This window comes from Bidens hawaiensis, unplaced genomic scaffold (assembly GCF_021521415.1).
Source record: "Bidens hawaiensis isolate Kalapana, Puna unplaced genomic scaffold, B.hawaiensis_p1.1 tig00011511_1, whole genome shotgun sequence".
Taxonomy (NCBI): domain Eukaryota; kingdom Viridiplantae; phylum Streptophyta; class Magnoliopsida; order Asterales; family Asteraceae; genus Bidens; species Bidens hawaiensis.
The window spans coordinates 60,148-132,236 of NW_027491902.1; the positions used below are offsets into that span (position 1 = coordinate 60,148).

General features: G+C 38.1%; 4 protein-coding genes across 4 annotated transcripts in view; 2 read left to right on the plus strand and 2 right to left on the minus strand.

Annotated features, from left to right (window-relative positions):
* The window catches only part of LOC143538237 (peptidyl-prolyl cis-trans isomerase CYP59-like), a 10,834-nt gene extending 7,857 nt beyond the window's left edge, over nt 1–2,977 (minus strand). The window contains exons 1-7 of the mRNA XM_077031838.1: nt 2,870–2,977; nt 2,645–2,749; nt 2,058–2,175; nt 1,886–1,936; nt 1,700–1,791; nt 1,529–1,628; nt 1,316–1,438 (exon numbers count right to left, since the gene is read on the minus strand). Coding sequence (XP_076887953.1) covers nt 1,316–1,438; nt 1,529–1,628; nt 1,700–1,791; nt 1,886–1,936; nt 2,058–2,175; nt 2,645–2,749; nt 2,870–2,967 — 687 coding nt within the window. The 5' untranslated portion in view covers nt 2,968–2,977. The remainder of the gene's footprint in view (nt 1–1,315; nt 1,439–1,528; nt 1,629–1,699; nt 1,792–1,885; nt 1,937–2,057; nt 2,176–2,644; nt 2,750–2,869) is intronic.
* A 1,774-nt stretch (nt 2,978–4,751) lies between these two features.
* On the minus strand, nt 4,752–10,478 carry LOC143538238 (BTB/POZ domain-containing protein At1g04390-like). The gene is made up of 8 exons (XM_077031840.1): nt 10,359–10,478; nt 9,747–9,870; nt 9,172–9,673; nt 8,962–9,095; nt 7,829–8,265; nt 6,690–7,742; nt 6,442–6,594; nt 4,752–5,566 (listed from the first exon to the last, which is right to left on the minus strand). The coding sequence occupies exons 1-8, from the start codon at nt 10,463–10,465 to the stop codon at nt 5,140–5,142; spliced, it is 2,937 nt and encodes a 978-aa protein (XP_076887955.1). The 5' UTR covers nt 10,466–10,478; the 3' UTR covers nt 4,752–5,139.
* A 3,519-nt stretch (nt 10,479–13,997) lies between these two features.
* On the plus strand, nt 13,998–15,955 carry LOC143538222 (uncharacterized). Its single transcript, XM_077031827.1, has one exon. The coding sequence runs from the start codon at nt 13,998–14,000 to the stop codon at nt 15,684–15,686; it is 1,689 nt and encodes a 562-aa protein (XP_076887942.1). The 3' UTR covers nt 15,687–15,955.
* A 2,995-nt stretch (nt 15,956–18,950) lies between these two features.
* LOC143538223 (uncharacterized) lies at nt 18,951–20,846 on the plus strand. Its single transcript, XM_077031828.1, has 3 exons — nt 18,951–19,206; nt 20,514–20,678; nt 20,790–20,846. The coding sequence occupies exons 1-3, from the start codon at nt 18,951–18,953 to the stop codon at nt 20,822–20,824; spliced, it is 456 nt and encodes a 151-aa protein (XP_076887943.1). The 3' UTR covers nt 20,825–20,846.
* Nucleotides 20,847–72,089: the final 51,243 nt, after the last annotated feature.

The following is a 72,089-nucleotide window of genomic DNA, read 5'->3' on the forward strand; positions in this document are numbered from 1 at the left end:
GTGGCTTAGGTGCTTGAACAAACTCGAACACAATAACCGAGACAGACGGAAAAAGAAAAGGTTGTTATATCAGAAAACTAACAACACAGGAACCTTGGAAGTAAAAAAAACAACAGATCTGGAAAAAATCCGGTGACCGGAAACCCAGTCACGCGCCCACACGCGCCGGCGCGTGGGAGACAGTGACGGCGCGTGGCGGCGCGTCAGGCGGCTGGCGGCGATTTTTTTGACGGATGATGTTTCGGAGGTTGCTGATTACGATGGTGGCGGCGGTGATGGTAGGAGGTGTCTCGAAAAAAGATTTCGTGACAAAACAGTAGGTATAACGAGGTTAAAGCTCGTTTCAGATCTGGTAGCGGGCTGGTCAGACTATGGTTCGGATCAGATGGCGGCTAGGGTTTGGATCGAGAGCCGTAGCTCTGATACCATGTAAAGAATAAGATGGTTGTAGTGAAGTAATGTTTATTACTTGAAGGTGTAAATAATACAAAGGGGGAACCACCTATATATACACAAGTAAAACCCTAACTACAACCCATAAAGGGCTCATGGGCTTTAGCAAACTACATGGGCTAAAACCCTAATTAAAACAACTAGTAATACATTTAACAGGTAGCAAAGTAGACAGGTCAAGTGGGACGGATAACGGGTCAAAACAAGTAGTTTTATCGCATATTTCAAAATGGGTTGAGTTGACCCGAAAGACTTTATGTCCAAAATTTTCAAACTTTTTAAATCAGGCCTGTAAGCAGACCGAACGTCCGGTGAACTGTTTGGCGGGGAGTTCGATTATGTTCGTTTATTTAATAAACGAATGAACATGAACACATGGTTCATTCGTTCATTTAGGTTCGGGATCGTTCGTTTACACTGGTTCAGTTTTCGTTTTATGTTTGTTCATGTAGCTCACTTATGTAGTTTAAATTTGTTAATACATTCAATTAAATATTCTAGGCCCATTACAAGTTAGTCTAGTTTTAATTATTTTTATGCCCCGCACATTGTTGTTCACATTTATTTTAGTTGGTCTTAGCTCAGTTATGTTCATATATCTATGTTCAGCAATGTTCATTCGTTTACGTTCGTGAACCATTCGTTTACATTGTTAATTAACGAGGATAAACGAAAATGTTCATCTTCTTAATGAACAAGCATGAACATAAAAACCCTGCTAATTTAATTGTAACTGTTCATTTGGTTCATTTACAGACCCGTATCTAATCACTTAGTGTGTCAAATATGTCTACACAAACTATTTAATTTCACGAATAATTAATATGTTATAACAATAATCATTAAAATAAACGATACGTACACTTTCAAGCACAACTGCTCTAGAATGTGCTTCTTTGGCCCGAATGACCTGCTCAAGTTCTGCTGCATCCAATTGCTCATCCAACGGCACCCAATCATCTTCAAGCCTCACTTCATCATCAACCTATATTTGTAACAAATTATTAAACATTATAAACTCAAAAAATATCAAACTTGTAACCCTTTGTGGTCATTTATATTTATAACTTATTACCTCATCTTTTGGCTTTCCTTCAGGTGAAGCATCTGGAACTAGCTCAGCTAACTGTTCAGGATCCTCAAAAGGATCATCAAGTATATAAGTGTGCTTGATGCTGTGACAAAATTTATTAGTTTTGTAAGTTAGTAGAAGTTTAAAATCATAGTATGAGAATGTTTGATGTACCGAATGTTTTTATATGGTCTGTTTTTATCGTCCACATAAGCTTCATTAATCCTGGTGAGAGTTTCAAACCCTTCAGCCACCTCACCAAACACCTATAGTAGTTGAACAGCATATATCAATATAAGATGTTACAATTTACTAAGTAATAAATAATCAAAAAAACATATCATGAACCATAAAACTTACAGTCTTCTTTCCATCGAGGTAGTCAAGATCATCACGCAGTGTAATGTAAAACTGAAAAACATAAAATGTAACAGTGAGTATGCACTTTATAACATATTACACTAAGTATCGTTTTTACAAATACATTGTAAACTTTAATTTAACAAGTGTACAAAAACAACGTTAAAAGTACCTGTGAAGCATTATGATTCTCTCCTGCACTAGCCATGGCAATTGTACCCGTCTTTGTATGCTTTAGATCCAAATGAATCTCATCTTGAAAAAACCGAGCTTGATCACCATACAAGAATCTGAACGATAAAGCCATCAAAATGCTAATTTGCACCAAGCCTTGACTGTTTAACTAACGATCAAGATTCTTAAATTCAGCTACAAGCAAACTAAATATTTGGTTTTATAAAGTTTTATAGTCAAGCCACCTGAACCAAGCTAGCGGAATAAACACATTTCACACTCAAATCTTAAATTTACTAGCAATCTTTTCATGAGCCATTAATTTGTTAATAAATCTAGCGGTCGTTAATGTAAAATGAAGGGACTACATTTTAACCGAGTCTTGTAATTACAATGAAGGGAGCAACGAGAAACCTAACTAAGGTCGGTGAGCTAAAGACGAATAACCCCTAACTATGCAATACTAATAATAATAATCTAACAGTTTAATCGGATCTCATATCTGGTGTTTCCAAGTAGCAAATGCGCGTAATATAAGTTTTAGAAAATTGAATCAAAAGTAAAAGGTAGAGTTAATTGTGTCACTTGTAGATAGAATCGCCACCGGAACCGGTTGCAGTGGGATCACCGGTCTGAGCAGTGAAATCCTTCTGAACGGTGTGAAAGAGACAGCCATTGTAATACTTAATCCTGCACCGATGAATATAGAAATGTAAACCCTAGCTAAGATAATACTGATTTGATAATGATAATAATAATAATAAGGAAAGAAAAAGCAATGAAGAATGAATTAGTTAGGGTTATTCATACTTGCAGAGTTTGAGGAAATTCTTGGAGGTGAGAGGGCAACGATCCGTATGCAAATCGATAACGATGTCTCCCAAGCTTGTCACTACCAGAACCGACATTTAACCTAACTGATGCAGAAGGTAATAGCAGAAGGTAATAGCAGAAGATGATGAAGATGGTTTAGATTAGTAGGAACAACGCTCAGGCCTAGGGCTGGATTAATACATGTTCCTTTAGATTGTGTTCAATAACTCAATAGTGTTGGGTTACCCAAACCCAAACCCAATCCATATTATTATTATTATTATTATTATTATTATTCGTGTCAAAGGATTGTATACACATAAATTCAGGTCAATCCAAGCATAACCCGTTTAACCTGTATTTTTAAAACAACTCAATTTTTATAATAACACAAGCAAATAATAAAATCAAGACATTAAGATGCAAAAGTCCAAATAAAATTTAACCACAAGGTTAAAACTAGTAGGCTCAAAACAAAATTAAACCACACAACTCCAAACAAAATCAAATCAATTGTTTGAATTTGGCTAGTCGGAGAGTCGGAAATGTAACTTGGGAATTGAAGGCTGCACTGTAAAGGAAATTTGGGGAATGAAATAGTAATTATGTTCTCTAGCACGTTTCAAGAGTTAGGAGGAAAATAAAAATTTTAAAATATTCAAATTTAAACGGGTTAACCGGTCAATCCGTTTTTATACAGGTCAACCCGAACTGTTTTGAAAGCAGGTCAAGCCGAACCCGGCCCATTTTCTAAACGAGTCATGTAAGCTGACCCAAAACCTGTTTTTTTCGTGTTGGAAGTTGCCACCCCTATTCAAAATTGTGTTCAAATTCGTATGATTATGTTCATTCTAGATTTTAAATACTTTTTAATGACTTTGTATTCTTAAAATATATATTGAAGAAAAATTATCACTTACAAAACATATATATATATATATATTATGTAATTATTTAATATGTAAATTAAAATATGAATATTAATGTTAAAGAAAGCGAACACAAATTTGATAGCCGGACCAAATTTTTGACGCTCACAATTTCTTGTAAGCCAAATCATACAAAATATTGTTTGTGTACATCTATGTTTGTTCATTTGTGTTCGTGAACCGTTCACAAACACGTTCACTTTACAGTTCACAAACATATAGTAGGGGCATGTTAGAAGTTTCGTTGGGACCTGACCTACTTATAGAAGGAAGTGAACTTCATTTTACACAAATGGGATCAAACTCGATGAGAATGTAAATCACTTACGTCCTAATATGTTGTATTCGTCCGCGTTTTAATGCCTAGGACTAGGAGTCGTTGATTGATGAGGAGAGTGACAAGTCATACTTATTGTTTGACAATCTAATATATGTTTTTGATATTAGAAGTTGTAGCACTACATGCATTTTGATAGTTGACGGACATACCTAATTTATAGGTTTCAAGGCCAACCAACACCAGACGTAGACTGGTTTTTTATTGACAGATGGTTGAAGCAATCAACCTCGTGTTCATTGCACCAAGTTTCTAACCTTGTTGGTTACAGTTTTTTCTTTCAAGCTTTTTTTTTCTTTTTAATATTTTCTTTCTCTTTTAGGGGTAATCCTTTCTTTTCTTTAGTGTCATCCAAATTGATAAATTTAAAGGTGCAAGAACATAAACATAAAGTTCATTCTTATGATTAAATAAAAGATACATTTCTAAAAGGATTTCTACAAAAAAAATTTAAATAAGTAAATCTTTTGCATTGGTTATTACTTCTTATATATCTAATGGTATTCTATTTTATCAGGTGACCGGATCCAATCGGAAAATTTTAATCTTAAGTTGATAGAGCGGAGCCCGGTCCTACACACCATTTTACAAGTCGAGCTTAAATTTAAACTTCAGACTTAATCCAAGCCAAGGCAGAGCTTCATAAATTTGAACGGCCTGAACTCGAATATTGTTAAGTTCAGGATCGTCTTAGCTTGTTTACACCTCTAGAAACTATAAACAATTTGTGAAAATGCTCAGTCGCCAACCACCATTGAGTTATTTTGTAACTAACTTTGACCCATTTTTATACAACATTTTCAGGCCCGTTTTCTCCTTACACGATGTCCCGATTCAACATAGAAAAACAAAAGATATTCAGACTAACCCATTTCCAGTAGTTTGGGTAAGATATTCCAAAATTTACATGACTACTTGAAAGAAGTTGTTTCCATGAAAATTTCAGACAACACCATCTATCGATAATCTATATAACCTCTATATTTTATAAACTGTATACCTCATTGAGATAGTCTAGCAACAGATGCAGCACTCACTATATCAACAAGCTGTTCATCAAGTTCTAGAAGCTGCCCCGAGTTTCTAAGATGATGATACGACGGTGCCATAAACTTAGCAGCCAACTCAACCAAATCCCACTGGCAACAATCGGCACCAATTTGAATCATTTTAGTTGCCATGTTAACTGAATCTAAGCAATTCATAATTACTTCTAAACATTCTTTGTGAAGGTCCTCTAGAAGCCAACTGTCTGATAAACAGTACAGTTCAACATATGGAATAACTTGTTCTAACTTCACTTGTTCGTCTAGGTTATGCCATAAACAACCGTGTTTGGGTTTTGGAACAAGTTTACCAGAATACAGCCAGCTTACTAGTCGAACTAGCGCGTTCCAACCGAGGTCAATCTTTATACTTTCAGACTGACTGCAAATTAAAGATATATGATGAAACAGTCTGATGAAATATGCAAATCTAAGACTAAATATGAATACAATCTTGGTTTTAAAAAACGTGAGGCTGTATGTACAACCAGAAGATGCATATCTTTTATATACAGCATTTTTATCAAGTAAGCATATTATATTTTCTCATCCATTTGGTTGTTTCTATATCACAGCCTCCTATAGGCCTGTAAACGAACCGAAAATTCAGTAAGCCATGAACGTTCGGCGGGAGCCGGGAAGTTGTTTATTTAGTAACGGACGAACATGAATAGAAGTTTTGTTCATTTAGTTAAACGAGTGAACATGAACACATGACTTGTTTGTTCATTTATGTTCTTTAATGTTCGTTCACTTAAATTCGTTTTTGTTCATTCGTTTACGTTCATTTATGTTCGTTATTTACGTTTGTTTAAGTTTGTTCGCTTATGTCCATTAATATATTCCTTTAAATTATTTAGGCCGTCACAATTTAGTCGTTTTAATAACTTTTTAGCTCTAGCACATTGTGATTCACATTAATTTTTAATTGGTTTTAGCTCATTATGTTCATTCATCTATAGATACAGCATTCATTTACATCCACAAACCGTTCGTTTATACTGTTAACTAATGAATATGAACCAGAAAACTCATTCATCTAATTGTTCGTGTTAGCTGGTTCGGTTAAAGTTAAACAAACGAACACAAGCATGTTCTGTTCGTGTTCGTTCGGTTCATTTACAGGCCTAGCCTCCTGCAGGCCTAACTTTGACCAAGATGTGCATGAGACACTGCCTCGAGGCCCTTGAGGCATTTTCCAGATTGTCTAGCGTCTAAGGCACACTTTTTAAAACCAAGATTATAAAATATAAGTACCTTTCTTGCATTCCGGAACAAAGTAAAGCGCGCATGTGATCCGAACTTGCACATAAAATGGCCTTATGAGCATGTAAGTGTGGATGTGACAAAGTACAAAATTCACACTTCCATTCTTTAAAAGTATCACCCTTTGCTTCAAGAACAATATCCCTACAAAACACAAATAAATTGGATATAATACAAATATATAATTACTTAATTAACTTGAGATGGATGTAATTAAGTTGAGAGAAACATATTCTTACGAGAAACAAAAACCATTTGGTCCAAGAGCCGAAGTAAGGTCAAAGGTTGGAAAACGAGCTCTCCATTTGGGCCGATTTCTACAAAGCATTTGCAACAAAGGCTGCAAATTACAATGTTTAGCTAATGTTTTTAAACTTTTCACAAGATCATCGCCCGCCATCAAATGTCCCGAGTACACATATTCTAATAATTTCAACAACGCCTGATGACTCACATGAGCCGAGAGCCGAATCTCATTTCTTCTAGAAGCTTTCCCTTCATACGGGAAAAGTGATGGACACCGGACACTAAGAATAACACCATGAACACTTACACGTTCTTGATTACCAAGAACGAGGGTCAAATTTGTAATTTCATCTTCACTGAGAGAGGTCCCGACCCTATTTCCAAGTTTTGATGGAAACCCATAAAACCCAAAATAGCTAAGAAGATAAGCACAGTACCATTTTGATCCTGAAGAAAACGAGTTGATGCAAATGTCCTGCACTAGAGATATTAGTTGGCATTCGGTTGACTTCAACCAAACATGATCTTTGACCGAACCAGAATGATGTACCAGTTCAGCTAGCCCTAACAAACCAAAAACCATAAATGTTTCATCACCGAGCCATTCGTCTTTAAACTCATAGCAACACATCTTCATGTTATGATCACAATAATGAAACAATGTATTCATCCTGTGTGCGTAAACACGGTCTCTTGACAGCATTTGTATGTAAGATAATAATATGTGTATTCCTTGATTCTTCATAACATACCTACGGTATTGAGATAGACCCGAATAACAAGCCACACTTATTAAGTGTATCACTTGAAGACTATCCGGCACCATATTGTTGGAACATGATGACATGGCGTTAAGGGTATTCAATAGGTACTTAATATCTTCCTTCGCATTTGGCTTTAGTATTCCCCATAATATTGATTTTGTCTGTGATGAAATGTACTTTGAAGGAGAGTAAATCATTAATAAAACCGCTCTCGACACTAGCTCGTTTTCTACATCTTGGCAACACTGACGTGTTGAACGCAATGAACTCGCAAATCCTAAGCTGTTTAAAGACATACATAAGCAAACAAACTAAAATAGTAACACCAGCAAGGCAACAATACATATTAAGGTGATCAAGAATATTACCATGCACATGTGATGAGGACTTTAAGGTGGTTTTCACTCTTAACCATTTGTGCGGTTAAATCTTCTGCGCAATGTGCTGCAAGCCCACCAAGAATATCCCATACATGAGGCTTAATTGAAGGTAGAAAATTAGCACTTAAACCATCACGTGCAATGACTTCCGGTTCGTTTAAATGATCAGGGATTTGGTTAATATGGGAATCATCTAGAAGCAACTTAAGAAGAACACTCTCGATTCCTAGTTTCCAGAAGTAATTATGATGCTTTCCGGGGTAACAAACGATCTTGCACACGCAACAAGCAACCTTAATTAGTGACATTTGTTCTTTAGTAAGCTTTCCTGAATGCAAACTCCAGCTGTTTAGTCCACCAATGATGGATTTAACTAATGTCTCACTGTATGATTCAATCATTGTGAATCTTCCTTCTTCGTTTACCTAAGTGACAGTAAATTATGTACATGTTATTACAAAGTTTAAACATAAATTCAAAATGATATCAAATGATAAATGGTGAGCATTGAGTATTGATAGACCTGTAAACGAACCAAATCGGTTAACTTTAACAGAACAAACGATCGGACATGAACAGTTAAACGATTGGAATTTTCTTGTTCGTGTTCGTTTGTTAAGAAAATGAGTGTGTCCATGTTTGTTCATTAATAGTATAAACGAACAGTTCACAAATGTGAATAAAAGAACATGACTGAACATAGATGAACAGATATAATGAACATGACTGAGCAAACACCAACTAAAAGTAAACACGAACATCAATATGTTGGGCCTTAATATGATAAAGCTTGACTAAATTGTAATGGTAGATATTATGAATTTCATAGAACTAGAATAAACTGTAATGAGCCTAAAAGACTTAATATATATAAACTAGCTTACGCAAACGAAAACTAACGAACATAAATGAACATAACAAACAAATGAATATAAACGAACGAACATTCACAAACATAAATGAACAAACGAGACATGTGTTCATGTCCATTCCTTAAGTAACTGAACAAAAAGTTCTGTTCATGTTCCTTTGTTTATTAAAAAAACAAACATAAACAAACTTCCTGTTAAATGGTTCACAAGCATCGTTTACAGGCCTAAATATTGAATATTGTCTAATACCACAAAGCATTCAGCAAGTGTAAATCCAGCAAGCTGTAGATAATTAGGGTTTAAACCATCCATTGATTCCATCATCAGTTGTAAAGGAGAGTTTCCACTTTCTAGAAGCTTCTGAGCTCCATTTCTACATAGAGCTGGTACCCAAAATTAGGAACTGTTTAGAAAAGCAATAATTAAATATAAAACATTTAAAACACTAATTTTAAATACCTATAGTCGAATACAACTGCAAAACCGCAGCCTTCACAGAAAGCATAGGCTCGAGACTCAGAGACCTCAATACTTCCATTAATCCATTATTATTCCAAACAGAAAATCTAGAATACGGATAACGGTTAAGTATATAACTCAACAGTGAGATTGTTTCAACAAAGAACTCGGGTGGTTTACTCCCGCCAGAATGTATATGATGGATGATGTAACTAATCGTCTCAGTTTCTTCTAGAACCTTCCATACATCTCTCTCTTTTTTGGAACTTAGACACGATAAGATGGTTTTCAATGCAGTGGCACATAAAATAATAACTGGTACATGGCATGAAGATAAAGAAGATGATAACGGGTGGATTATATCCAGCACGAAAGACTCAGTTACTGAATAAGGTATAACATTCACCAATTTTACAAACACCTTTGAAGCTAGTTTCATAACTGCTTCATTTTTTTGAAGAAGTGTGGTTCCTAATGCTGGTACAATATCAGCAACTGATTCCTGACATTTAAAATAAAATATCAAAACCTGACATTATAAATTAGATTTGACAATGATATGCTATCATAACTACCTTTACTAAAGGATGCAGTGACATGTCAGGAGTTATACACTCGAGAAACGCGTCAATGGTACGAACAACGTGTCTTTGTGTCTCGACATCTGTACATGACCATCTTCGTCCTCCCTCTTCGTTTCTGTGAATCAGCAGTTTTTGTTAAACCGCATCATCAAAATGAACACATAACACCTTTTAACCTTTTATTATCAGATTTTTTAGGGCCAATATGACCAAACTTTGGAAGATAAATTTCATATTAGGGTAACAAGATGATTATCTAAGTATGCAACTAGTTAACTCCTCAAATATTCAGAATTTGACAAGCACTACACATTATTACAGCTTCAAGCAAACCCTAAACCCTAGAAATCACATCCAAACAATATCTGCTCATGCAATTATGTAATCAAATTCCTAAACACATTCTAATTATTCTGATAATCAGTAATCAACATCACATAATCAATCACTCATCGAAAATAAACCCTAGAATATTCCGGTTATCAATTTCAAACCGATTTTCAACGATTAATATAACCGAGCCACAATTCGAGAAGTTAACGAGAGAATTTGAGCCTTTTGTGCACATAAACAATGAAAATGAAGCTGAAGAAGTGAATGAACCTGAGACCAAGACCTAAAGCGTTATAGAGGCGGCTACGGAGAGTGAAGAAGCGGCCGTTTAAGCCTCGATTGTTCTCTGCAGCCTGCTTTGATGACGATGATCGCATTATTATGACGGTGTGTGATGATTTGCGATTGAAATCAATTATTTGAAGCTTGTTTTGGATTATCAAGTAAGTGTGATGTGTGACCGTTTCTTTCCAATTTGGTGGTTGTGATTAACATTTTGGGTTTGAAAGGTAGCCTTTTTATGGAAAGGAGACCTGCAGCTGGCTCCTTACTTTTCTTAATATCATCATGTTTATCCCATGAAGAAACACTATATCATCATGTTTATCCCATGAAAAAACACATTAGATCGAAATGGATAGTCGGAACCTAAGTTTTCCCCAGGTGTGAGACTACTGAGTACCGTGAGTCTCGTTACAGAAAGGACATGACGGGGGTCTTCCCGTAACCATCCTTCGGTGTGAGAATAAGTACTCTACTGATCGGAAATAAGTACGAATACAAGTAATTGCTTAGAGCGTGTGGGAGTGAATGAATACCTCAAGGTGATGACTCGAGTATTTATAGCCGGAGGTTCAGGGAAGGTGATTGGTGGAGTTGTCACTATCAAGATATTCATTTTCTACCTGAATGGACACATGTCGAGCGTTCATCGGATGTGACAGCCTGACCACGTTTAGAGACGGTTATCAGGTGTCCAAGTGTCATCTTTCCATTGGTCGATGTCGCTATCAGGGAATATTGGGAAAATCTTCTATAAGTAGTTTGTTACAACTGCTCTTCCATATCACGTGAGGACCTTGTGCATGAGGGTCTTTGGTGTGGCCCGCGGGTTCCTTTCGCGGATGCTCAATGGTAATCCGCGGGTTGTACTAGGGACCCGCGAGGCCATGTCTCTTGATCCGCAGGTAGTTTTACTACCCTACATCTATATCCCAATTACTTTTGTTTAATAACACGGGACGACTGGGTGACGGTTAATACTTGAGATCTTTAAGGTTTCAGGTTCGAAATATGATTTAGAGGATTTTTCATAGTGGTGGGGTTTCTCTTTTTAGTGTTCTTGGGTGAAATGAGGCTTAGAGTGTCGAAATCAATATGAACGGTTGACATTCCGTCTAAAGAAAACTCAATTAGGTATTGGGTAGTTCCAAACGTTGTTCAATAAACTATATATATCAAAGAGAACCTAAACATAAACAAAAACATAGGTTCAATTTGTTACACGCTTACACTACTTACTTTATGTTCCAAGTTTTGAAAGTTAAAACGCAAAATTAACAATGATATTGAGGAATTGAAGCATTAGTGACTTGTAGGTAGAGAATTTTATAAACCCGCAATACGTACAAATCTGTCAAAGAAGAATAGCTCAACAAGTATAAGGAAGCCGCGTAGTAAATGAGCCGGTTGTCGCCTCATCAACGAAGGAGAAAAACGAAGACCAATAGCGGCATATGAATACCACTTATATGAATACATTTATATAAGTTAATAAAGGTTACGAAAGACTCATTTTCCTTATTGTTAAAGCTCATTTTTAACATTTTTCAACATTGTGGCCAAAATGACCTACGAGTGGTGCACGTACATCGGGCCTAAGCCTATGCTCTCAGAGTTACCAGCATACATAGTGACTATATGCTGCAAAAAGTGAGGAGCAACATACCATACGTCGATCGACATATGACATGGGGTGAGTTGTGATTTGATGTTTTGGATTTTACATGTGCTCGATCATGCATGTTATCATGTATACTCATGTAGCATTCCTAATAAGTTGTTAGTCGTATACTTTCATGCTAGATATATTAAACGGAAGCTAGATCAAGATCAAGCCTCTAGATGGATCTTTGTGTTCCAAGCTTTTAGGAAGTATAGGTTGTTGATGCTAAATACATTAAAGGGAGCTAGATCAAGATCAAGTCTCCAGAGGGATAATATTGCTCCAAGTATTTAGAAAGTATTGTACTAAGTAAATCAAACATGAATTGTGATATACGTAAAAGGGCTTGTGTAATAAAATTATTTAATAAGTCGTAAAATTTCAGGTGTTATACTTGAGTTTTTCCTACTTAATAATCCTAACGTTACTTTACGCTTAAATCTAATCTCATAAAAACATCAGTGTACTGTGTTTTTTGAGCGTTATTGCTCACTATTTAAAATTATCTAACATATCTTCGTGTAAAACACCGTATTACAAAGCTTGGCGCATAAAACTAAGCTTATTAAATGATTGAAAATTAAGTAAACAAACATGTGTGTTCCTGGTCTCTGTTTTTCTCAGGCTTAGTTTCAGGGTCGACTCAATGTCTTTGGAGGCCTAAAACTAACTAAAATGTTGAGGCATTTTTCTTTTTCTTTTCTTTATGCGTATAACTCTAGAGAGTATACAAGAATTATAGAATATGGATTATATGCAGTGATAATGGATATGAATCAATCCTTCTTAGCTTGTGGCCCATCAATGAGTTACGAATTCTAAAAGAATTTTACTTTCAAAATCTCATAATACATATATAACTCATGTTTAAAATGAAGGCCCTTAAAAAGCTGGAGGCCTAAAGCTATTGACTTATTTAACTTACCCACGAGACGACTCTGCTTAGGTTTAACATCTTGAGTTTTGACGTGCTGTCCTGTACAATTATCGGGTTGTGTTAAAACAAATATTAGGGTGTGTTCGTTTCACAGAATTCGTGAGAATTCAAAGGAATTGGAATTAAAATCCCATGATATGACGTGCTCGTTTCGTTGGAGTTTGGAATCTTATTTGCCTTTTGATGTGTTCGGTTATCAAGGAATTGGAATTGAAATTGGAATTGGAATCCAATTCCTTCAAATTCCTTTAAATAAAGGGATTCTAAATCCTTCCAATATGTGAAGGATTTTAAGTGAATTCATTGGAATATTTTGTCGATTTTTTTAACGGGAACGATGAATAAAATATTTTGGTATTTTTACTTTTTTTGTTTTCGATTTATATTTTGAGTTCTGAATTTTTTATTATTATTTTTGAATATTTTTTGAGGGGTTTTTGATCTTAATAGAAAACCTATAAAAAAATTAAAAAAAAATCATAACGCAAAATATAAATAAAAACAAAAAATCTAAAAATACTAAAATGTTTCCGCCGTTATCTTCGTTAAAAAAAACTCGATTCCAATTCATGTCAAACGAACACATCAAGAATTGAATTGGATTTCAATTCCTTCAAATTCCAATTCCTATTGGAATGTTCATATTCCAAATTCAATTTCAAATCTTATGCAAATTCCAATTTCAATTCCATTCCATCCCATCCCATCCCATCCCATCCCATCCTGTAAAACAAACGCGCCTTGTAATCACAAATGAACTCCAAAATTGTTTTGACTTCAATAGCGAGAGGAGCAAACTTGTTTTATACAAAACTCCAATGTACAAACTTATAATAATATTATTATTATTCTTTTGTGTGTGTATTATAGAAAAGAGAAACCAAGGCTCACCCTCCCAACGATAAGATGTTCAACACCATCATCCAAGCCAATAGCATCCTCCGTCTTCTCCAAAACCTCACTCCATCTCGTCCATCATTCCTCCCTTCATTTTAATGCTTAATTCCGTTTAAATTCAACCTTAATTATGGCAATTCTACTAAACTCACCTCCTCCAATCACAAACCTCCCTATAAAACACCCCAAAAACCCCCAATTCCACCACCAATTCCCCACAAAACCCACCAAATTCCTTAAGGTTTCAGCCTCCACACAAACCGCATTAGCTTCTAAAGACTCCGTATTCACCTTACCCAACTGGCGATCCGGCAGACCCACCGATCCCAAAACCAAAGACTACCGAATCAACGACGCCTTTCTATACCTCGAGTACATGGTCTCCAAAGGCCACAAACCAGACGTCTACCACGCCACCCAGTTACTCTACGACTTGTGTAAATCCAAACGCCTTAGGAAAGCCACCAGGGTCATGGAAATGATACTCGACTCAGGCGGCGTGCCCGACGTTGCCTCCTATAACTTTCTAGTCAACCAGTTGTGTAAACGAGGCAACGTCGGCCACGCGATGCAGCTGGTCGAGAAGATGGAGGATCACGGGTACCCGACACACACGGTTACTTATAATTCGTTGGTTAGAGGGCTTTGTATGCTTGGGAACTTGAATCAGACGTTGCAGTTTGTTGATAAGTTGGTTGGGAAAGGTTTGGTGCCGAATGCGTTTACGTATTCGATAATATTGGAGGCGGCGTATAAGGAACGAGGGGCGGATGAAGCGGTTAGGCTTTTGAATGATATTGTTGCGAAAGGGGGCGAGCCGAATCTGGTGAGTTATAATGTTTTGTTGACGGGTTTTTGTAAGGAGAATAGAATAAACGAGGCGCTTTTGTTCTTTAGGGAGTTGCCGTCGAAAGGGTTTGCGCCGAATGTGGTGAGTTATAATATATTGTTGAGAAGCTTGTGTCGGGAAGGGCGGTGGGATGAAGCGAATGGGCTTTTGGCGGAAATGGTGGATAAACAGTTGTCGCCGTCTTTGGTTACGTATAATATATTGATAAGTTCTTTGGCTTTTCATGGTCGAACTGATAACGCGCTCAAGGTGCTTAATGAAATGACCAAGGGTGAGTTTAAACCGATTGCAGCAACTTATAACCCGATTATTGCACGGCTTTGTGAGGAAAAGAAAGTGGAAGAGGTAATGAAGTGTCTTGATTTGATGACGTATAGAGGTTGTAGTCCGAACGAGGGGACTTATAATGCGATTGCAGGGTTATGTAACAAGGGTATGGTGCAAGAAGCATTTTCGATTATTAATAGTTTAAGCAGTAAACAAAACTCGTCGAATCATGATTTTTATAAAAATGTGATATCGGGTTTGTGTAGAAAGGGGAATACTTTTCCTGCTTTTCAGCTTCTTTACGAGATGACAAGGTATGGCTTTACACCCGACTCGTATACTTACTCGTCTTTGATTAGAGGGTTGTGTTTGGAGGGTATGCTACATGAAGCAATGGAGGTTTTTGGGATCATTGAAGAGAGTTATTGTAGGGCGGATGTTGATAATTTGAACGCGTTAATACTTGGGCTTTGTAAGTCTCAGAGGACGGATTTGTCTTTGGAGATTTATGAGATGATGATTGAGAAAGAGTACATGCCTAACGAGACGACCTATACTATTATTGTTGAAGGGATTGCACATGAAAGTGAGAAGGAGCTTGCGGCTTTGGTTTTGAGAGAGTTGTATTCGAGGCAGGTGATTGGTAGGAGTACGGTGGATAGGCTTCTTATGCAGTATGATTTTGAGGATCTCACTGGGTAAATATACGCAAGGAAGTTGTAAGCTTTTTCGGGTCGGAATTCAGGTTGAAGGAATGCGGCTATTAAGATTATTGATGGAGGATTTGTTCTTTAAGTTATTGGTTTTTAGCAGGCTTTGAGGTATATGCTAAACTGGTAATGTTATTTTGTTGTTCATGCTAGATAAGTTCAGTTATAAGAGGTTTTAGTTGTTATGAAACAGTATGATCTCTATTGTATATCTTATATCTAAAATGCTAAAGTGATACTTTGAAAATGCAAGTTCGAATGTTTGATGGGTAGTTGGATAATGCAACCATATATGACGCATTACCCGTTTTCGACGCCATTGTATTAAATTCATTATTTTGTCCTCAATCTCAGTATAACCGTGAGAACATGTTATTGGAAAACTCATGAGACCCATCAATTTCCTACTAACAAATAAGATTAGGTCAAACGTACATTGAGGCTTTAAATCAAATGAGATTAGTTCAAATCTTTCAAGGAGGTTAAATGCAAAAAATCAGGAAATTGGATTTGCTTTCCCTTGTTTTTCTATTGGTTAAAGAAGTAAGTTTAATAAGAAAATAATCAGGGTAAGATAGCTTCAACTTAGATGGATCAAACTAATAAATCCTAAGGTAGCGATTGGTATGCAGGAATGACAGTAGGAATGGAATGATTCATTACGTTGGGAATAAAAAAAGTGATGTTTGGTTGCTTAATGGAATGAAATCATCTATTACACATGGAATCTTATTCCATCAAAACCATTCTTCCCGCCCCCCTTATTTTTTTTCATTCCATTCCTCCTTCACCCTACTTTCTCAACAACACTACCACCTAACAACCAGCACCACCACTACCATTAGCACCACCACCAACTCCGCCGACACCACCATAGCCGCCGCCACCACCATTTTCGTCGCCGGAGCTACCACCGTCGCCATTGTAGGAGTTTTTTTTGGTTAAAAAGTATTTTGAGATATTATTGTTTTTATTATTTATATTTTATTTCTATAATTTTTTTGGATACCAAACAATAAAATTAATAATTGATTTCATTCCTATAGGTTAACCAAACAAGACAAATGAATTGTAATGATCTATTTTATTTCTTTGTCCATTCTATTCCTTCTCCCATTCCATTCGCTCTTCATTCTATTAGTTCCAACCAAAACATACCCTAAGAAAACATCCAAGAAGTGGATGCTATATAAATGTAGCATCACTAAATAGACACCCATTTGATTTAAAGCCTCAACTTCATTTGATTTCAATGATTATGCTAATGATCTAAGGTCACAATGTTGCCTCTTGTAGAGGTATACTCCGGATTAGGGTCAGCATCTTGTTCCATATGGGTGAGCACGGTTCGGTTCGGTTCGATTTTTCGGTTTTTTTCGGTTTCGGTACGGTTATAATCGGTGTTTTTTTTGTGTGTGTAGACATTGCAAAAAAATTCCAAAATAATGAAAATGCATATTAGATTCAAAACACAAAAATAGGCATTTATGGAACCAAATGAATACAACTTTGCAACAGTACTAAAGTTTAAAATTCAACAAAGTTTTTAATAAAAAAACACTAAAATTTTAGTTCAATTCTTTATTCTTCACCTTATTCATCTTCAAAGTTTACTCCCAATCTTCATTATCTTCATAATCCTCATCACCATCAACGGTATATCCTTTTGGTGTTTTGTTTCCGGTCATAACATCTAAAAGAAACACATATAATTGTATTAATATTTAAGTAAAAACACATATCTGTTCGGTTCGGTTTTTTCGGTTTTTAAAAATGGAAAACCGAACCGAAACCAAAAATTCGGTTTTTCAAAAAAACAAAAAATTAACCGTCGGTTAATGCTTCGGTTTGGTTTTTCGGTTAATTCGGTTTCGGTTCGGTTAATTCGGTTTCCTGCTCACCCCTATAATGTTCCATGGATTAGCAGGTTCGACCTATTGAGTTTAAAGATGCTGTCAGTCATAAACATCTTTTCGTCTAAAGTTATTTTGAGCTTATTAATTTAGAGATCAGTTTTAACAAAAGAATACGACCTTGGACCCCTGGTAGCATCAAATGGTTTGAATACATTGCATCTTTCACCGAAAGAAAGACGCGCGAGTGGCCGAAGACCCAACCTCTCTCTCTATCGTGAAAATATATTACAAATAACTATCGTAAGACTACTGATATTGCCTTATGCTGTTAACATCCTTCCCTAAAGTCAACAAAATGAAAACTTCCAGCACTTTCAACTTAGTAACACGCAAGAAGGTATTAACACTAAAAAGTAGAAACCGTTAAAATTAAGTATGGCTGGAGTGTTATCTAATCTATCTTGATGACAAATGCAATTTAAGATCGAATTAGACGACTAGGACTCACTATCTTCATTGATGCACTTGCTATGTGCTAAGCCATTAAGAGGCTTATAAACCTCATAATGCGTGGACACAACAATTTTAAATTCATCAAAAGAAGAAAAGAATTAAACTCTTTGTAACCGAGTTCTAAAGTGCAATTTCTTGGTATTAAGTTTGTGGCTTTCCCGTTTGAGTAGTCGTTTAGTCTTGATTAAAATCAATGCAGATATACATGTTGCTTGGAAGTTATAGAATACAACGAAGTACTACCAATCAAACACTTTCATATAACTAAAGACACATCGTTGTGTAATTAAGGACATCTTTATTATTTTATTTTAATACCCATTTCTATAATTTATTAATCTGAAACGAATACAATGGTCAATGAAGTGACAAATAAATAGATAACAAGTTGCGCTACAACCCTCCTTATTTATAGCAAACCCGGTCCTACTAAAATTAAAGTTTTGGGTCTTTGGGGCCAAAGTATTACTATGCACGGCCCGCTAAATCATGTTCAGAAAGTCCAAGGCCTCCGTGGATAAGAAGCCAAATGTATCAAAGACAAAAGGGATAAACACGTATTGATTCTCTAAGCAAGCTTTCTCGTGTTTAACAACCTTGTCTGATTCCACCATCAGCGTATAGCCTGACCCGCAACAAACACATTGTCCCTAAGCCCAACAAGAAGGGACACTCCTGTAATGAGCACACAAGCGTGTTAAAAACGAACCAGGCATCATTTTTTTTTGAGATGAGTTGTTTTAATTACGATATTTTGTAGCAACGTTTTAAACAAAATTTTCTTGATAAGTAATAAGGAGCATGGTCAATTGGGCTTCAAATATTTAAGTGGGCTTTTATTTACTAATAATAATTCCGTTACCGTCTGTACGGCCTCAAATCCAAAAATGTCCGGCGAAGAGCGACCGTACGATTCCGGCGGCGAAGTTTCCAACGACCAAAGTTCCGCTGCCAATGAGCTACCACCGGAGGAGGAGGCGACCACCACCGGAACCGCCGTCGATGACAGTAATAGGCCATCTCAAATGGCGAAGGGCTTGTCTTACACCATATCAAGTATAATTAGGGATTTCGATACTCAAGCTCGTCACACTTCGGCAAGTCAACATCACCTTTCTTCCGCCATCGATCGTCTCACCAACGGTAACTGATCTTACGCCACTTTATTGCAATTAGGGCTTTCGATACTCGTTTACTTTTTAGGTTATTATTAATTAACATAATGATTTGTTAATTAGGTGTTTGGTCGGTTTAAGTCTCTTGTGAAGTTATGAATTAGTTGTTGGTTGAAATAATAAGAAATTGAAGCAACAAATAGGAATATAGATTCTTATGTAGGATTTGTTTTATAACGAAGTCAGTAGTAATGCAATAACCTAAAGTTCTAGCAGTTAAGTTCATCAGTATATCATCTCAAGTTGGCAGATCTGGCCTCGAGCACTGTGTTTTCGAGTTTAGTAAACCGAAGAAAAGAATGGAAAGAGAGTTAAGGACGGAAAAGAAAGGCAGTGGAAGAGAAAGATTTAGTTAACTACCGAGTTCCAAGGAAATGGAAAGAAAAGTTAAGATTTTATTTTTTAAAATCCTTCTTTCAAAATCTCTTCAATTTTTGAATGAAGGAAATAAGCACACGTTTTCTTTCATCTCTCTTCTTTTCTCTCGATTTCTTTTCTTAAAAAAACTACGGAACACGTTTTTTCCTAACATCCTTTCTTACAACATAGATGTGGAGTTGTACTAAGTATTTCACTCACTTCATTGTATTAGCAAGAATATATTGTTAGACCTCATAAATCTCCACCTTTGTGCGTTTTGCAACACGTGGCATCCCAATCAGCAATGGGGCATTTTTGCTAAAAGTGGTGTAGTGGTAAAATGCCCCATAACCCCCTTTCAGTGATTACACAATTATTGCTTTTTTAATATAAATAAAAATATAAATGTGAAGTCATAAAACCTTGATTGGCCAAACTCTCCCCCACCTGGTGTTTTGTAGGAAACTCTCCAAGCCAAAACTCAGCCCAAAACACCCCTGGGGGCGCTGGCGTTTTGGGGGGGGGGGGTTTGGTGAGGGACAGCGACCACTATGCATGGTCTTAGGGTTTAATGCTATATCATTACTATGGTTAGAAAATAATTTTTGATTAGGTTTCCTTTGTAAGTGTTGTTATTGTACTTTCATAAACAGTTTATTAATAATACACAATACCTTACGACATTTTCATTATTGTATAAAAAAAAATAGTAAACTTCTAGCTTTATGAAAGATGGACTAGTATTTTTAAGTTCAAGTGTGTTGGCAAGCTTAAAAAGGTTATAGTCTCGTCAATTCTGAACAAAAATTAGCTTCATTGATTGTGTGGCGTGCTGTTCTGATATGAGGTTTATGGTGTCTTGAATGTGTGCTGGTCTATGAAATATTTGATTACATTGCAGCCGTGATTGTGCAGAGTTGGATCAGCTTCTAGCAGATGCACCATCACCTTTCATTATGCAGCATGCTGCAAAAATATCTGGTGTTAGAAAACGAGTATCGTCTCTAAATTCAGTTTTGAAGTCCATACAAAGGCGTGTTGACAATATAGACAGATTGGTCTCTGCTGGTTTGCCTATTGGTATGTAAAGAGCACATTCAATTGCTTATTGTTTACATGGATTTGCATATGCATATGCATTTTGCTGCATATATATTTACATCATCATTTGAATTTCAATTTATTTAGTAGATGAGGTAGCAAGTGGAAGTCCTGCAGAATACTGATGGTTCTTTGTATTGAAGATTTTAGAGGTAATTAATATAACTTCTGATGGTTCTTTGTATTAAAGATTTTAGAGGTAATTAATATAACTTCTCATCTTGATGTGTGATCTGTGGAAAGGTGTAAATGACATTTATATTGATTTCTTACTTAGGTCAAATGCAGAAAAGTAAAAGTGTAAAACCATGTTGTGGGGTAATTCATAATATAACTTTTAATATATTTATCATGGGCTTTTTCCACAGTAACATGCTATGCACTAATTTATGATTCTAGCAACCAACTACCAAAATTACATAGAATAGTAAAACTTTCAGTAAAAGTTGTGTTTGTTTTTGGCTGGCAACTGAATGCCTTGAGAGCCTATACTTCTATAGTATTATCTTAACTGCTTAACTGGATTATAAGTAGAGAACTGTATTAGTAAGGACACATATATGTAAGGACGCCTTCATCACAAAACTAGTTTAAGGAGAGAACTGTGCAAGTACTTGCACATTGTGCATGTCAGATATGGTGAGAGAGAGAACCAGTTCTGTATAACAATTAGAACAAAAGGTACAAGTTTCAATGTGGTTCTCATAGTTCTCTACTTAAATTTTGTATTGTATTGGCCGTTCTCTCTCTTTCATGCATACACGCGCGCGCAGCGCACAAACACAAGGAGTGCCTTAGCTATAGAGCTGTGCATGTAAGCTTGTAAACAAATCGAACACAAACAATTAACCGAACGGGGTTTTCATATTCTTGTTTGTTCGTAAGAAAATTAACGGGCTTATGCTTGTTCATTAAGATATAAATGAACGGTTCATAAACGTAAACGATCATAGCTGAAAATAGATGAACAGGCATTACACGGCTAAAGCCAATTAAAAAGTAAATGCGAACGTGTGTTGGGCCTAAAAAATTATTAAAAGTTAAAATTAGACTAATCACTAAACTACAATGGGCCGAAAAATTTTAATGAATATATTAATAAACTAGGATAATAACCCGTGTTACACACGGGTGGAAAACATATCAAGAAACAATATAAAATGTAAAAAACATATCCAGTCAACACAAATATTTGACATAAGTTTTTTACCAGCAGATATTACAAAAGATGTTAAACTATGTCTATAACATAAAAAGAAAATACTTTATAAATAAATAATTCAGTAAATAAGGAATAATATAACATAAATGAACCATTATACTTGAAAAAAAAAACACATTAGTAACAGATTTTGTAATATTATTTGAAAACTAAGCTTACAAATACATACCAGGTTTAAACTTATATTTTCACCCGTATAGAGTTTTCGTTCAAAAACATTTTGAAACAAAAAATGTCGGTTATAGATGAGGCGAAGAATCTGGATACAAACGATGGGGAGCGTTATGATTTTTGAATGAAGCATGTGCCTTTTAAGAAGAAACGATGAACAACCTAGTAAATTTAATAAGTTTTTTAATTCTAACAATAATTAGAATAATTAATATCATAATTACATTAATAAGTTACAAAAATATAAAAGTCAATACCATTGATTAAAATTTTATTGTGAATATGGGTAATAGATTTATGGAAGGTTGATGACATGGAATCCTATGTAGACAACTTAGGTGAAGGACATGTGGACAAAATTGTGTTGCTATAATATATTAGTTAGATTTTAAGTAACAAACATATTAAAAATCATATCGATTAACCGATAATTTAAAAAAAATCTTACCTTTAAACCCTAAATAGATAAAAACATAAATCGATTAATAGGAATAGATTAAATATCAAATCTATTAATCCTTAGTATAAAAAATCATGTAGTTAAACCCTAAATCCAATAATTGTGAATAAAGTTGATGTTGTAATTCACAAAAATCGATTAAACACAAAAATACAAATCATACCTGATAATTGCAAACGATGAACATATTTGATGTTGTTTGGATTATGAAACCGATAAATCATGAAGAACCGGTTATAGATGAGGCGAAGAATCTGGTTACAAACGATGGGGAGTGTTATGATTTTTGAATGAAGCATGTGCATTTTAAAGAATAAACGATGAACAATTTAAACCTAGTAAATTTAATAAGTTTTACAATTCTAACAATAATTAGAATAATTAATATCATAATGACATTAATAAGTTACAAAAATATAAAAGTCAATACCATTGATTAAAATTTTATTGTGAATATGTGGAAAATAGATTTATGGAAGGTTGATGACATGAAAGCCTATGTGGACAACTTAGGTGAAGGACATGTGGACAAAATTGTTTTGCTTTAATATATTAGTTAGATTAGATGTAAACAAACGAAATAAATGGAAATTAATGACAACTTAATTTAGATTAGCAAACGTTCATGAACATAAATGAGTGAACGAGACGGAGACGTGTGTTTTTGTTTGTTCGTTTTAACTAAAAAAACAAAAGTTTTTGTTCATGTTATTTCATTTACTAAATAAACGCACTTCCCGCCGAACTGTTCATGAACCAGCTCCTGACGTTTCACTGAGCGTTTGGTTCGTTTACATGCCTACATGCATGTCGTATACAGAGGGAGGGAGGGATAACCGCTTTATGTTGCATGATCATAACAGTAAGTTGAAGTGCTTATGCAATTCTTGTAGTTCTCTTCTTAAAATAGGTTTCATAAGATAAATAACATCAAGACTACAACAATTTAAAGATAGGTTTCATGAGACTAATATAGGTCCCTTGTAATGCCAATCAGGTATTTCTGTTTTGGATTTGTTTTGTAAGCAATTGTACAGTCACTTGCAAAAGATTTGATTGTTTGCCCTTTTTGGTTGCAGGAATGTTCACAAACGTTTGGATACCGATTGAGCCAGAGCTGATAACTTGGTGCGGTTTAGTTTAACGGGTGACAAGATGAAAGGGAAATGTGGATTCTGTAATGCGTCAAAACGGGTCAAGCAGGTCAGGACATAAGTTTTTAGGTCAAAATATGTCGGGTTGGGTTGACATGTAAACTCTTTTATGTCAGTTTTAATGAAATTCTTACCAAGAACCACATTGTTTTTAAAAATGGAACGGTTTGCATTCTTTCTATGTTAGTGCATACACAAGTACATATTGTAAAGAGTAAATTACGCTCTTGGTCCTTGTAGTTTGGAATGTTTAACACATTTAGTCTAAAAATACTTCTTTAACATATCACGCCTTGAGGCTTAAATTCTAATTAATTATAATAAATTGGGATATGCGACATTTAACACGAAATTATATTAGACGTAATTTTTCATGATTTCTGAATATGCTGTAACCACGTGTTTTTTCATTTATGTCTCGATATGTAAAAGTGAGCCACCGTAACAAACCGAACATGCATAGATGTCTTTTTGGTCGTATTTTGGCTTTAGTTTTGGGTATTCTCTTTCAGTTGCTATAGCATGTGCCGTATCGTACTTGTATCATAACAAACTGAACTTATATTGACCAAATTTCCATTGCGTCTCCACCACAACGCGTAGAATGAATTCCACGGTTTGATTGTTTTAGGAACTAGTAATGCGAGTGCTTAATGCTGCTTATTATTATTATTGTTATTGTTCTTACAAGCTTCATCCGTTATAGTTTCAAGAATATCTTCAAGAATCCAGCATCTCTATTATCCTAGCACTTTTGGTACTAAAATTGTTTTTGTTCGAACATGATGAAAATAATTGGGTGGATCTACACGTGAAACCAATAATTTTAATGATTTACACAGACAGTATCTCGTACTTATTTGTTATATACGTATGACATTTGCCAGCATGATGTGTAAACTGGGAGGAGATGGTAACATTTTCAAGATGTTTAGCGTGATGTTCTTTCTACCAATATTTTAAAACCGATACCTACCAACCGATTAAACCGGTTGTACCGGATTTTCGTAATACAGCCGATATTTAGAGTCTGGTATTTTTAAGCGTTTTGCTAGAATATCGTACCGCCGGTTTTTAAAAAAAATACCGGTTTAAACCAGCAAACTGGTTTTAAATCCAACAGGTTTTAAGATTTTTTGCGGCTCATATTTTATTAAAAATGACTTTATAATATAGCGGATAAATATGAAACGACTAAACACGGCAAACGATAATTCGTTGATAAACCAATTTTGTATAATGCAAATCTAATGTTGGTTTATTTACATCTTTTATTACTGAGCTAATTCCGTATACAAAGTAGAAACTTTCTATCCGACTCGACAATTGTTTATGTGTGGTATTTGGTTCAAGTGTAATGTTTATTAATGTACTTTTGGGTTATTTTTTGAGTTGAAATTGTATGTATATATAATCTAATCAATCCGGTTGAACCTCCTGGTACATTCCGGTTCAACCGGTTATACCGTTTTCGAACTAAATCCGGTACGAGTAAAATATCGGTTTTTAAAACATTGTTTCTACGTTTTTTCTTTTAGTTAAAAAGAATAATTTTAATGATTTACAATTTTATGATGGTGACTAATTTTGTTTTGTGTGAAAGTTATATAAATAGTGGCACTCGTTTATTGCATTTTGGGTTTGAACTGTTAATGAACAGTAGTGCGATAGTGTATGATGCTGAATTTGTCATTTTATTTCCTTTGACTGCTTTCGTTACATTTTTCCTTTGCAATTGACTTTTACTATAACCTCATTAGTTATATTTTTGTACACAAATTATCCACATATTATGGGTAACGGAGAAAACATCTCTATTTTTTCCTTGAGGAATATTTAGAATTACCACTGCTTAGCTTTCAATTCGTCTCTGACCATCAAGTGAAATATGAATAATCCATCATCTTCTCTTTGAAAGAAGGGGCATTACAATTTACCGTCAATATATTACTAACAAGACCGGTTATCTAATCCTCTGTTTAGGTTTAGTTAGGCCCGGCTCCGAGAAAACAAAAAAATTTTTGGGCCGAAGACGAAAAATTTTTTTGGACCTTAAATAATATAAATATTTTGTTGGATTTAACAATTTAATTTTAATATGGGCTTAATTGGTTATAATTTAGGTTGTGTAAAAACTTTGTATAAAAATAGTATTTAACATATCTCAACTGAGGCTAGATACCATAACCTTTTGGTTGTGAGTAATACCTCTTTGCCACTATATCAAGCTAATGTTTATGCAAGTGAGTTTAAACACTAAATATACATATTGTTTTAATAAAAATACATATAATTAAAAAAAAACGGGCCTAGCGGGGTGTCAGGCCTGTGGCTTTCGACCACCCAACCCCCTCCCCCCCCTATGGGCCGGCCCTGGGTTTAGTAGTTGGATCTGTCTTAAAAGTTACATAAAGATATAATTAAAGTTATAACTTCAAATTTAAACTAATACAATTCATACCGGTGTTTAACCCGGTGTGTTTCGCGGAGACATTTGGGATATGTTTATATGCCGTCGTGTTATGGCTGCGCATTCGGTTTGTAGGAGTTAAGTTCATTAAAATACTAACACTAAATTAAATAAATAGTATGTCAACGCAAGAAATGGTGGCAACGTTCGTGCAACTTATAATAATAAAAAACCACCATAATAAGTAGGTCGTAACGGTAACGACACTGATTTTACCGCATGTATTGCACGGAGATTTCGGTTAGTATTGGCTAAGCTTGTTACAGTACCAAACTAAACCTAAAAAATATATTCGTCAAATTAACATATTTAAAATAAATTTAAAAACCCAAAAAAATAGCGGCACTCGTATAAAGCATTATAAAAAAACTTAACATATCTAAAACAATGTTTATTCACTCCGATAAAGCCAGGAGTTGGTAAAGTCTAATCGTTGCAGCCACGAGTCGACTCATATTTGTTCGGTACCAATTACGTTCGTAATGGTACCATTATAAAACCCAAAAAATAAATTCTTCGAATTAACATATAAAAAGATTAATATATAAATAAATTAAATATTTAAAATGACTAATCGGTCGTTAAAACTCGAGAATAGAAACCCAGACGCTGGTAAAACAGTAGCGGGTAAAACCGAGCATTACGATGGCGAGCCGACACGAATTTTTTAGCATTCATTACGTTCGTTACGGTATAAACAGCGCCGGTAAAACCAATTGTTAAAACGCAAAAAATAGTTCGTCAAAATAATTTGTAAAAAAGAAAATATTTAAAATGCTGCTTATTCGGTCGGTAAAGCTCAAGCGTTTTCGTCCCTAAGCATTGCGATAGCGACATCACTAATCACAATGGTTCAAGGTAAGGGCAATTGCGGATAAACTTGAAGAGACCAATCTTAACGGTAGAATCTTATGGTACTGAAGGGTTTATGAAAGGAACGCCTTCTTCCCTAATACACCGCTCATGTGGATGGGGGGTTTTACAGCCCTTGAACACTGCCCCCCCACCCCAGTCATGCATGAGGGGACCATCTTGACGACCCTTATATTCACCCCTCATCCTTTTTGGCCATTGCCAAACCCCCTCCCCCCCAATGGTTACTTTTTTCGGAAAAAGATAAATTATTTTTATTATAAATACAAACTAACTGACCCATTTCAACCAAAAAAACAAAGGTAAGGGAACGAGACCGTATTCAACCGACGATCCGAAACTGAATTTTATAAAGGATGTGCAACGTCCTCGTTTCAATACATGAATAAATAAATGTTTCGAGTTTTAAGTAGTTACTGTATCGTTGGGCGTTATTTAATTAATTAAATAATATTTAGATAGTGGATAAGGTTAAGGAGGATTAATGGACTTAAGAATGATTTGGGCCTAAAAGCTTTTGGGCTTAGCCTATTTAAACCCCTAAAACCCTAATTTTATTATATCCTCATCATTCCATTATCATTCCCTTATCATTGTACACACACCCATACACAACAAAACCCCTGGACACCAAATATTTCCAATTCATATATCCTAGATCTAGTTCAATCTCACCAAAAGGTAAACAATTTATAGTTATTTTCATTTCATTTCATTTCACTGTCATGATATTAATAACGATTAAACCGAGTCAACCGACATAAGCGAGCTAAGATAAACACGTTTTCATCAATCTAACAATAAATAAACAATAATAATAATTGTTTGACATGACCCAAATGATGATAATATGTTCACACGGGTCCAGTGAAACCCGGATCTCGACAGTTGGCCGGAGAAGGAGACCCGAATCCAAGTGCTCGGCCAAGTCTAGCGCCTGAACTCAACTCTGAGCTATAATAAGCCTCGTGTCCGAACCCCTGTAAAATCGAACCCAAACCTGCCCCTTTCCGACCACCGATGAACACTCAAAACAGAAGTAGGTTCGTCAGAAAACCCCTTTCGTGCGAAGTTAGAAGCTTCGCATCCCGTGTGAAATTCCGGCCAAGCGAAGCGAACTCCGGCGATGCGAACCCACCGATGCTAAATCAAAACTTCGTGCGAAATCAGAACCCCGTGCGAAGCGAAGAACCCATGCGAAAAACCTATGCGAAATCCCGTGCGAAACCCTTGGTTTGCGAAGCGAATCGTAGGGAACCCTTGTGCTTTCGTGCCATGGTGGTGGTCGTCGGAGTTATGGGCTGGCAGCGGCGGCGTGGTGGATGTGAATGGCCGGATATGGAGGGAAAGTGGCGGCGACGGGAGGCTGCCGTGGGTTAAAGAAGAAGAAGAAGGAAAGTGGAAGGGGGTCGGGTAGGGTTAAGTTAGATGGTGGGGGGGGGGGGGGGGATTGGGGAAGTATTTATATAATAATAATATTAATAATAATAATAATAATAATAATAATAATAATAAAAGTACTTGTAAAAGAAAGATGGCAAGAAAGTAAACGAGACCCGAGACCCTACTCGTCTAACAATGTAACATCTAGGAAAAACTCATATTTATTTTGGACTAAAGTTGTCAACTTTGAAAGTTGAAGGATTAAAAATATCCTCAAGATAAGTCATGGAAAAATGAAATGAGAAAAAAATTAAGTGTTCTTATGTTAAGGAAATAAGAAAATTTCATCCCACGTGGAAAGATGGAAGAAAAGGGAAACATTCCCATGGGTATAAATAAGGAATGAAATTTTCGTCTCACATGGAAACAAACAAAGAAATGGAAGCTCTTTATAAGGAAGCAGTTTTCATAGAAATGTTTTAATATGGCTAATCACTCTCCATAGTCCTAGCGGAGGGTGCGAAGCACTCGACGCGCACGAACTCCGACAGGACTTGGGCGATGGGCGTAATGTGGCGTGTTGATGGCGCACTTTGCACTTCGCACGCTCGCATCGCCGCGAGCCGCATAAGAGCCGCTTTAGTATTTTTGGAAAACGGAAGTATGATCAAGAAGTGTCAAGTTATCAAAGACGAGGGACTAAAAATGGAAATATGAGTTTTGGAACCAATCGCGCTATGCGATGAGCCCAAACTCAAGACCATCGCGCTACGCGATGGCCTACGATGACGCAACAACACGTATCGCGACCAGGGGACACGTGGCAGACGCTAGAGCTAAGTCAGCAGCCACGCGTCAATCCGCCTGACATCGCGCTACGCGATGCCCTAAGCTAGGGGGCTGTCGTGCTACGCGATGGTACCCAAACTCGGCTATAAAAGAGGAGGCTCACGACATTCCTATCTCACACCTCAAACACACACTTTCACACATAGTTAGCCTCGGTTTGCGTGCCGACCTCGTGGAACATGCCAAGCTCCGAAGCTCTGATGGTTTAAGCAGTAATACGTGATATAGAGTAGAAGTGTCGCTCGATCAGTCATAGGCTGTTAACTCCAAATACCCGCGTGAGGTAGGGGTTCTGATTAAGTTATTGTTTTATTATTATTATTATTATTATTATTATTATTATAATAGCTTAGACCATAGTCGGGGGTATAGCCCGAACCTTGATCACTGATAAATATAATATAACTTTTCATAAGCAAAGGTTATAGTCAACTTATTGTTTCTTTATGATTAAGAAAAGCAATCATTTACATACAAAGGGTATAGTTAAAATAGTATTTCTTAATGATTAAGAAACATACTATTCATTCACACAGGTCAAAGTTAAAGTTATGTTTCTTCTTGAAGAAGAAACCTGATATAAATGTTTCTTTCTGAAGAAGAAACTTGATATATAATTGATAAACAAACAAAAGGACTAAGGGTCCACGTGTTTAGTTCAAACAAATGATTTATCAAGGTTATAGCTATACTAAACAGACTACGGGGTCTGAAGCTAGATTGTAGATCTAGATATTTATATAAATGTTATTCTCGTGCTATAGGTCCGAGATAACAATCAATCAATCAACCTGAAAGCTGAAAACGGAAACAAGAATCAGTAACAGAAACTGATTTACAAACAGGGGTCAGTAACAGAAACTGATCAATATACAGGAATCAGTGTCAGAAACTGATTACAATCATAAAAGGTGAATACGCCCTAAACTTTTACAACTCTTTTAGAGTGTGAACTGTTTGCATAGGATTTACGAATCCTTAAAACTTTGTGTTACAATAATAAGAAACGGGCATGCTCAGATTAAGAGTATACATGTGTCTGGATCCATACATACATGGTGACTCGGAGTTTCCCCGAGGCCATGCATATCATCAAACATGCCTCTGGTAGTCTACGGGACTGATCAGAGAAATGAAATTGTGTATATGATTAATTGTACATGTACTTAGGGTAATTGTAACCCAATTGAGTTGGGTGCCTAATGAGTATTGTCAGAAAGGTATTATTATTGTTTATGCAATGGTATTATTGAGTTAGCGTCATTCACCGGCTGTGTGCTGACGTATTTTTCCCCCACATTTTAGGGAAAAATGTAAAGAATAGAACTGACAGGCAAGACTGATAGAAGATTGGAGACATAGTCATTAGAGGTGATCTGATGGCTCAGATATTTTATTCAGAATATTATAAAGAATGATACTAAAAAAAAAGATATGCATTTAAATTATCAAACGAGTATTCAATTCCCGAGTTTTAATATAATAATATTTTATCTGAAAAGACTTCCGTTGATATTTTGTTATACAATATCTAACGGGTATTCTAACCTAACATTTTATAAATGAATATTATATTTTAAAGACTTTGGCTAATAACCCGTAACTCTAATATATTTTCAAAATAGATACCAACTAACGGGTGTCGCACCTAGGCCCTAAGTCGGGGTGTGACAAACAACCCGTGACCTGCCTCAAGTAAATGAATATAAGATGAAAATGAGCCAAACACACAAACCCGAACCCACTTAAGAACATTAACTCATAAACATTTGGGAACGTGCGTTAATAATAATGAAGTGAATATAATATATATATATATATAATAGCAATAAATAAGGTTAAGTATGTTAAATTCATACAAACCATTCAAGAAGGTTGCATGTCGGCTCGGTTAACCTAAAAGTTAACTCCGTTAATTTTATAAAATAAGTAAAGGACTAAATATAGAGATTTAATACGTGTGTATTATTAACAGTTAGTCGGGCACAGTTAAAGAAAGGAATTACTATTAACGGTGAACGCAACAGGATCCAGGTGAGTTCTAACCCCTTCTATGTGTTATGTTTTTGGGGCTGTGTGCATACTACGATGTGTGTAGATTTATACACTTAACTTAAATGGTAAGTGTATGTTAGATTTATGTATGAGTATGAATGTGAATGATATGGATTGTTTAACTAGTATGCACGTAGCTGTTATATTAGTTATGAATAAAGGAAGTAGAAAGAAAATGTAACGAAGGTAGAATGGTATGGTATGTTAGAGCGCACCGGGCCTAATAATAACCGAGGTATGTAGGGCACTGGACCCTTATAATATCCAAGGTAAGTAGGGACTGGACTCTAAGGATATCCAAGGTATGTAGGACATCGGATCCTTATTAATTCCGAGGTATGTAGGGTCTGGACCCTTATAATATCCAAGGTAAGTGAGGACCGGATCTTTATAGTATCCGAGGTATGTGGTTAAAAAGAAGTATGAATGTATGAATGTAAGTATGTATGTATGATTGAATGATAGACGAACAGATAAGTATTAATACGTATCTTCGGACACGTATTAGTAAGTAAGTGAATATAATGTATGTTAATTAACTAGAACTCACTCAGCGTAGCTGACTTTTAGTATGCACGCAGGTAGGTAGAATGAGACAAGTTGCTTGATGAGGACACGTGGAAATAGGAGGAAGACTGGCATCGTTATGAAGAAGACACCTGTGTCATTTATGTTTTATGTTTAAGACTTATGTTACGTTATTTCAAGGCAAGATGTTTATGTTATGTATGAATGAACGACTTTTACTTCCGCGAAATGATTTAATTAACTCTGATTTTACGAATTATGTGAAAGAGTAAATCCAACCAGTGTGAAAGTAGGGCACTCGGGACGGGGGCCTTACAGGTTGGTATCAGAGCATAAGTTCGAGAGAAAAAGCATCCTACATGGTTAGACTTGAACAGAGAATGGGACGAATAGAAGAAAGAAAGAAGATGCCAGTCAGAGAATGCCATGTGTCACTCAAGCAAGCTTAATACGTAAATTTCCTTACGTATAACGTAGGGATAAGTAAAAGGTTTATATGAATTGTTTAAGATAGAATTGCTTGCTTATGTTTGAAATGTTTAACTGTTTAACTGCTTTAAGTAGAACCGAGCACAAGTAGACTCACGAAAGGAAGTGTAAAGGATACAGAGAGTAACGTGAGCAGCTAATCCCAGCTGGCCACTGTGATTACCTGCAGCCTTACTATCCTTGTACTAAATAGTTTCCTCATGTGATGATGTTTGTGTTTTTCCTTTCGAATTTAAATGGCTGGTACTAAGACTGCTGAACAAGGAGGACGCAAGGGACGTCGTGGTAGGCCACGTGTTACCCGAGTACCCCCCGAGGAACCAATCATCAAGACTGAGGAAGAAAGGAGCATAACTGAGAGAGAAGAAGAGTATAAGCTAGATCCTGCTATTCAAGCTGCGATTACTCAAGCTGTTGCTGCTGCAGTGAAGAATCTCCAATCGGACAAGTCTACTGAAAGCCGTACTAAGACCGTTGAGGAGTTTGGGGAGGGTAGTAAGGAGGATACTGAGACTGAGGATGAGGCATCAAGCGAAGCTCCTCTTGTGAATGTTAATGATGGTAAGAGAGGCCGAGGTGGTTGCAACTACTAAACCTTCAAAGGTTGTGACCCACCTAAGCTAACCGGTACTGGTGACGCAATTGCTACTCTTCAGTGGATAACCGCCATGGATAAGGTTATCCGCATTAGCGAGTGCCGTCCCAACCAAGCTGTGGGCTTCGTTACCCAATCATTTGTGGATGAAGCTATGTTTTGGTGGGAAATTGTTGAACAAAGAAAGTCTGCTGCTGAGATTAAGGCTATGAGGTGGGATGATCTGAGGAAGATGGTAATGAGGAAGTTCTATGCTGATACTGAGGTCGAGAAACCGGAGATGAAGTTTTTGAACTTGAAGGCGGGGAAGATGACACACCGCGAGTATACTATTGAGTTTAACCGTATGTCGAGACTGGTGCCCGAGATGGTGAACAATGAAGCCAAGAGAATCAAGTGTTACATCAAAGGACTTCCACTGAACGCTCGCACACTGGTCAAGGCGAATAGACCTACTACTTTTGATTTCGCGGTTGAACTGGCGGAAATGGTTTATGATGACTTGGCGGTGGATGACATTATGGTGGAAGTGAAGGAAGATAAGAAGTGGGATAATCATGGAAAAAGGCACGGTACTCAATTGTGGAACCCGAGAGACATGAAACAAAAGGTGTGGGAAAGAAAGCAGTGCAAGACTTGTGGGAAAATTCATGGTGGTGAATGTAAGTGGAGTGCTGGTACTGATGTGTGTCATAAATGCGAGAAGCCCCATGGAGGAGAGCACAAACTTGGGTCAAATGTCTATTTTAAGTGCGGGAAGGCGGGGCATTATGCTCATGAATGTAACGCAAAACCCACCTGCTACAAATGTGGGAAGACAAGTCATATGGCTCGAGAATGCACTGAGGGTGAAAATGGAGGTAGTAGGAAGAAAGAGGTTGAGAAGAACAGGCCAAAGACAAGGGCTTACATGCTGACCCAGGAACAAGCCAAACAGATTCCCGATGTTGTGACAGGTACATTTCTCGTAAACGGTATTTCTGCTTCTGTTTTGTTCGATTTAGGTGCTAATAGAAGTTTCGTAGATGTAACATTCTGTAAGATAACTAAAATGAAATGTAGTCGCGTGCCTAAAACATTTATGGTAGAAACGGCTAGTGATACCTCTGTTAGGATAATGAGAATGGTTAAGGACGGTAAGATAGAGTTAGAGGTACGCGAGTTCCCTGTTACTCTTTATGTAATGACCTTAGGAGGGTTCGACGTGGTTTTGGGAATGGATTGGCTGTCTGAGTTTGAGGCTCAGATAGTGTGTAAGAGTAGGTTAATAAGGTTAAAGTCCTTGGATGGTGGTACAGTGACGGTTTATGGTGATAAGGAAAGTAAGGGGCTTAACGTCATTTCGATGATAAAAGCCGATAAGATGTTAAGGAGAGGGTGCGGTGCCTACCTGGCGTATGTTGTCGACACTTCGGCGGAGGCAAAGGAAGTGAAAGATGTTCTAATAGTGTGCGACTATCCCGAAGTGTTCCCTGAAGACCTTCCGGGGTTGCCACCGGAACGAGAGGTAGAGTTTCAAATTGAGTTAGTACCAGGAGCACAACCCGTCGCGAAAGTACCGTACCGACTGGTGCCGCCCGAGATGAAAGAATTGATGTCCCAACTGCAAGAACTCCTCGACAAAGATTTAATACGACCGAGTGTCTCCCCGTGGGTCGCGCCGGTGTTGTTCGTGAAGAAGAAAGACGAAAGCATGATAATGTGTATAGATTATCGTGAGCTGAATAAGCTTACAGTGAAGAACAGATATCCGTTGCCACGGATTGACAACTTGTTCGATCAATTGCAAGGTGCCAGCTGGTTCTCGCGGATAGACCTTTGATTAGGCTATCGTCAGTTGAAGGTGAAAGAGGCAGACATTCCTAAAACAGCGTTTCGGACGCGGTATGGACACTACGAGTCCCTCGTGATGTCGTTCGGTCTAACGAATGCTCCCGTGGCATTCATGGACATGATGAATAGGGTATGTCGGCCAATGCTAGACAAGGCGATTATCGTTTTTTAGATGATATACCGACTTATTCGAAAAGCGAGTCTGATCATGCTAAGCATCTGAAAGAAGTATTGGAAGTCTTGAAAGAAGAGAAACTATACGCCAAGTTCTCGAAATGCGCGTTCTGGTTGCGGGAAGTGCAGTTTCTTGGTCACATAATCAATCCTGAGGGGATTACTGTGGATCCAGCGAAGATTGAGGCGATAAAGAATTGGAAGACACCGGAAAATCCGACTGAGATACGCAGTTTCTTAGGGTTGGCCAACTATTATCCGAGATTCATTCAAGGTTTCTCCAAGATAGCCGCACCGTTGACTAGTATAGCCCGTAAGACTGTAGTATTCAGTTGGGGTAAGTTCCAGGAAGAGGCGTTTGAAGAATTAAAGAAGAGGCTCACGCAAGCTCCGATTCTTGTTTTACCCCGATGGTAACGAGGATTTGGTCGTTTATGCTGACGCTTCATATCAAGGGTTAGGTTGCGTGTTGATGCAACGAGGAAAGGTCATAGCTTATGCGTCTAGACAATTGAAGGTTCACGAATGCACGTACCTGACGCATGACTTAGAGTTAGCAACTGTGGTACATGTTCTTAAGATTTGGTGACACTACTTGTATGGTACTAAGTGTACAATCTATACGGTTCACAAGAGTTTGAAGTACTTCTTCGAGCAGAAAGAGTTGAATATGAGACAAAGAAGGTGGCTAGATGTCACACCCGGCCCTGAGCGGCGGAAACAGCCGGGCGCGCGCGAGTGGGGATTGATAATTAAGCACGGGCCATTGCAAACATTCAAAGATTTTCATTGCGTAAGAAATGTTTAATACATTACATTGTTTAAAAGTTACATAAAAACATCCAAGTATAAAACTGAAGATTTCCTCGCCATATCCCCTTGCGCGGCGGGTAACCGTGCGCATCGAGGGGATAAAACCAAAATCTTCCAAAAAGCTTGTTTTAGATGTTCAGCGTGTGGTGCTCTAAGTGTGACTCCATGCGCTACCTAGTTATTTCCTGAAAGACACGTAAAAACATTTGAATCAGTATAAACTGAGTGAGTTCACAAGTTTTAGTAACTTGATAAATCGTATTGCATCATAATCATTCTGAAACATAATTCTGTTAGCCTCATTAAAACACATGCTTGGTAAAACATAGCTCTATCAATATATTCTGGTAAAAATCGTTCCGCGGGTTACGCGCGAACATTTCTGGGAACTGTGCTCGTCTATGCAAAGTGGCGCTGCCACTACGAGCTAAAACAATGTAATATCGTCCCGCGGGTTACGCGCGGACACTTCTGAAAAACCGTGCTCGTCTATGCAAAGTGGCGCTGCCACTACGAGCTAAAATAACATATTACCGTCCCGCGGGTTACGCGCGGACGTTGTGCCGGAAAACAAGGCGCTCGTCCATGCAAAGTGGTGCGACCCCTACGAGTGGGTGGATCAAACCAGCAGTCCCTACCCTTAGAGTTCCAATGGTAAAGTGATCACTTACTCGAGTTCTAGCGCACATACATCGAAAACCTTAGATAACCATTCGCATTGCTCATCATGAAACATAACTTAAACACAAAATCGCTTGCATAGCTTGTAAGTATACCATGATAAATCATTATTTAAGTACGTGTCCCTCGCCCCGAAAACAGTTTAAAAACAGTGAAAACAGTGAAAATAGGGGCTGTGAGACTCACCTGTGGTTCTTGTTATGGAATTAATCGAGATTCGGGTTTTCTTGGTGTTGGCCTCGGAATCGAAGGTCTAGAATACGATTAAATAACAAATATGTATATTAAGATCAAGATATATGGGTCGGAAAGTAGATCTCAAGGTTATAATCTCGGCTTACCTTGTAACAGGAACGGAATTGAAAATCAAAATAGATGCTTGGGAGATGATTCAGGGCAGATTTGCAGTTTTAAGAGAGAAGTTTGAAGTGTGTTGAGTGATAATTTTAGGTTACATATTTATAGGCAAATTCAATGGAACACAATCCCTTGATTTAGGGGATTGTAATCTTTTCATATCTAGGTGTGATGATGATAAAGTATGGAAAGTATTATTATTTATTCAAAAGTGGAGGAGTGGGTGAAAGATTCTGATTTTTGCAGGACATGCAGGTCTGTGGTTGGTGAAAGTAGGGTGGCTGATAGTTGACTGTTCATGCTACAGTGTGCTTTTGCCAGTGCACAGTAAAAAGTAGAAATTTTCTGAAACACGTTACTGTTTTCTTTTGGGCGGGAACAATTTCCGTAAATCTGAACATTTTGACTAAGTGTTCTGCGCGTATAACTTGGTGCGCATAGCTTTCTGCGTGTAGAACATTTCTTTGCTGCGGGTAGGTGCGTAACCTTCTCGCAGTTAGGGACATTTGAGTTTCATTTGTAGATTCTCCAGGTGGTCTTGGTATTTCAACATAGTGATCAGTCATGTTGAAGTCAATTCCATCCTGGAGCTTCAGACAAACTAGCTCTCAATGTTCCCGCCATGCGGGGAGGTTAGTTCCCTTCCGCACGCGCATAAACGATTTAGGGTGCACCCGCCTTAGCATCATGCGTGACGGTCAACCCATTAGACAACGTTAAGTTACATGAAAACATAAAGCCAAAACATTCACGCATGGCGCATATAACATATGCCCACGCTGGTTCTTAACATGGTGCGCTCGCGCATGGCGCATATAACATGCACGCGCTGACTAACATGGCGCGCTCGCGCAGGGCAAACAAATGCCCGCGCTGATTCTAACATATGCTCGCGCCGGGCGCACATAATGTGCCCGCGCTGATTCTTAACATAGCGCGCTCGCGCAGGGCGCACATAACAAATGCACGCGCTGACTAACATGGCGCGCATAATATTTACAATCACCTAATTATTAGGTTGATTACTTAGTTTAAGGGATTGGGGAATTTACCGGGTGTCACATTCTCCCCTCGTTAAACGAATTTCGTCCCGAAATTTAGGAGACGTTGCTGGCAGAAGCCATGTTCTGAAAGAGGTGTGGGTATTTCATGCGCATCTGATCTTCTCTTTCCCAAGTGAATTCAGGCCCACGCCTTGAGTTCCATTGAACTTTTACCAACTTGATTCTGCTTCTGCGCAACCTTTGTTCTTTCCAATCGGTTACTGCTATAGGTTCTTCTACGAAGTGCAGCTGTTTGTCAATATGAATTTCTTCCATCGGTATAATCAACGTTTCGTCAGATAAACATTTCTTGAGGTTGGATACATGAAACGTATCATGAACTCCACTGAGTTCGGCGGGTAGACGGAGTTTATAAGCAACTGGACCGATCCTCTCCAGGATCTCAAAAGGTCCAATGTAGCGCGGATTTAGCTTTCCTCGCTTACCGAAACGGGGGACTCCCTTCCATGGAGAGACTTTCAAAAGTACTTTATCCCCTACTTGAAACTCCAACGGTTTCCTTCTCATATCAGCATAACTTTTCTGTCTGTCGCGTGCTGCCTTAAGGCGATCCCTTATCTGAAAAATCTTGTCTGTTGTTTCTTGGATCACTTCTGGACCAGTCATTTGCTTGTCGCCCATTTCAGCCCAACACAGTGGGGATCTACACTTGCGCCCATATAAAGCTTCGAACGGCGCAGCCTTAATGCTTGTGTGATAACTGTTATTGTAAGAAAATTCAACCAACGGGAGGTGGGTATCCCAACTACCTCCAAAATCGATCGCGCACGCGCGCAGCATATCTTCCAATGTCTGGATCGTTCGTTCGCTTTGTCCATCCGTTTGAGGATGATAAGCCGTACTCATGTCCAGTCGAGTACCTAACCCCTCTTGTAATGATCTCCAAAACCTTGAGGTGAACCGACTATCTCTATCAGAAATGATGGACACTGGGACTCCATGTTTTGAAACTACTTCTCGAATATATAGTCGGGCTAACTTTTCCATTTTATCAGTTTCTTTAATCGGCAGGAAGTGCGCTGACTTAGTTAGCCGATCTACAATAACCCATATCGTGTCATAACCCCCAGGTGTCCTTGGTAGTTTGGTGATGAAGTCCATAGAGATTTGTTCCCACTTCCACATGGGAATTTCTGGCTGCTGAAGCAACCCCGATGGTTTCTGGTATTCAGCCTTTACCTTCGAACACGTCAGGCACTTACTGACATACGTCGCGATGGCGCCTTTAAGATTGGGCCACCAATACAACATTTTAACATCTTGGTACATCTTGTCTGCGCCAGGATGTACGGAATACCGCGTCTTGTGAGCTTCGTTTAAAACTTGCTCGCGCAATCCTCCCTTGAGAGGGACCCATATGCGGTTAGCGAAATATAGATTGCCGTTCTCTTTCAGTTCCAAACTTTTAACCATACCTCCAAGGCATTCATTTTTAACAAACTCTGGTTTCAAGGCTTCTTGCTGAGCTTCTCGGATGCGAGTAGCGAGATCTGCGTGAATGGTCAATCTTAGAGCCTTGACTCGTAGCGTTTTTATTCGCTCCTTTCTGCTTAGCGCGTCTGCTACCACATTCGCTTTCCCCGGATGATACTTGATCTCGCAATCATAGTCATTCAACAATTCAACCCATCTTCGTTGCCTCATGTTTAATTCCTTCTGATCGAATATATGTTGGAGGCTCTTATGATCCGTAAAGATTACACATTTCGTACCGTAGAGGTAATGGCGCCAAATCTTTAGCGCGAAGACAACAGCTCCAAGTTCTAAATCATGCGTTGTGTAGTTCTTCTCATTGGTCTTAAGTTGGCGCGAGGCATACGCTATGACTTTGTCTCGCTGCATAAGGACACATCCAAGTCCCTGATGTGAAGCGTCGCAGTAAACAACGATGTCATCTGTCCCCTCGGGCAGAGATAGAATTGGCGCACTACATAACTTCTGCTTCAACATTTGAAACGCTGCTTCCTGGTTTTCGCCCCAAACAAACATCCTGTCTTTCTGAGTTAGCGCGGTCAGAGGTAGAGCTATCTTGGAGAAGTTCTCAATGAAGCGTCGATAGTAGCCAGCTAGCCCAAGGAATTGCCTCACCTCAGTTGAGGTTTTTGGCGCTTCCCAGTTTTCGATGGCTTTAACCTTAGAAGGATCGACGTGAATTCCTTTCTCGTTAACAACGTGACCGAGAAAGTGAACTTCTCTAAGCCAGAACTCGCACTTGGAAAACTTCGCATACAACTTTTCTTTCCTTAACAATTCCAAAATCATTCTCAGGTGTTGCTCATGCTCGGCCTTGGTTCGAGAGTAAATCAAAATATCATCTATAAACACAATCACAAACTTGTCCAAGTATGGTTTGCACACACGGTTCATCAGATCCATGAATATAGCCGGCGCATTAGTTAGCCCGAAAGGCATCACTAAGAACTCATAATGGCCATATCTGGTTCGGAAGGCTGTCTTTGGCGCGTCTTCCTCATGGACCCTAAGTTGGTGGTATCCTGACCGTAGATCTATCTTCGAATAATAACTGGATCCCTGCAACTGGTCAAATAAGTCGTCAATCCTCGGTAAGGGGTACCGATTTTTGACTGTCAGCTTGTTCAGCTCCCTGTAGTCAATACACATTCTGAACGAACCATCTTTCTTCTTTACAAACAGTACTGGAGCTCCCCAAGGTGAAAAGCTTGGGCGTATGAAACCCTTATCCAATAGTTCCTGTAACTGATTGGATAGCTCTTGCATCTCAGATGGAGCTAAGCGATAAGGCGCTCGAGCTACTGGCGCAGCTCCTGGGACCAAATCAATACGAAACTCGACTTGTCGCGGCGGCGGTAACCCGGGCAAATCTTCAGGAAAAACTTCTGGAAATTCGCGCACTACTGGTAAGTCTTCAATTCTTCGCTCATCTCCTTTCTCTACTACATGCGCCAGGAAGGCGTAGCACCCTTTCCTTAGGCACTTACGCGCCTTTAGGCACGAAATCAGTTTCGTCGCAACTCCCCTTCTTTCCCCTTGAATCATCAAAGTTTCTCCGTTCAACAGTGGAATCCGAACCTGCTTCTCATGACAAACAATCTCCGCGAGATTTTCGACCAACCAATCCATACCTACCACAATATCGAAACTTCCCAAATCTATTGGCAACAAGTTAATATTGAACTCATGACCTCCCATGACTAATACACATTGTTCAGTCCTTTCATTCGCGCATAACTGCCTACCATTGGCTAGTTCTATAGTATAAGGTTTGTCTAGCCTACTGGTTGCTAAGCCCAGGGAGTTTTTAAACTCATGGGATATAAAACTTAGGTCAGCGCCAGTATCAAATAAGACAGATGCATAATGACCGTTAAGCAAAAACGTACCGGTTACCACATTTGGCTCTTCCTTTGCTTCACCCGCGCCAATCACAAAAGCTCTCCCGCGAGCTTGGTTTCCTTTCTGTGGGCAATCCCGACTGAAGTGTCCAGGCTTCCCGCATGCGTAGCAGCTGTCGCTCGATCCAGCTTCTCTGATGCGACAATTCATCGCCTTGTGTCCTGGTCTGCCACATTTGGCGCATTCGATTTTTGTGCACTCACCATCGTGGTGGTACTTGCATTTGCTGCACCATGGGCGAGGCCCGCTGTATCCTTTCCTTGATGGTTCCGCGGCTTGAATCGCGTAAACCCTTGTGCTTTCCTGCTTCTTGGGCGGTGGTTGCTTGGAGTCTGATCCTCGGTGGGAGTTCCATTTCCTCTTGGAGTCAGAGGTTCGCTGCTCGTTCAAGCGAGCAGTCAACATACCCGCACGAACCGTATCCCTTGTAAGGGTGATGGCTCGCGCAACCGCCTCGTCAAAGGTCGGAGGTGCGGCGGCGTTGAGCGGGACTCTAACGACAGGAGGTAACCCAAAGATGTACCTCTCGATTTTCTTTTCTTCTGTGTTTGCCATGTCTGGCACCAGCTGGCAAAGCTCGTTGAAACGATTGGTGTAGGCATCGATATCCGTTCCTACCATGGTGTGGTTCCAGAATTCTTGTTGCAAGCTCTGAATTTCTGCGCGAGAGCAGAACTTTCTCATCATCATTTCTTTCAATTCTTCCCAGGTCTTGTGGAGAGCAACTTCTCTCCCCAATGTTTTCACTTGAAGCTTCCACCAAGATGAAGCTGCTTCTTGGAACATACAGGTCGCGTAAAGGACCTTCTGGTTTTCACTACATCCGCTGATGGAGAGAACTGTCTCCATCTTGTCAATCCAATTGTAGAGCCCAATGGCTCCTTCGGTGCCTTTGAACGGCCAAGGCCTACAGGCCATGAATGTTTTATAGGAGCATCCTTTGTCCAAGGCTCCTGATTCGGGTTCTGGGGTCTCGTTCTCTTGGCGACCCTGACTAGATTCGGCCTTGCTGGCCTCATGCGTTGCAATCGCCTGCGCGATTATTTCTGCGAGCTCCTCGGGTGTCATGGTAATTCCCTTGGCTCTGGTTGGAGGCATTCTTTTCATAAAAAGAAAATATAACAAACTTAGCGCATGTACTCAGAGCACATAATGTTCTTATCTCTAGACACTGTGACCCGTGTTCCTAAGTGCGTGTGTGATTTTTCTTTTGAAAATATTCTTTGAAAAATTTTTCATGCGATTCCCCAAAGGTTATAGTCTAGGTTAAAAACTTCTTTTCCTAGTTCGCTATAACCAGTGCTCTGATACCAATCTGTCACACCCGGCCCTGAGCGGCGGAAACAGCCGGGCGCGCGCGAGTGGGGATTGATAATTAAGCACGGGCCATTGCAAACATTCAAAGATTTTCATTGCGTAAGAAATGTTTAATACATTACATTGTTTAAAAGTTACATAAAAACATCCAAGTATAAAACTGAAGATTTCCTCGCCATATCCCCTTGCGCGGCGGGTAACCGTGCGCATCGAGGGGATAAAACCAAAATCTTCCAAAAAGCTTGTTTTAGATGTTCAGCGTGTGGTGCTCTAAGTGTGACTCCATGCGCTACCTAGTTATTTCCTGAAAGACACGTAAAAACATTTGAATCAGTATAAACTGAGTGAGTTCACAAGTTTTAGTAACTTGATAAATCGTATTGCATCATAATCATTCTGAAACATAATTCTGTTAGCCTCATTAAAACACATGCTTGGTAAAACATAGCTCTATCAATATATTCTGGTAAAAATCGTTCCGCGGGTTACGCGCGAACATTTCTGGGAACTGTGCTCGTCTATGCAAAGTGGCGCTGCCACTACGAGCTAAAACAATGTAATATCGTCCCGCGGGTTACGCGCGGACACTTCTGAAAAACCGTGCTCGTCTATGCAAAGTGGCGCTGCCACTACGAGCTAAAATAACATATTACCGTCCCGCGGGTTACGCGCGGACGTTGTGCCGGAAAACAAGGCGCTCGTCCATGCAAAGTGGTGCGACCCCTACGAGTGGGTGGATCAAACCAGCAGTCCCTACCCTTAGAGTTCCAATGGTAAAGTGATCACTTACTCGAGTTCTAGCGCACATACATCGAAAACCTTAGATAACCATTCGCATTGCTCATCATGAAACATAACTTAAACACAAAATCGCTTGCATAGCTTGTAAGTATACCATGATAAATCATTATTTAAGTACGTGTCCCTCGCCCCGAAAACAGTTTAAAAACAGTGAAAACAGTGAAAATAGGGGCTGTGAGACTCACCTGTGGTTCTTGTTATGGAATTAATCGAGATTCGGGTTTTCTTGGTGTTGGCCTCGGAATCGAAGGTCTAGAATACGATTAAATAACAAATATGTATATTAAGATCAAGATATATGGGTCGGAAAGTAGATCTCAAGGTTATAATCTCGGCTTACCTTGTAACAGGAACGGAATTGAAAATCAAAATAGATGCTTGGGAGATGATTCAGGGCAGATTTGCAGTTTTAAGAGAGAAGTTTGAAGTGTGTTGAGTGATAATTTTAGGTTACATATTTATAGGCAAATTCAATGGAACACAATCCCTTGATTTAGGGGATTGTAATCTTTTCATATCTAGGTGTGATGATGATAAAGTATGGAAAGTATTATTATTTATTCAAAAGTGGAGGAGTGGGTGAAAGATTCTGATTTTTGCAGGACATGCAGGTCTGTGGTTGGTGAAAGTAGGGTGGCTGATAGTTGACTGTTCATGCTACAGTGTGCTTTTGCCAGTGCACAGTAAAAAGTAGAAATTTTCTGAAACACGTTACTGTTTTCTTTTGGGCGGGAACAATTTCCGTAAATCTGAACATTTTGACTAAGTGTTCTGCGCGTATAACTTGGTGCGCATAGCTTTCTGCGTGTAGAACATTTCTTTGCTGCGGGTAGGTGCGTAACCTTCTCGCAGTTAGGGACATTTGAGTTTCATTTGTAGATTCTCCAGGTGGTCTTGGTATTTCAACATAGTGATCAGTCATGTTGAAGTCAATTCCATCCTGGAGCTTCAGACAAACTAGCTCTCAATGTTCCCGCCATGCGGGGAGGTTAGTTCCCTTCCGCACGCGCATAAACGATTTAGGGTGCACCCGCCTTAGCATCATGCGTGACGGTCAACCCATTAGACAACGTTAAGTTACATGAAAACATAAAGCCAAAACATTCACGCATGGCGCATATAACATATGCCCACGCTGGTTCTTAACATGGTGCGCTCGCGCATGGCGCATATAACATGCACGCGCTGACTAACATGGCGCGCTCGCGCAGGGCAAACAAATGCCCGCGCTGATTCTAACATATGCTCGCGCCGGGCGCACATAATGTGCCCGCGCTGATTCTTAACATAGCGCGCTCGCGCAGGGCGCACATAACAAATGCACGCGCTGACTAACATGGCGCGCATAATATTTACAATCACCTAATTATTAGGTTGATTACTTAGTTTAAGGGATTGGGGAATTTACCGGGTGTCACACTAGAGTTGATTAAAGATTACGACTGTGAAATTAAGTATCACCCGGGAATGGTTAATTGATATAACACAAAGTGTACATCTTATTGCATTGAATTATTCCCATATTTTGTGTTAAACTCCATGCAAATTCATTGTTTTTGGTACTTATTTGAGTTATTTCTGAATTTGCAGGTCCGGGCGCCCACCCGACAAAGAAAACATGAAAAAGAGGGCGTTTCGTGGACAAAAATTCAGCCAGTGCCAGCCAATGCAAGCCAGTGCAAGGTCCAATGCTGAGAAAAACCAGCCAGTGCACGACCGTGCCAGCCCGTGCAAGCCCATGCCCGAACAGAGAAATCTGACTTTTTGGTCAGAATAAAGCAAGGAGTTGACTTTCCAAATCGGTGCACGACCGTGCACATGCCCGTGCCAGATGTCCAGATAACATATATACACATCCATTATCCTCATTTTGAGTGTGGAGTCTTGGGGATTTTCTCTCAACCAAGTGCAGCATTTTAGGGGATTCTTGGAGGCTTCCACCAACATAAGATTCATCATTCCATCCTTCAATCCCTGCTTGATTTTGGTTTGCATTTCTATGTTTAAGATCATGTTTTGTAAGCTTATATTTAGATTGATTGTAGTTGTATTAAGCCTTATGGGCTAAGACCTTTACTATCTAGACATTGTTGAAGCTTTTACTATTGTGATTTTTATCTATGTATGGTTATGGTAATTTGGTTTTCTTTCAAGGAAATGTTTAAGTTATGAGTTGATATTGATGGTGTTCATGCTTGTTAGAATTGCATACCTTGTTAGTCTTACAAATGTTTAGGCATTCATGTTGGAAAACTATTTTCTCGATGTTTGTTTGTAAACTTTGAATGTTCATGTTTTCCTTGTTTACATTGCTAAGTTAGGAATGACTAGTAAAGATTAGTTTGGTTATAATATTATTGATGAGCATAAAACCCTACACTTGATATTGAAAAATTGATGAGTGTTGTTATGATTCTTGACTTGGTGATGACTTGCTAGTTAAAGTTTCATAAGTTGATGTTTAATTCATGAGTTTAGCTAATTTAGTGTAATCTTAGGTGGTTAGAATGTTGTTCATGCTAGCTTTCTTTTGATTATGAGACTTTGTTGTTTTGACAAACAAGTTAGTCTATGTTTAATTCTTGATTGGAAGCCCATTATAATGATTATTTGTTAGTATTCGGTTGCTTGATTGTAATCTAGTATTTATGTTTAGATTCATGATGTTTACCATATTATTGCTATTTTATCACATTAGTAGAGTGGATGCGTGTCTAGGTAGTTTTGTTGGATTGATTGTTTCTTGCATTTTTATTTGCTTTGTTTTCATTGTATGCTAGTTTAATTAGTTAAAAATTCAAATTAAGATTTCTTTGTTCGGTTAGTCATTTACAAAGATTTAGTACTAGAAAATTACCGTATCCATGGATTGACACTCGGTTCTTGCCGACACTTTATTACAAACGATAGGTACACCTGCCTTTCGTGTGTGGTTTAGTTGTAGGTGAAAACCTATTTTTAAAACCCGATTTATGTGGAACTTTTATCCAAATTTATATATATATATTCACACACGTCAAGTTTTTGGCGCCGTTGCCGGGGATACAGTGATTTTTCGAGGACGATCCGAGTTTTTGATTTAGCCTTGTTTATATTTTCGATCTGTTTTATTTTACTTTATTTCATTTTTATTCATCTTATTTTTATTTATTTTTATTTCAATTTTTAGTGTCTTTTACTTGTTTAGTTATTATTATTATTTTTTTGTAGCCACTTTGTGTATGTGTGTTATTTTTTATATTTTTTTTTGGCTTATTCATTATTTAGTTAATTTTCATTTCATGTATATGTGGTGCCCGTGATTCTTTTGTTTGAGTGTTCCTTGCATTAATTCCTATGTTTTTTTTGGTTTATTCATTATTTAGTTCATTTTTATTTCATGTATATGTGGTGCCTGTGATTCTTTTGTTTGAGTGTTCCTTGCAGTAATTCCTATGGAGCAGCACTACTATGGAGACTATTGTGAAGGATACCATTATGATAACAGGAATTATCACATGGAGATTTGGTGCGAGATCTGTGGGGAACCCCATCACACACATGATTGCTATAATTCAACGGGGTGTTTAGGCATTCATGTTAGAAAACTACGTTCTAGATGTTTTTTTGTAAACTTTGAATGTTCATGTTTTCTTCGTTTACATTGTTAAGTTAGGAATGACTAGTAAAGATTATTTTGGTTATAATACTATTGATGAGCATGAAACCCTACACTTGATATTGGAAAATTGATGAGTGTTGTTATGATTCTTGACTTGGTGATGACTTACTAGTTAAAGTTTCATAAGTTGATGTTTAATTCATGAGTTTAGCTAATTTAGTGTAATCTTAGGTGGTTAGAATGTTGTTCATGCTAGCTTTTCTTTGATTATGAGACTTTGTTGTTTTGACAAACAAGTTAGTCTATGTTTAATTCTTGATTGGAAGCCCATCATGATGATTATTTGTTATTATTCGGTTGCTTTATTGTAATATAGTATTTATGTTTAGATTCATGATGTTTACCATATCATTGCTATTTTATCACATTAATAGAGTGTATGCTTCTCTAGGTAGTTTTGTTGGATTGATTGTTTCTTGCATTTTTATTCGCTTTGTTTTCATTGTATGCAAGTTTAATTAGTTAAAAATTCAAATTAAGATTTCTTTGTTCGATTAGTCATTTACAAAGATTTAGTACTAGAAAATTATCGTGTCCATGGATTGACACTTGGTTCTTGCCGACACTTTATTACAAACTATAGGTACACTTGCCTTTCGTGTGTGGTTTAGTTGTAGGTGAAAACCTATTTTTAAAACATGATTTGTGTGGAACTTTTATCCAAATTTATATATATATATATATATATATATATATATATATATATATATATATATATATATATATATTCACACACGTCACTAATGTAGTTGCTGACGCCTTAAGCCGGAAGAATGAAGAAGTGATAGCAAGTGTGAAGTCATATAAGCCGATTGTCAACACAGATCTCTTTGCAGAAATCAGCAAGGTTCAGATAGAAATGCTGGCAGACGAAGGGTTAATGAAGAAAGAGAGAATTTATGGGCAGCAGACTGAGTTAATTGATAATACACAATGCATAAAGATTAGATTCGATCTAATGTGGATTCCGCGCCATGGGAATCTCAGAAGTCCAATCCTAGACGAGGCTCATAAATCTCGATATTCGATTCATCCAGGATCTAACAAGATGTATCAAGATTTGAAAAAAGACTATTGGTGGCCTGGTATGAAGAATAAAATGGTTGACTGTGTCAGTAAGTGCTTGACTTGCTTACTGTAACACCCCGACCAAAGGCGGATTATACATCGGGGCGCCACATATTGTTTCATTACTCGTGACACTATTGGGTGTCAATATTTAATAAATACATTCATTCGCGCACAGCGCAAAGCAAACACAAATAATATAAATCAACATAAATCAATATATTATAAATCATAATATCCGAACAGCAATAACTTGTCTTGATACATTTTAATCTAGGTCAAAAATAAAGAAAACTTCCTACGTGTCCACAAGCTCCAAAACAGCTACTGCAAACCTGAACATGTGTTAAAATAAAACGTCAAACACTTGCGTGTTGGTGAGAAATCAAGTTTAATACAATACATAGATAACAATAAATCTGCGCGCAACATGTGTATGTCTGGTTTTCAACAAGGGTGTAATCTGATCGGGACCAACTCTAAGATTCATAAGACTGCCAGTGCTCACAATTGAGCTCACAAACAAGACTAACTGTGCATGTGTAAATAAAAGAGAAAATCATAAACGATAGTTCTCTCGTGTTCATCTAATGGTACCATGAAAACTGCGGAATAGACCGACAAGACGGTTAATGATCCACACATACAAATAACAGCCAAGTCTACGTCCTCAACACATGGGATACTGCGCGACTAAAGTTCATAAACAAGTTTAAGACTCTAAGTTTGTATGAACACATGAACATCCCAAAACATTAAAAGCAAAAAGGGATTAGGTACGAGATTACTCACTTGATAAACGATGCGGTGTAAGATAAAGCAAGAACCAACTTTAAACAAGCACAAGTTAACCTATAAATAAGATTATTGTTTTAATGATTGGTTTTAAGTTTTGATTACAAGTTAGCATAATTAATAAGTAAGTTATTATATATAATATATTACCGGAAAACAGGGCAGAACAGGGAGGAAGACGGAGGCAGAGAGGGAGGCGGCAGAGAGAGCAAGGAGGAGGACAGGAGAGATTAAGTGTTTTGTGTGTGTAGTGTTAGGAAAATAATACTATTATTTATAGAGAAACCCTAGGGAACACAATCCCTAGAAAAAGGGGAAAAGATCTCAAAAAGTAAAAGATTCCAAAAGCAAAAGATATCAAAAAGCATAAGAATCCAAAAGCAAAAGATATGGAAAGATATGGCAGCTGCAGAGGCAAGATAAAGCTGTCAGGGAACAGTAAAAAGGCATGGGCGGGTCAGAAAAAGGTACTGGTCAAGCATGGCAAAAGCAGATCTCAAAAGATTATGTCAGTCACTTTATCTGCCAACCAATGGGGTTGGTGCGCATGCTGCGCCGAAAGTAACTTTTCAGACATAAAGCAGATTAGGTCAACAGCTCAAAAGATAAGACAACTCAAAAGCAACGGCTAGATTCAACAGAAGAAAACTCAAAGGGGTTTAGCGCGAGAAGGCTCGAGCGCGAAGGCAAAAGTGCGCGAGCGCGAAGGCAGACAGAACCAACCTTAACGCGTCGCGGGAAGAATCACATTTCTTAGCGCGCCGCGGGAGGAACTAAAATTCCTAGCGCGCCGCGGGAAGAACTATAATTCTTCGCGCGTCGAGGGATGAACTACGATTCTTAGCGCGCTGCGAGAAGAACTACAAATCCTTAGCGCGTCGCGGGAAGAACTACCGTTCTTAGCGCGCTGCGAGAAGAATCACAATTCTTAGCGCGCTGCGAGAAGAGTTCGTCTCGCGAATCGCTGTACAGGTGGTCTTCACGCAGGATTCCTTGTAAGGGAGTCTGGCGCGTGGAGCTGCGCAGACAACCTTAGGCGGGAAGGAACAAAGGACAAGCAAAGAGTTAGAAGAAAAAGAGGGAAACAAGGCGTAAGGGCGGGACGGCGACAAGAGGGAAAAGAAGGCGGAAAGAGAGAAGGAGAGGGACGGGACGGCGGAAAGAAAGAGAGAGAGAGGCGGGAAGGAAAATATATATATTATTTTTAAAAGTAAAATATAAGTATAAATGAATACTAAATCATAAAAGAAAGAGATCGGGTCAGAGAAACGGGTACCTGGGTCGGGTCGGATCGGGCAGATGTCACACTTACAAGTTAAAGCAGAACACCAGAAACCGTATGGGAAACTACAGCCTCTAGAAATACCTGAGTGGAAGTGGGAACACATCACTATGGATTTCATAACTAAGCTACCGCGTACAGCTAAGAATCACGATACCATCTGGGTGGTTGTGGACCGTTTAACTAAGAGTGCTCGCTTTCTGCCTATACGAGATGCCATCTCGTCAGAAACATTAGCAAACGTGTTCATCAAAGAAGTCGTAACTAAGCATGGAGTGCCATTGTCAATCGCATCCGACAAAGATACCTGTTTCACTTCCCGATTTTGGAAGAGGTTCCATGAAGCTTTGGGAACCAGATTGATATCAGCACAGCGTATCATCCTCAAACAGATGGGCAGTCTGAGCGGACTATCCAAACCCTTGAGGATATGCTACGTGCTTGTGTGTTAGATTTTGGAGGGAGTTGGGATGATCATCTTCATTTAGCAGAATTTTCTTACAATAACAGCTATCATTCGAGTATTGATATGCCTCCATTCAAGATGTTGTATGGTAGACGTTGCAGAACTCCCATATGTTGGGGAGAGATTGGTCAGAAAGAGATTGGTAGTCTGGAAGTTGTGTAGGAAACCTCCTCGAGGTTTGATCAAATCAAAGCAAGAATGAAAGCTGCTAAAGACCATCAAAAGTCTTATGTCGATAAGCGGCGGCGACCGATAGAGTTTAACTTTGGCGACAACGTGATGCTTAAGGTCTCGCCGTGAAAAGGTATTATCCATTTTAGGAAGAGAGGAAAGTTACGTCCAAGGTATATTGGGCCGTTTAAGATCATCGCTCTTGTAGGAGAAATGGCTTATAAGCTCGATCTACCTGCAGAACTAGAAGGGATTCACTCTACCTTTTACGTTTCTCACCTAAGGAAGTGTCTTGCAGACGACACGTCGCACGTGCCGTTAATAGACATAGAGGTAGATGAGCGATTGAATTACATCGAGCAGCCAGCCGAGATCATTGACCTTAAGGAAAAGCAACTTCGTCGAAAGGTTATCCCCCCGATGCGATGTGGGAACCAGAGGAGGAGATGCGTAAGTTCTATCCGCAGGTGTTTCTGTAATAGATAGGTTTCGAAGACGAAACCTTTTTAAGGGGGGAGAGACTTGTAATTTCCTCGTTTCAATACATAAATAAATAAATGTTTCGAGTTTTAAGTAGTTACTGTATCGTTGGGCGTTATTTAATTAATTAAATAATATGTAGATAATGGATAAGGTTAAGGAGGATTAATGGACTTAAGAATGATTTGGGCCTAAAAGCCTTTAGGCTTAGCCTATTTAAACCCCTAAAACCCTAATTTTATCCTATCCTCATCATTCCATCATCATTCCCCAATCATTGTACACACACACCCATACACAATAAAAACCCCTGGACACCAAATATTTCCAATTCATCCATCATAGATCTAGTTCAATCTCACCGAAAGGTAAACAATATATAGTCATTTTCATTTCATTTCACTGTCATGATATTAATAACGATTAAACCGAGTCAACCGACATAAGCGAGCTAAGATAAACACGTTTTCATCAATCTAACAATAAATAAACAATAATAATAATGGATCCGACATGACCCAAATGATGATAATATGTTCACACGGGTCCAGTGAAACCCGGATCTCGACAGTTGGCCGGAGAAGGAGACCCGAATCCAAGTGCTCGGCCAAGTCTAGCGCCTGAACTTAGATCTGAGCTATAATAAGCCTCGTGTCCGAACCCCTGTAAAATCGAACCCAAACTAGCCCCGTTTCGACCACCGATGAACACGCAAAACAGAAGTAGGTTCGTTAGAAAACCCCTTTTGTGCGAACTCAGAAGCTTCGCATCCCGTGCGAAGTCAGAAGCTTCGCATCCCGTGCGAAATCAAAAATTTCGCATCCCGTGCGAAATTCCGGCCAAGCGAAGCGAACTCCGGCGATGCGAACTCACCGACGCGAAATCAAAACTTCGTAAGAAATCAGAACCCCATGCGAAGCGAAGAACCCATGCGAAATCCCATGCAAAACCCTTGGCGTGCGAAGCGAATCATAGGGAACCCTTGTGCTTTCGTGCCATGGTGGTGGTCGCCGGAGTTATGGGGTGGCAGCGGCGGTGTGGTGGATGTGAGTGGCCGGATATGGAGGGAAGGTGGCGGTGACGGGAGGCTGCCGTGGTTTAAAGAAGAAGAAAAAGGAAAGTGGAAGGGGGTCGGGTAGGGTTAGGTTAGATGGTGGGGGGGGGGTTGGGGAATTATTTATATAATAATATTAATAAATAAGTTATAATAATAATATAATATGTTATAATTATAATAATAATACTAATATAGTAATAATAATAATAATAATAATAATAATAATAATAATAATAATAATAATAAAAGTACTTGTAAAAGAAAGATGGCAAGAAAGTAAACGAGACCCGAGACCCGACTCGTCTAACAACCCGTGACCCACTTCAAGTAAATGAATATAAGATGAAAATGAGCCAAACACACAAACCAGAACCAACTTAAGAACATTAACTCATAAACTTTTGGGAACGTGCGTTAATAATAATGAAGTGAATATAATATAAATATATAATAGCAATAAATAAGGTTAAGTATGTTAAATTCCTACGAACCGTTCAAGAAGGTTGCATGTCGGCTTGGTTAACCTAAAAGTTAACTCCGTTAAATTCATAAAATAAGTAAAGGACCAAATATAGAGATTTAATACGTGTGTATTATTAACAATTAGTCGGTCACAGTTAAAGAAAGGAATTACTATTAATGGTGAACGCAACAGGATCCAGGTGAGTTCTAGCCCCTTCTATGTGTTATGTTTTCGGGGCTGTGTGTATATTACGATGTGTGTAGATTTATACACTTAACTTAAATGGTAAGTGCATGTTAGATTTATGTATGAGTATGAATGTGAATGATATGTATTGTTTAACTAGTATGCACTTAGTTATATTAGTTATGAATAAAGGAAGTAGAAAGAAAATGTAACGAAGGTAGATGGTATGGTATGTTAGAGGCGCCAGGCCCTAATAATAACCGAGGTATGTAGGGCACTGGACCCTTATAATATCCAAGGTAAGTAGGGACTGGACTCTGAGGATGTCCAAGGTATGTAGGACACCGGATCCTTATTAATTCCGAGGTATGTAGGGTCTGGACCCTTATAATATCCAAGGTAAGTGAGGACCGGATCTTTATAGTATCTGAGGTATGTGGTTAATAAGAAGTTTGAATGTATGAATGTAAGTATGTATGTATGATTAAATGATAGACGAACAGATAAGTATTAATACGTATCTTCGGACGCGTATTAGTAAGTAAGTGAATGTAATGTATGTTAATTAACTAGAACTCACTCAGCGTAGCTGACTTTTAGTATGCACGCAGGCAAGTAGAATGAGACAAGTTGCTTGATGAGGACACGTGAAAATAGGAGGAAGACTGGCATCGTTATGAAGAAGACACCCGTGTTATTTATGTTTTATGTTTAAGACTTATGCTATGTTATTTTAAGACAAGATGTTTATGTTATGTATGAATGAATGACTTTTACTTCCGCAAAATGTTTTAATTAACTCTGATTTTACGAATTATGTGAATGAGTAAATCCAACCAGCGTGAAAGTAGGGCACTAGGGACGGGGGCCTTACAGGATGAGTTTGCAAGTTTTAAAGAGCTGCAAACTGAGAAGATGAAAGTGAGGCATAAAATTAGCAAAGAGACGATAGAGATCGAATAGAAAAATGCATTTAAAAGACATCAAGCGGAAAGACTTCGATATCTTAATGAGAGATCTTAACCTTATTCATGGAAAAGAGCTCAACTTGGTGTTGTAGATTGAAACGACAAATCGGGAAAAAAATATAACATAACTTTCTAGTTTTTTAGTTTTATTTTTTTAGTTATTTATGTTTACTTCTTTTTAATGTTTCTTTTCTTGTTTTTTCTTTTATTATTTGTATTTTTTTAATTAAATTATTTCCACCTTTTTATTTAAGCATTTTAATTTATGTTATTAAATATTATAGTTTTAAATATAAAAATTGTATAAAATAAAAAGAAAAATAGAAAATAGAGAATGATGGATAGTAATTTAAGGGTGGTGTTAAATAACGAGGGAAAAGCTGATGTGACACAGACGTGACGAGGGAGGGGATTGGTGTTGAGGGTGTATACCCCTTAGCCTAAGGCTATGTCACAGCCCCCGACCCCTATACCTCGGGAGGGGAGCCGCGAAAATCGAGTGTTGGTATCGGTGTTTGTTAAAATAATTTGTAGCAGAATATTTCATCAGACCGTAGTTAGGAAAAATGATCAGAGTTATAAAACACCATGATTCTTATTTCATAAACTGGAATTAAAACCCAATTTTATACAAACATAGGTTTTATAGGGATAAACCCTAATTTACAAAACACGTTTCTTTATTCTGGTGACAAACCACTTATTTAAGCTGGAAGACCGCAGGCATCATTCCTTTGTCTTTAACAAGTCACCTGAAACATGTTTAAAAATATTTGGTTAGCGGGAAATACTGTTGAGTACATTTATTTGTAAATGACACATTTTACAGTTACAACATTAAGATGCTTTTACATCTGCTTGCTTACAAATTACCGAAAAGTACTTGTCGCTTGACCGTATCTGTGACCGTGGTCATATTACTTATTGGCTAACACTTGTCCAATAAGTAACGTGTAATAGCCCAGTAAGAAAGCCTTGTATACAAAACCCCATAATACCAGTAGTAACCATCCCGTAAGTCTACAGAGACTTAATCACTGTAATGTAATTTAAATCCTTTGAAAGTATATTTGAAAACATTTGGACTATCTGTCATGAGTTTAATGGGTTTAGAAAAGCATCATGACAGTATTGGAAAATCAGTTGTCTCACGCAAATGTGAGTTGTATTAAAACTCGAATGTCTCACCCTGAAAGTTTATAATTAACAAGCCTCCTGATATTAAGTACCTAGGTTAAGCACAATATAGTATATCTAAGTTAGTATAAACCCCATAATCATAATGATAATCACGAGACATGAAAATTTACACGATGGCACAATGTCTTACCTTGTTCGGGTAGAGCTTTAGGATTCGTGTACTAAAGTTTCTTTCAATCGGAAAAAGAGTATCGTTAAGACCACTCGAGTAGTATACCAACTTCTTAATATGTGAGAAATCAAGAGAGAAAATCTGATTTGGGACGAGAGATTGAAGTATGGATTTCAACCCTATTTATAGCTGAAATTAGGCTTGTTTGCATAGCGCGAAGGAGACCTAAGCAATTGGTTCCCGTCGCGTGAAGTAGGTATAGGGTTGTCGAGTTAGCCCTAGTTATGCCACGTGGCGCGACAATTGGAAGGCAACGTGTCACCGTTGCGTGAATATCACGTCGCATAGCGTGAAGGATTTCTTCGCGTCACGCGAGGGACAAAAGAATTTCTGGATAACTTCTAATGCTTCGCGTGCGAATGAAAAAAAATACAAAGGTGGCCCTTAAGCAGCGATGCGAGCGTGAAAAGTGTGCCATCAAAGCGCCCATCGCACCGTGCCCGTGCCTCGTGCGCGTCGGTTGCTTCGCACCCTCCGCTAGGACTACTGGGTGTGATTTGACACGTAAGAATATTATCATGTGAGCTCTCTTACTTATAAAGAGCTTACAAGTTTTATAATCTAGCGATGCGGGACAAGAATTCAAAATCGTATTTATATCATGGTGGAAGCCTTTCATTTTCTTTCCTCCACTAATATGGGATGGAATTTTACTTCTTTTATTTTTCTCCATTCTTTCTTTTGCTTGATTTTATTTCTTCACTTTTCATTTTATTTATTTTTGATTCTTTATGGTTTGTTATAGGCTAGGGGGTATATACCCCTAAACACCATTCTCCTCATTCACCATTTTAGCGCCTTATCAGCTTTCCTTCCATCATTCAATATCACTATTCTTCACCCTTTAACTAGGGGTATACAACATTTCCTCGTTCTCCATCATTCTCCATTTTTTATTTAATACAATATATATATATATATATAATATTCAAACATTAATAATTAAATTTGAACTTAAACATTGGAAATAACATTTATAAAATGAACAAAAACAAATATATAGTCTTCATTTTCGGAAGAGCCCATATATGTTCGACCAAGTCCGAGTGTAGTGTGTCATGCGTGTCTTAATTTTACAAAGCCAATCAGTTATATTCTCTTTGTGTTTCGTCAACCGGTTGATATTGAACGTTGATTTCATCCTCGTTGTACTCGCAAATCACACGTCTCTCGTCTTCAATAATCATATTATGCAAAATACATATTGCATACACTATCTGTCTATTTTTTTTGGCGACCATTCTCGTGTCAGGTTGGCCACTATGTGCCACTTTCTTTTTATAGCACCGAAACATCTTGTAATGTCTTTTCTTGCTGTCTCTTGAGCTCCCTTAAATTTCTTTCATTTATCATCTTGTGGGCATGTGAAGGATTTCACAAACATAGACCACAATGGATACATCCCGTCGCCAAGATAATAGCCGTGCCTATTTTCGAATCTTGAAACATGAACAGGTGACTCCGACACACCCCGACTGATGGAGGACCGTTAAATCATTATTTGTACCAGCAACACCAAAGAGTGCATGCCAAATCCATATATCTTGCGAAGCAAGTAAGCAACTGCGTGTAAGGATATAGTTTGGTGTGCATGATCACCACACATGTATTGACCGCGCCAAGCATTTTTGCATTTTGCTCACTCCCAATGCGTACAATCAATACTACCAAGCATCCCGAGAAATCCGTGTTTTGATTCATGCAATTCATATAACTTTTGAATATCGCTCTAAGTAGGGCTACGTAAATATTTCTTGCATATAACTTAATAATATTTTTGGTAAACTTATAAGGGGCAATTACATATATCCTCTTATTAAGTTCATATATTACATATATACCTAACCCTAAAACTTAATTGCATATATCTCCTTTGTTAAAACTAAAAATATCAAATATACCCATTTTGATTTATTTGTTTTAAATAAATTATAAGATGACTATTTTACCTTTTATTATATTTTATTGTTTTGCCATTTCTTTAACTGCCAGATAAAAGGCATCGTTTGGCTTGCTGGAAAATTGTGTCCACCACTCGCCGGAAAAACGCCCAAGAACCCCAAGCTAGTTCATCTTCTTTGGCATCCTTTCTCGCCGTAACACATCATCATCATCTCTGCCAACACCTCCTCTACTTCAAAAACTTAAATATCACCGGAGATTTTTTCAGATCTGAAATGGCCAATAACCAGAAACACGGCCCCCGCCGGCAATAGAAGATGCAATTGACAAGATCTGAAACACTGATTCAAGAGATTTCCACCTCCCTTTACCCGAAAAATGATTCTATTAATTATACATATTTTATGGCATTTTCAATTCCTTTCCACAAGATCTGGACATGAGTTATCTACTCTTTCACCAATAATTTAATGTCCTTTTTCATCTGCATATTGTATTGAACTGACGAAAAAGAAGATCATAAAGCATCATCTTTATAATTCTTTTGTTTGTGTTTACCGGAAAATTGTGGGTGTTCCGGAGATGTCACACCAATCGGATATATCACTTTAGATGTGGTGAAGATGAAGAGGGATTGTGGATGGGGATGAAGAAACCAATATTTTCTTGTTAGTTTAAAAGGGGGTATTTTTGTCTTAATGTAAAATTCTATAAATGAAGGGGACGTATGTAATTTAAATTTTGAATTGGATATATATGTAATTAGATTACTTAATAGGGAGATATATGTAATTCTCCCAACTTATAAACCCTATCGCGTACCGATCTTTCGGACATTTGAAGATGCTCGTCCAAAGCATCATGAACTGTGCCGTATGCCATATGTCAGATCGCTGCAGTGCACTTTTGCAGTGGAGTAAAACCTCTTCTTCCTCTCGCATCCGGACGTAACTCAAACCATGGATCCGCTCGCACTATAGCATCGACTATTCTTAAAAATAGGCGTTTACTCACTCAGAAACGCCTTTTAAAATCTTCGCATGTGAAAGTTGCGTTTTCGGCAAAGTAGTCGACTACCAAATGGTCGTTGCACCTTTACGATCTCAATTCAACCGAGCTTTTCTTGTGAACAAAGGCGATGCTTGGTCCTCACCAAATAAAACATGTTCGATCGTAAAATCCATTGCATGAAGAAAAAAATCCGTATCGTCGGACGAATAAGAATAATTCATTTTTATTTTTTGGGTTGAAATTATAGTTTGGCTAAAATGGATTTGTAGTTTGAGAAATGGTTTGAGAATGGTTGAAATGGGCTTGTATAAAATAGATTTGTATTATGTATGTATTTATAATGTAAAAAAAATTAATTTAATTTTTTTTTGAAAATATGGCCGTTCCCAACGGCCAAGTGGACAAATGACGCGAACGACGGCCATCAGTGGCCTCACGTCACATGTGAACCAGCAGGGGGCGGGGCGGTGTTCAAGGGTCTCAGGCGAGTGAGGTGGCATCCACGTCGGACCAGTGGGGGTTGTCCACTGGTGTAAACCGGCCGGCCTAACAAACAAATTTAGTAACTCAAGTTTAACCACATTTCTGTTCGCCGGTTTAGCCGATCAACATTATAACTTTGCAACCCAAATGAAATTGTTAACGGGTCCAATTATGAAAACAATGTTTATCATACACATGATTATTATAATAAAGTTAATAATAATGTAGATTTATTACTAAAAGTTCTAAACTTAAGCTTAAATCATTATATTTGAAACTTAATATTATATTGTTAGCTAAATGAATTTAAAATAAAATAAAAATAGAAGCAGGTCATTACTCAAAAGAAAATGGTAATTACTCAAAAATGAGAACATATTTATGAAAAACGTGCAATAGTAACAAGTGGGTCATGTGTTGGACTGGTGTTTTATCCTGAGCTTACAACTGTAAATAAACATGTGTCTTAACTGCATGCCCAGGGTATGCCACTGTACCTTTTCCACACTTGATCACTGCGCCATTCACACACTTTGCCAAGGCCCAAGCCTGTAATTACTATTGTCTAAAGGGATTTAAATACATTACACATTGTACAAATATTAAATATCTTTAGACAATGTTTTGTTAGAATTGAAGCTTTGTCGCTTTTGAATTCAGCTTTTGTTGCCTTTTAAAATCGTATGCCAAAAGCTTTCAATATATTGAAGACCACAATTACATTTTTCAAGCTTCAAAAGCAAGATTCCCATGCTGTTGATTGACATGTTTCGATCGTCTGACCGACATTCACAGACTGCTAGGGATGAGAAAATTCGGTACCGGTACCGATTGGTATCGATACTGAACCGGTACCGACACCAAAATCAGTCCAGATTTGGTACCGTCGGTACCAAAGTTTTGAGTTTTGGTACGGTCCCAGTACGGTATTTCCCGAATTTTACCTTAAATACCGATACCATCCCGGTAACTTACCGGTACCGAACCGATACCTAACCAAAAATATTGGTACCAGAACCAAGAATTTGCGTTTTTCGGGATCGAGATTTTCATTACCGGTACGGTACCGATCTCATTCCCATAGATTGCCAATAGGATTAATTTTATTATTACAATGCCTCACTCATGAGGAATTACAAGTACATGATATTATATATATATAATACAATATTAGGGTTTGTTGTTAAATCCTCAAGACAACTGTATTGGCTAAAATAAAACAAATTGGACCTACCCACATCTTTAATTCGATGCCACTTTAACAGCCATCTATTGCGAACTCAATAAGTAAATCAAGCCATCATATACCCAACAATTTTCCACTTTGAGGCAGGATAACTTGTATATCTAGTAACTTTCTTGACTCTCTTGGTTGCAGCGGCCTTTTTATAAGTTAAACCCGAAGGCCCGCTTAAGTTCATAGGAACTCTAACACAATAGTCATGGCTTTAACTGCCCTGGCTCGTCCTCTATCCTATCGGCTTCACTGAAAAAAAGCTAGTGCCAATTCTTGAGATATCTGGAGAAAACACATTCTCAATTGTAAGCAAGGTATCATCTGGAGTGGCTTTATTAGTCAGAAGATTGGTCATAACCCAATGCCATTAGGAGGTTGTAACTGAAGCTTTGACTAACGGATTCACAATTATGACAGTAGGTTATTTTAATTGATGAGCGATTTGGTGGGTAGCTTTATATATAATCTCACATACAAGGGCGGATCTTTGTGTGGGTAAGGCCGGGCTGCGGCCCACCCATCTTTTTTGCTTATTAGTGTTATTTTTACTAAAAAAATAATAAAAAAAAGAATATATGTATTGAGTTGGGCGCATCCAAAATATTGTTTAAGATCCTCCAGTCCATCCATATTATGTGTTCAAGATGTGTTATTGTTCATTCAGACACAAATTACAATACACCTCTAGAATCTCGTCTTTTAAAAAATATTCTATCGATATGGTATCACCAAATATTATGATATGATGGTTGTCTTGACGCTCATCGTACTTCTCGTTCTTTATTTGAGCTATTGATTTTGCATGTAATGTGTAAGCTTAAATGGTATAGTGAGCTTGTACATGTGCGCATACAATGTCAAAATCAACATGAATTGTGTTATATAATTAATAGATATCAAAGAACAAGAACATTATTGGAGTCGCTATTATAGGACAAGGACTATACAATCACATTATTGAACCCTCACAGTCGTAATGTATCGTGAAATGAATCTAAGCCATAGAGATGGGAACTCAATGTCCATAGAGTGGAACCGACATATCTTCTATTTTTTTTTCTTGAACAACCAACAGATAAACCCGACTATCTGGGATAACTCAATGACAAAAAGCGATCTCATACACCCGCGATCATAAACAGCATTTGACAGCCCAAACCCACTATCTATAGCGTTTATGCTCATGACAAATATATGATAAGGATTCAGGGACATAAAATAAATCTAACTCTAGATACATGTAAGATACAAATATCAGCGGTTTATACATATCGTAAATTTCCATATTATAAAAATATCAAATCGAGTTGATCCTTCTCTTGTTAGATTTGCCAGTCTTCTGGACCTAAAAGCGACAGGTATGCTGATATAAGCTCATAAAGTGGATTCATTAAATTCGTATCACTATAATTTGTTTAAACTAAATATTAATCCTTTTGACTATTATCAGATGCAATAATCGTAGCTTGTATAATTATGGGTATTTCTGTGAAATTCCAAAGTTAACATGCATGTCTGCTAAGAAAATAGCGTACAAGAAATAGTACAAAGACGGATATCTATTTGAAAGACCATCTCTCTTTATATATAAAAAACGAACCATCACAATATTTCATTTGATAAAATTATCAATAGTTAGATAGTTTTATAAGTGAAAAACCGTAGTAGTCCATCAATTGTAACTAAGGCATAGCTAGAACTGAAAATATATTACCATTTATCATCAGTGGCCACTTGCGACTACAAACCGATGATAATCAATCACTACTGATAATAGGTTTACATGCAAATGTTTATCTATCATGTAAATCTAGAGCAAATCCCAGTATCATCTCAATAAGGTAACATAAAATTTTCCACACATGCTAACTTGTGTCAAAATATGTAACTTTTGGTCTTAAGTAAATCATGATCATCCAAAACAGCTTTGTGACACGAAAGTCACCAACAATAATTACTCAGTAATCTAATAAACTGCTCAACAAGCGTTCAAAATGATTCAATACATAATGGAGTTTTAAGCATATAACTACGAAAAAAAATGTATAAACACTTGTAGCTTTGATACCCAAAACATTATATACTCAAAATTTAGGGGTTAATTTATACATAATATATACACATAAACTGAAATAAAGAGTCACAGACTGGAAACAGTCGCTACTACATTAGCAACCAACTGAACATATATATAGGGGCGTGCATAAAATGGGTATGACCCACGAAACCCATGAACCCTACCGGTGAATTTTAAATCAAACGGGTCATGGTTCCTAAATTTCTTTCCAAACGGTTCCGGTCTGATTCCAGGTATACCCAACTGAATCCTTCAAAAACCTGTATACTTGTTGTTACGGCTCGGATTTTCGGTATCCTAAGCAAACGATATATTCAGGATAACTCCAGGATATAGTATCCTTCGAAGATATAGGTATCCTTAATATATTATTGTACTAACGGTTCCATTGCCTTTCTTCGATGTTTACCAGGTTTTATAACGTGCACACGTCTTCCTGAAGACTCGGACCACTAGCAACAACCTGGAGAACGTGCTTAATAAGGGAATAACGGCTAATTAAGAAGTAGTCTAGGTTTTCCTAATTTTTAGGCAACGCTTTGTAACACAATCATATTACACACACTTTACACTCTAGCTGTAACAACACTCTGTAACACGATCCAAAGAGAAAAGCTCCACCACTTGTAACCTTTTTCGGTTATTAATAAACTGGTTGTGATAGTTTTCACCTCCCGGGTTTTTTTTCTTGTTATCCTCAGGATAACGTGTTTTTTCCTCGCAACAAATCCTCGTATTCTAGCATTTTTGCATTCATTTCAACCAAGCACCACGCCTCACTCAGGGTGCTTGATTTTAATTCTCCAGAATCATCTATCCTTTAGAATCCCGGATCCTTAGGGACACAATCAACAAGGACTCCGTTGCAGCAGCAGTCAGGATACTGGACAACTTGTCCTCCGGTATCCTCGGAGTTACCCAGACCGACGAGGCCAGACTCCATCAACATGCAGCCTCATTCAACCATGTCAGCCGGCATATTCTCATCAGGATCTCTCGTGGTGTCCTCTGAAGTGCGTGTTGATGATGATATCCCTATGCAGATGTCACCTTATCCTGAGAATACCCTCAATGGAGGAACTAGTCGTCAAGGCTCAGGATACCCGAGGCTTGACCACGATCTCGGTAACAATTTACTTAATGCAAATTTATACACTAACCGTGGATCTGTGCAGGATAAGGGGATATCTCCCGAGATAGCCAGGGAATTGCAGAAAATAAAGGATATGATTTCCAATATCCCGGGGATAATACGTCCCATAGCGGAAGTTCCACTAGGCAATCACAGGTTGTCCAGGTTCACCTGGCCTATATGTGACGTGGAGATCCCCAAGAAGTTACACCCAACATGAAGCTGTACGATGGCACTACGGATCCTGATAGGGGTGAGCAGGAAACCGAATTAACCGAACCGAAACCGAATTAACCGAAAAAACTGAACCGAAGCATTAAAAGACGGTTAATTTTTTGTTTTTTTTTGAAAAACCGAAATTTCGGTTTCGGTTCGGTTTTCCATTTTTAAAAAACTGAACCGAACCGATATGTGTTTTTACTTAAATATTAATACAATTATATGTGTTTTTTAAGATATTATGACCAGAAACAAAACAACAAAAAGATCTCCCGTTGATGGTGATGAAGATTATGAAGATGATGAAGATTGGGAGTAAACTTTGAAGATGAATAAGATGAACAATGAAGATTGGAACTAAACTTTTAGTGTTTTTTGATTAAGAACTTTTTTGAATGTTAAATTCTAGTACTCTTGCAAGTTTGTATTCGTTTGGTTCCATGTAACAAATGCCTATTTTTGTGTTTTGAATCTAATATGCATTTTCATTATTTTGGAATTTTTTTGCAACGTATACACACATAAAAAAAACCGATTGTAACCGAACCAAAACCGAAAAAAACCAAAAAACCAAAAACCGAACGGTTTGTATATTCGAAAAACCGACTTTTCGGTTTCGGTTTCACCTAAAAACCGAACCGAACCGAACCGAACCGTGCTCACCCATAGATCCTAAGGAACACGTAGCTCAGTATAGAGAGAGGATGGAGGTTAACCCTATCCCCATTGAAATCAAAGAAGCTTGTCTGTGTAAGGGATTTGGTTCAACACTAATGGGACCGGCCCTCAAATGGTTATTAAGTATTCCTCCTAATACTGTTACTTCATTTGCTCATTTGATTAACTTATTCAATAATCAATTTTCTTGTAGTAGATATTTTAAGAAAATGACAGGTGATTTATATAGAATCGTTCAGCATAATAATGAATCCCTAAGGGATTACATAACTAGATTTAGCAGGGAAGCTTTGGATATCCCCAAGCTTGATATGGCGGCTGCTGTTGAAGCTCTCAAGATGGGATTGAAGAAGGATTCTCCTTTCTATGAAGACCTTGTCATGACTCCATGCAGGAATCTTAATGAAGTAAGAAACAAGGCGTTAAGATACATTCGGCTAGAGGATGACAAGAAGGCTCATGGAAATCTGGTTATCCCGAAGTACGAGTCTACCAACAGAAAGTTAGATTCTCCACAGAAGTTCTCCGGGCCAAAGCTTATTTCAAAAAAGATACTCCCTAGATAAACGCCGTGGAAGAAGACGAAGATGATGAGGAGTATCCTAAAATCTCCGAATATTGTTTTAACATTGATATTGGTGGTGTAATATGTGCCATGCAGGATTAAGGTGACAAGGCTAGATGGCCTAAGAAAAATGAAAATTCCGGATCCAGCAAAGACAAGTCCAAATGGTGTGCATTCCACGAAGACTTTGGCCATTGCACCGACGATTGTATAGCACATCGGAAGGAAATAGGGTACCTTCTCAGCAAAGGGTACCTAAAGGAACTGTTTGGGAGAAACAAAAACAAGAGTCAGGATCCTGTCAAGATACCTAAAAGGGCACCTTCTCCACCACCCAGGGCTAAGGTTGTGTCTTTTATCTCGGGAGGATCGAACATTTATGGAATCTCATACTCAGCGGCCAAGAAGCTTTCCAAAGAAACAAAGATGAATAACGGAGAAAGACCTCTCCGTACATCAACGTTGACCACCCAAAGGATTATATCCTTCGAAGAGGAGGATCGATGTGATCTTGTGGATCCTCATCATGACGGTTTGGTAATCAGTTTATGTATAGCTAATTTTTTTGCGCGCAAGATACTCGTTGATGGGGGCAGCTCCGTGAACATCATCCAACTGGATGCCTTGAAGAAAATGGATATTCCTGATACTGAGATCATCCCGAGATCTTCAGTCCTCGTGGGATTCAGTGGGGAGACCAAGAATACCCTAGGAGATATCAAACTTCCAGTGTACATAGAGGGAGCAAACTCTCTACAAAAATTTTGTGTTATTGACTCATTGTCTTGTTGTAATGTGATCTTAGGCAGGCCATGGTTCATGACATGAAGGCAGTACCCTCAACATACCATCAGTGTGTAAAACTTCCAAGTCCTTGGGGAGTTATCAAGATAGAAAGTGACCAACAAGACGCCAAAGATTGCTATGCATCGTCAATGAATTCGGCTGCGAAGTCTACCCAAGCATAGCAATTACAGAAACAACTAGGGGAGGTCCTTCAAGCTAGGGATCAAGAAGTGAAGGAAGTATCCCTGGATCCTTAGGATACCGAGATCAAAGTTTTGTTAGGATCGGGTATGTTTGAGGATATCGAACAAGGATTGGTATCCTTCTTAAAGAAAAGAGCTTCTACCTTCGCCTGGAAACATGAGGATATGACAGGTATCTCTAAATCTATAATCACTCGTAAACTTGGTATAGATAAATATTTAAGGTCAGTACATCAAAAGCGAAGGAAGTTTGCTCCTGAAAGAAACGTCATCATACAAGAAGTGAAGAAGCTACTCAAAACCAAAATGATAAGAGAGGTTCACTATCCTAGATGGTTGGCCAATCTAGTATTCTAGTTGTAGTCCAGAAGAAGAATGGAAAGTGGGAGTGTGTGTGGACTTTATAGACCTGAATAAGGCCTGTCCAAAAGACCCCTCTCCACTCCCATACATTGATTCAATGGTGGATGCAACTGTTGGCCATGAACTACTAACCTCCATGGATGCATCCTCGGGATTTCAACAAATTCAAATGGAGCCTTCAGATCAGGAAGACACAGCCTTCATGACTCCCACATGTATATACTATTATATTGCAATGCCTTTTGGACTAAAAAATGCAGGTGTAACGTACCAAAGGCTAGTCAACATGATGTTCAAAGACCAACTGGGGGACACGATGGAAGTCTACATAGACGACATGGTGGTAAAGTCAAGAAGAGCTGAGGATCATCTCAAAGACTTGGCAACATCATTTAATATCCTGGATGAATACAACATGAAGATGAATCTTGCCAAGTGTCACTTTGGAGTCAAAGTAGGGAAATTCCTAGGATACATGGTCACCAAGAGAGGAATAGAAGCGAGCCCTGAGTAGATCAAAGCTATCCTAGATATCAAATCGCCAAGAAATGTCAAAGATGTCCAAAGGTTAACCGGAAGAATCGCAGCTCTCAACAGGTTCATCTCAAGATCTTTAGAGAAGTGTAAAGACTTCTATGATATCCTGAGGAAGAATCAGAAGTTCGAATGGGGAGAGAAGCAAGAAAGGGCATTGGCATCCTTGAAGGAATACTTATCCAAGATACTGAGGACATGTTACTTCTGGCCAACAATGAAGAAGGATGCGATGAATTTCTCCAGGAAGTGTGATGCTTGTCAAAGACACAGTAACATCTTGCATCAACCAGCTGAACCATTATATCCTATCATATCCCCATGGCCATTCATGAAATGGGGAATGGATAATGTGGGAAAATTACCCAAGGCTCCTGGTGGAAAAGTCTTCATGCTGGCAATGACAAATTACTTTTCTAAGTGGATCGAGGCCGAAGTGTTTATCCAAGTTAAAGAGAATGATGTGATCTCATTTATCAAGTGCAATATCTTGACAAGATTTGGTATCCCGGTAGAGATCATTTGTGATAACGGTTTACAGTTCATCGGTAGCAGGACAACCAACTTTTGTGAAAGTTGGGGAATCAAGATGGTGACTTCAACACTAGTACATCCTCAAGCCAATGGTCAAGCAGAGTCAAGTAATAAAATCATCATCAATAATTTGAAGAAGAAGTTGGGGTCCAAGAAAGGAAAATAGGTTGAAGAGTTGCCATTCGTACTTTGGGCTGATAGAATCACTTCAAAAAATGCAACGGGTCAGACACCTTTCTCTTTGGTCTTTGGGGCCGAAGCTGTTATCCCTACAGAGATGGTGATCCTCACATCAAGAACCAGCATCCAAGATACTGAGTCCAACAACCAAACCCTTACTGAAGATCTTGACACTATTGATGAACTCAGAGACCTTGCCAAAATTAGAATGGCAGCCTATCAACAAAGAATAGCCAAGTCCTACAACAAAACATCCGAATTGGAAGATTCCAAGTAGGAAATATGGTGTTAAGAAAGACATTCCAGAATACTACTAACACAGCAGATGGAAAGCTAGCTCCAAAGTGGGAAGGTCCTTACTTGATCGATGCAAAAGCAGGAAAGGGGGCCTACAAGTTGGTTACTATGGAAGGTGTTCCTTTACCTATATCTTGGAACGTTATCCATCTTAAGGCATATTTCTGTTAGTATCCTCAACCGGTATGCTCGTATCCTTAACATTTTTGGATAAAGGTATGTTCCCTAACCTATCTTTAAATTTTTACATATGTGAACCTTATTATCTCTTTATCAAGTTTACTGACTTAAGTATCTGAGGGGTGTTAGCCAGGCTAACACCCACCCCTCATCAAGAATTCAGTTGTTTTCAGGTATCCTAAGGATACGTTATCTTGACAACAGTTAGAGGCTGATCACTGATATAATGCTTAATATACATAAATCCCTTGTACATTTTATTTAATATTTTAATATTTTATGTTTGATTTTTGTTAGGATTTGTATACTACTAACATATTTGAATAATGTAGGTCCCGGGACTTGTTCGTGGTTAAAGAGGGCGAAAAACGATAAAAAACGAGCCAAACTGGCGGACCGAAGCATTAGGAAATGAACCGGACTGGCTAGGCCGGCCATCCCCCTCACCTTGTTGGAGCGCCATGCGGTGGGGAGGGCCAAGCCTGCTGTGCGGCACTATGTGCCTTCTTCCAGAATATTCTTGATCGTTTTTAGGATATTTTCCTATATAAAGCTTCCTAAACTCAACCTTAATCATATCCTGAAAGCCACATCCGATTTTGGGGAGTTCCAAGGCCTAGGAGTGCATCTTTTGGAGGTTTTGGAGGTTTGGAATCATTCGGTGGCGTGCTTATCGATCAAGAACGAAGACCCCGGGTTTTATCACCTTTAATCTTTCGTTTTTTTCGTTTTCCACCATGATTTCGTTTTTCAATGTTTTGCTTTACTTTAAGATGCTAGGCTAAATTTTATAGACTTCCTAGGCTTATGATGAACCTTTGTTAATGTTTGATTTTGACTTGGGATTTATTTATCGTTATGGTTTTATGAACTAGTAAAAGGTTTAATTATATTAAATTGATGCATATGTGTGCTTAGAATTGTTTGTTGAGTTTTATTATTCCATAGTTGCCTTGATTATTGTTTGTCATTATGATAGGTTGCTATTAGGTCATCTACTTTGTGTTTTTGACTATTTTATGATTGATTTCGAATAAGATCATAGGAATAATATTATTTAATTAAATAAACCTAAGTGTGCTGCTAACCTAAATAGCTGTAAGGTGCTAGGTTATTGATAGATCTTTGTTGATAAGGATTGCTAGATTTAGTTCTTCATAAGGAGTCCGTTGTAACATCACAAAAATTTTGGTTCAAATGTGACAAATTAATAAAACTTAATGACTAAAAATATTCATGGCAAATGTAAAAGAGAAAAATAAGACAAAGAATGAAAGTAGCTTATGTTAAGGAATGGAGTAAGAAGACTCCATCCCACATCGGAAAAAGAAAGAAAAATAAAGCACTTTATAAGAAGAGAACATTCCATGGAAATGTTCTTAAATGGCCAACCACTCTCCCTAGTCCTAGCGGAGGGTGCGAAGCACCCGACGCGCACGCGCACGCACACCAGTGAAGGGCGATAGGCGCAATGTGGCGCTATGATGGCGCACTTTGCACGTCGCACGCTCGCATCGCCAAGGGCCGCCTTTGTATTTTTGGATGATGAGAAGATCAAGATATGGCAAGTTACCAAAAGACCAGGGACTAAAAATGAACAGATTCAAAATTTTGCATCTTCGCAATACGCGAAGAATCCAAGTTGTGCATTTTCGCGATACGCGAAGATTCAGTACACGTGGAGAGACAGGAACGACACGTGGCAAGCCTACGCGGCAACTCAGCGAAGCTAGTGTATCACGAAGCTGCTTCGCGATACGCGAAGTTGCACAAAAATTTCTATAAATAGGCCGGCCATGGGGGTGGTCCTCACTCATCCAACACACTACAAATCTCACACATTGCCTCGATATACGTGCCACGAACCCGAGATGGCGATATCCCGACAAGCCTTACCTCAAAATGCGTGCCATAACCCTACCTAAATACTTTTTCGACCTTCCTCCAAGTAGAAGTACGGTCCAAGTAGAAGTGGGGTCCAAGTAAAAACATAGGCGTTTCGAGTATAAGCCATTCAAGGTAGTGGTTCTGCCCGATTATTATATTCTTAATGGCTTAGAACCTAATCAAGGATATAGCCTGTACCTTGATTTTATAAAAGTGGAAATAAGAATTTCATAAAGTCGAGATTATAGATAAAAATAATACTTCTTCATTATATATAAAAATTTTATAATAAAAGAAAGTTGAAATATATGTTTCTTCACGAAGAAGAAACAAAGGTTTATAAGTGATTAACAAGAAAGGACTAGAGGTCCTTAAAGGACTAGAGGTCCTTATGTCAAGGTAAAGGCTATGCAATCAGACTAAAGGTCTGAAGCTAGATCGTTGATCTAGTAGTTATAAAATGTTATTTTCATACTACAGGTCCGAGGTAACGAGACAAATTGGTGAGAAACACCAACAAAGAAGAAAGATGAATACGTCCAACTTTTTATAAAACAAAGTCTTGAATGTTTACATGGGATTATATCCCTAAAACTTTATAAACAAAAGTAATACTGGCCCTCAGGCTATTGTATACGTTTGTCTGGATCCTTACATATGTGGGCAGACGGTGGACACACCGCACCACACTTGCTAATGCCTCCGCCACATTGGGCCGGACCCAAGTAATGTCCGAGAAGGGATTATCTCGTGTATATTGAATAGTTGCCAAGACCTCGATGCTGCGGTATCGCTGAGAGGTTTCAAGCATAACTGGAGGTTTATAATAGTATATTTAACTTGGTTGTTTCCTAAGCCACAATGGGCCGGGTCACAAGATACCCGAGGGGATAACTAAGTAACTTAAATGTTTTGTGTCAGCGTGTTCACCAGCATGTGTTGCTGACGTATTTTTTTATAACTGTTTTACAGGTAATGGAGAATAGGTGTTTGGAGACAGAGGATAGCCGTTAGACGATCTGATGGCTCAAAGGATGTTTTAATATTAAAATAATGTAAATCATGGTTTTAATATCCAAACACTTTTGTATAACTTAACGGGTGTTTCAAACCCCGTGATTTGAATATAATAATATTTTATTAAAAGTCTTCCGCTTTACAACCTTTAACTCTGATGTATTTACAAAACAGGTACCAACTTACGAGTCACACGCCCAGGCCCTGAGTCAGGGTGTGACATCCGTCTAGGTTTGATTAATTAACTCTGTCTATCGAGTCAATTGAATATATTAGACTGCCTTTGATTTCTGCGCTGTAAGGTAGGATTTCGTATAAAGGACCTAGTTTGTAATTAATTAGGTGACCGTAAGGGAACTTGATTTTTATTGATGGTGTGCGTTAAAACTTATTAGAAATCCATAGGTGTCTCTTGAGAAGGGTCATGGGTCCTGTTCGAGTTTTCTCTTAAGCGTCTATTTTACGATCCCAGTTCTATAACTAAATATTTTCCCAGTTAATTGATAACTGAAACTTAGGGGGATTCTAGCCTAGGTGGTTGTTTGTCATCATCTGAATTAAGTCCAAGTTCTAAGTTTAGTCGTCTTTAGTTTCCTTAATTAGTTTAAATTAGTTTATAATTATTTTATTAGTAAAACCCCCCTTAAACAAATAATAAATAAATAGTCGTGTCTGTTCAGAGTTGAGTCTAATTTAGCTAGTTTACGTAACTAAAAGACTCTCGTGGGTTCGATATCCGGACTTACTTAGCTGTACTAGAGTCGACCGCTTCACTTGCCGGTTAGTAGTTTATTTAAGTTTAAGAGACTAGAATTTATTACTCAGTGTCTAGATTAACGTGTTTTATATAACTACTTTTAGCTCATCAATCACCTCCCGCAAGAAAAACATATCCTTGATATCTTCTAAGGTTTAAAGGTCTTCACCTTTCTAACGAATTGGGTAACACCCCGCTTGGAGTGCACGAATAAGATATCCTTGATATCTTCTAAGGTTTAAAGGTCTTCACCTTTCTAACGAATTGGGTAACACCCCGCCTGGAGTGCACGATGTTCGACTATAGTTCGAGGCAGCCGGACCAGACTAGCTGATAATCTGGTTGTTGTTGGCTATAGATCGGATCCTCAAGATAAGTGGCAGATGTGTCACACATACGCTACTAAGGTTTATAACATTTTCATGTTATCTAAGGTTTCGGCATTTTCATGTCGCTTAGGTTTGGGACTTTCCCCAGTTTTATCTAAGGTATAGACATTTTTATGTCTCTCAAATAAAGGCCTTGTCGCCAGTAAAAAGGCTTTATTGCCAGTAAAAAGGCTTTATCGCCAGTAAATGGGCTTTATCGCCAGAATTATCTAACTTTATTTTGACAGATCGGAGATCGGCCAGGTCGCTAAGTGTAGAGATGTTACTAAGTTGTTTTTAACTTAGCAAATTCTAAAAGCATGGTGCATAAAAAGATCAACAATTGG

Bases quoted from the DNA above. Each gene is read 5' to 3' on its own strand.
- LOC143538238 (XM_077031840.1), bottom strand. From the start codon at position 10,465: ATGCGATCATCGTCATCAAAGCAGGCTGCAGAGAACAATCGAGGCTTA. The intron at 9,871-10,358 runs GTTCATTCACTT...GCTGATTCACAG, and splicing joins GCTTTAGGTCTTGGTCTCAG to AAACGAAGAGGGAGGACGAA. The intron at 8,266-8,961 runs GTATTAGACAAT...ACTGTCACTTAG, and splicing joins CACTTGCTGAATGCTTTGTG to GTAAACGAAGAAGGAAGATT.
- LOC143538222 (XM_077031827.1), top strand. From the start codon at position 13,998: ATGGCAATTCTACTAAACTCACCTCCTCCAATCACAAACCTCCCTATA.
- LOC143538223 (XM_077031828.1), top strand. From the start codon at position 18,951: ATGTCCGGCGAAGAGCGACCGTACGATTCCGGCGGCGAAGTTTCCAAC. The intron at 19,207-20,513 runs GTAACTGATCTT...GTGATTGTGCAG, and splicing joins CATCGATCGTCTCACCAACG to AGTTGGATCAGCTTCTAGCA. The intron at 20,679-20,789 runs GTATGTAAAGAG...TTTATTTAGTAG, and splicing joins CTCTGCTGGTTTGCCTATTG to ATGAGGTAGCAAGTGGAAGT.